This window comes from Indicator indicator, chromosome 1 (genome assembly GCF_027791375.1).
Source record: "Indicator indicator isolate 239-I01 chromosome 1, UM_Iind_1.1, whole genome shotgun sequence".
NCBI lineage: Eukaryota > Metazoa > Chordata > Aves > Piciformes > Indicatoridae > Indicator > Indicator indicator.
Genome location: NC_072010.1, coordinates 31,782,527 through 31,854,615, shown reverse-complemented (window position 1 = coordinate 31,854,615; position 72,089 = coordinate 31,782,527). Strand labels below are relative to the sequence as shown.

The 72,089-nt window shown below is 38.7% G+C and overlaps 1 protein-coding gene across 1 annotated transcript; it reads right to left on the bottom strand.

The window, feature by feature from the left end:
- Positions 1-20,551: 20,551 nt before the first annotated feature.
- On the bottom strand, positions 20,552-69,103 carry ZC3H13 (zinc finger CCCH-type containing 13). Its single transcript, XM_054400340.1, has 18 exons — positions 68,987-69,103; positions 68,444-68,553; positions 63,296-63,407; positions 56,766-56,874; positions 54,401-54,540; positions 53,521-53,675; positions 45,274-45,471; positions 40,641-40,951; positions 38,852-39,316; positions 37,721-37,903; positions 33,868-34,411; positions 32,753-32,856; positions 31,362-32,381; positions 29,754-30,263; positions 26,528-26,674; positions 25,421-25,621; positions 22,217-22,380; positions 20,552-21,024 (listed from the first exon to the last, which is right to left on the bottom strand). The coding sequence occupies exons 1-18, from the start codon at positions 69,101-69,103 to the stop codon at positions 20,854-20,856; spliced, it is 4,761 nt and encodes a 1,586-aa protein (XP_054256315.1). The 3' UTR covers positions 20,552-20,853.
- Between the last annotated feature and the right edge of the window lie 2,986 nt (positions 69,104-72,089).

Here is a 72,089-nt window from a genome sequence, read left to right as displayed (position 1 = left end):
TTTGAGCAGGGAAAGTCCAGGAGAGAGTGGGGCAGAAAACCAGGGATCTGTAGGAAATTATAACAGAGAAAAGGGTGTCGAGAGGGTTTAAATGGACAGATTGCATCAGATGGAGGAGTAAATGCAGTTAACACAAAGCATTTTAAAACCAATGGTAAATGACAGCTATCTTCCTTTGTGCCTTATTATTAAATCATGCTGGATTAATCTGGCATTAAGTGGTATTTCTGTCTCTCTCCTCTGTCACACAGATGCATCATTCCTGTGAAGCATGGTCGTGACATGTTTCACCTGAACTTCAACCAGCATTGTGGGATCACCTTCCATTTTTAGAGGTTAGAAATGGATTCCCCTTCCCTATTGCTCTCATAGACTGTTTTGCTAGATATTACATGGGGAAAAAAAGAAGTTTGGAGAACTGAGGCATCAATTGCTCAGATTCAGTTTGGCTGGTTCTTCCTAATCAAAATCTGGCAGCGTACTGTCACCAGACAAAACTGTGGTGTTCTACCCTGGAGAAGACAGTAATGAAGAGGAAACCCTCCAAGCCACATTTTCTCAGTTGCTCTGGGGTGTCTTGGGAAATAAGGAGTGGTGGGCCTCAGACATACACAGAAACAAACAAATCCTTTAAGGAAGTCCACTTTTATTACAGGGACACCAAAAAGCCCTGAGAACTGTGTTGTTCTGGTGGAAGTGGCTCTTGGAATGTAAATTAAAAGTCATGGGTTCTCTGTAAGATTTTCCTTCAGTCTCTCAGGTTATTTGGACAACTTTCAATTATTCTATTCTGGAGAGAAGAAAAAAGAAAAGAAAAGAAAAGAAAAGAAAAGAAAAGAAAAGAAAAGAAAAGAAAAGAAAAGAAAAGAAAAGAAAAGGAAAAAGAAAAGGAGACGGGAAAAGAAAAGAAAAGAAAAGAGAGAAAGAAGAGAAGAGAAGAGAAGAGGAGAAGGGAAAAGAAAAGAAAAGAAAAGACAAGAAAAGAAAAGAAAAGAAAAGAGAAGAGAAGAAAAGAGAAGAGAAGAAAAGAGAAGAGAAGAAAAGAGAAGAGAAGAAAAGAGAAGAGAAGAAAAGAGAAGAGAAGAAAAGAGAAGAAAAGAAAAGAGAAGAAAAGAAAAGAGAAGAAAAGAAAAGAAAAGAAAAGAAAAGAAAAGAAAAGAAAAGAAAAGAAAAGAAAAGAAAAGAAAAGAAAAGAAAAGAAAAGAAAAGAAAAGAAAAGAAAAGAAAAGAAAAGAAAAGAAAAGAGAAGAGAAGAAAAGAGAAGAGAAGAAAAGAGAAGAAAAGAAAAGAGAAGAAAGAAAAGAGAAGAAAGAAAAGAGAAGAAAAGAAAAGAGAAGAAAAGAAAAGAAAAGGAAAGAAAAGAAAAGAAAGGAAAAGAAAAGAAAGAAAAGAAAGAGAAGAAAAGAAAGAGAAGAAAAGAGAAAGAGAAGAAAAGAGAAGAAAAGAAAAGAGAAGAGAAGGAAAAGAGAAGAAAAGAAAGAGAAGAAAAGAAAAGAGAAGAAAGAAAAGAGAAGAAAAGAAAAGAGAAGAAAAGAGAAAGAAAGAGAAGAAAAGGAAAGAAAAGAAAAGAAAAGAAGAGAAAAGAAGAGAAAGAAAGAGAAAGAGAAAAGAAAGAAAAGAGAAAGAAAAGAAAAGAAAAGAAAGAAAAGAGAAGAAAAGAGAAGAAAAGAGAAGAAAGAGAAGAAAGAGAAGAAAGAAAAGAAAAGAAGAGAAAAGAAAAGAAAGAAAAGAAAAGAAAAGAAAAGAAAAGAAAAGAAAAGAAAGAAAAGAAAGAAAAGAAAGAAAGAAAGAAAGAAAGAAAAGAAAGAAAGAGAGAAGAAAAGAAAAGAAAAGAAAGAAAGAAAAGAAAGAAAGAAAAGAAAAGAAAAGAAAAGAAAGAAAAGAAAAGAAAAGAAAAGAAAAGAAAAGAAAAGAAAAAAAGAAAAGAAAAGAAAAGAAAAGAAAAGAAAAGAAAAGAAAGAAGAAAAGAAAAGAAAAGAAAAGAAAGAAGAAAAGAAAAGAAAAGAAAAGAAAAGAAAAGAAAAGAAAAGAAAAGAAAGAAAAGAAAAGAAAAGAAAGAAAAGAAAAGAAAAGAAAAGAAAAGAAAAGAAAAGAAAAGAAAAGAAAAGAAAAGAAAGAAAAGAAAGAAAAGAAAAGAAAAGAAAAGAAAAGAAAAGAAAAGAAAAGAGAAGAAAAGGAAAGAAAAAAGAAAAGAGAGAAGGAGACAAAGGTAAGTAAAAATCGCAGCAATTCCTGGAAATTCTCCTGAGCTCTCTGGTATGATCCTAGCAACAAGTATTGGGAAACTAAAAATTACTGCATTTGGCATTGATTGAATATATAGATTGGTGATGTCTCAACTTTAGTTTTAATCTTTCCATTACCTATGGTATTTTTTACAGGGAATGCCTTATTATTTAGAGAATAATTTCTATCAGCCTTCAAATAGATGAGAAGCTGCAGCACTTTAATGGAAGGTAAATTACTGGTGCTTTCACACCAGCCAGAGCTCTTCCTGGTCTGATGGAAAGGTTAACCATTTAGCACCTCCTCAGTCTGAACACCGTTTTCCAAGCAAATGAGAATTTGGCAGAATTTGTCACGGTGTACCCAGGAATCGGACAAGTTTCTCCACATTCACTGTTGAGTCATGGTTGCTGTATGCCAAATGGGGCTAAATTTTTGGCAGCCACCCCTCAGCTGCCAGGTGGGGGCTTTTGGCCACTGAGGTAATTCAGGTGACCTCCTTCCCTACCTCCCCTCCCAAGAGGCAAATGGACAATTTCACTTAAGTGACAAAACAGGATTCCAGATGAGGTGTCTAGGTGGGGAAGGCGATTGCTTTAATCCATTAAGCTACTTTAGCTCCCCATCTTTATCAGAAACTCACAGACAGAAAGTGTCACTGGGGACTTGATGGACTTAACTACTTAGTGCAATCAGCATTCCCAGGTGCAAATTGGGGTTTCCTGGTTGCTTTGCTTAAAAGGGAAACAGCCAAAAAGAAAAGGCTCTATTACAACCTTGGATGCACCAGTTTGGAAACCAATCCTCATCAGATAATCTGTCAGCCAAAAAAACCATCTCAGAAGAGAGGGGCAGGAGTGCTGTGGGGTGTTTAATCAGAAAATGGCTGCAAGCCTGAAAGCCCAGCTGTTTTTAAAAGCCAAGCAAATCCAACACAAACACTAACAAAGCATGGAGCCAGTTATATCAGTGGGACTGCCAACAGACACTGGTGTGACATGTTGATTTTCCTCTCTCCCCCTGTTATTTGGTAAACCACAGAGGCTTCCCACACCTTTGTGCTGAATCCAGTTGTCACAGATCCATAATTTACGGTGTGCACTGGCATCACAGCATCCTGATGGCTGTGAGCAGCACAATGCGTGATGAAAGTCACTTTTGGCACTAGGCTTTTAAAGTCCACCAAGGCTATTATTGTGCTTAGATTCTGACAAGTAGGAATGCTAAAATCCACCTCCAGCTCTGCCTGTGGGTGGGCAGCAGTTGTAAGGCTCAGATGACCCCCTCCTCCATCCTCCATCCTTGTGCTGCCTCAGCTGCAAATTTCCACTTGAAAACCGTGGAGGAATTAGGGAGTATTTGGGAAAGGATGCAGAGCTGGCATTGAACGAGGGGGAAGAGACCCAGGCTTTCAGGTGAAGTGGCTGCAGCAGCAGGATCCTGTCCTCAGGGCCAAGCCTTGGAATGCCTCATGTCCACCCCAGACCCCTTCTCAAAGGCATCTTAAAAACTTGACCAGGTGTCTCAAAGCCCTTGTGTGTTCCCCCCCCCCCCCCCCCCCCCCCCCAACCAGCCAGCTTGACACAAAACCTGAAATGCTTCATTACCCTTCACGAGGTTATTAAAGGCAATGAAGTGGGGGACTCTGGGAGGTGAAGGCCACTTGCAGAGTCATTAAATCAGGGAGGGGCGTAACAGCTAGCAATGTGCCCTCATGCAAGGCTTTGAAAGTCAAAGGCAGAAGTACTGGGGAGATTTATTTTTATAATGGCCCTTATAATCCACTCAGGCATTTTCTTCTGTATTTTGCTCTTGCACCTTGACTAGGTGCCAGGGTGTCCAGGTTGTCCACTTCATGGTTGATCTTTGGTAGCTTCACCCCTGCCTATGTTTTATGGGTGAATACTGTTCTGCCTGTATGTCTGCCAAGTCCATTTCAAAACCAGGGTCTTTACCAAGATTACTTCATCCATCACTGCTGACTTCTTTTTCCTTACATACTCAATCCCAGGACTCTCTGTGTGTGTATGTGTTCTCTGTTACCATTTTTTTACCTCTCATTCTTTTTCCCCTGCATGTTGCCAGTTTCTAGATTTTCTGGCCCTTCTCTCACCTTAAGGTCAGGGCTTTGTTCTTTCCCTGGGCAACAGTCATCAGCCTAGGACTTAGCAGGCTGGAAGAAAGGACAGAGGATCGGTGCCCTTGAGGAGAGATCACAGCAGTACAATTTCCTCATTTATAAAGCCCTGAGTCAAGCTCTGGGCCTGAGGACAGCACAACTTTTCCTGTGTTTCTCACACACCTGCAAAGAAGGACTCCAACCATCTCCTAACCCCAAGGCTGTTACAGTTGTGCCCCCCAAAACAAGCTGTACAGTGATTTAGAGGGTTTTTATTCTATAACCCAAGCTCTGTTCCCTAGACACAGGGCACTGCAGGCTGATGGTTAATGGTAATCATCCTGTAGATGAGAACCTGGAGTAAATTGAAGGCCCCCTTGAAAACAGGGGAAACAGATGTTCAGAAGGCTCACACTTCTCATCGTTAACTTCAGAATGTAAATGCCTGATAATTCCTCATTTTATTGCCCAGCCTCACACTCAATGTCAGAGAGAACAATCCTGCAGGGATGCTCCATACATCAGCTCTGAAGGTCACAGCAGTGGTGGAAATGTACCTAAGCATGAGGGGGAAAGAGGGTGGAAGGATGCTATTGTATCTGGTGGGCTGTGGTTGGGAAAGCAATAGTATCTTCAGTGACTGGGAAAATATGAAATGCCAGGGTCTGACAGCAGAGAGGAGAGGGAGCCCTAATGTAATGTACAAACGACTGACTCCTGGAGTTCAAGGCTATCCTTAGCTGTACTCCTGATCACTTTTGGTGTTCAGATTTTTTTCTACTAAAAAAAAAAAAAAAAAAAAAAAAAAAAAAAAAAAAGAAGCCATGAAAATTTTTCTCTTGGGAAGAAGCTCATGAACAACAATTCCCTGAATCCCCAATTCTTGTGCATTGTGCTTCATAGGAGGGAGGTTGGACTAGATAATCTTCAGAGATCCCTTCCAACCCTTACTATTGTGTGATTCTGTAAGTTCAATACGTCTTTCTTGGGAACTGGCTCTGTCCTGAAGAGCAAAAACTTTGTCTTTGTGTAGAAAGATTTTTACTACCCCATGAAGAGAGATTTAACAATATCTGTCCTGTCGTTTTCTCACTCTTGCAGCTTATTTCAGGTATTTTTTCATGCTTTTCCCTCTGCTTCTCCATTTCAGCTTTCCTTCCCTCTCTTCCCAAGTGCTGCAACTGTTCAGCACCAGCAACCAGTGCTCAGGACCACAGATGTGATGGTAAGCTGGAGGGGGTTTTTCATTTTCTGACCTTATTAACATTTAGATCTCCACATTGCTGCTCACACCTTCTCAGAATCTGCCTCCTGCACAGAAAGGAATCTGCAAGAAGAGCATTCACAGGGAGATTTTACTGAAGACAACACATGAGCAAGCTAGTGGTGTTCCTCTCAGAAGTTTCTGAACTGCTGCAACAGTTCAGCTGGCATGCACCAGAGCCAATGGGACCTGGCACTCTTCATGGAAGAAAGTGTAATGGAAAGCAAGAGCCTAGAAGACACAGAATGGGCAATGGGTCCTCCAACCCAATGCATGGAGGAACAGTTTACTCGATCTTGATGCACAGCAGGCAGCACTGCTGATAATATTAAAGCTGGATTTACAATGCAAAGGCTTAGCTAGTGAGCCGCATTTCCATGCAAATGGATTTCTAGGAATGCATGTAGGGAAAAGATAGCAACATGGACGAGTGGAGCAGAGCCTGGGCAGGCAGGTGCATTCAGCGTGAGCAATTACTGTGTTAGCTGAGAGATCAGTGCAAACTCCTCTCATGTTCTCTTAGTGTCTAGAGTTTCACTTAATAAGCAGAAAAAACGTGCATATATATATGATTTAACTGTGCATATGAAGTATAGGTCAAATATATATCCGAAGACAGAAAGACCACAGCAGTATTCATAGAATCATAGAATCAGTTGGAAATGACCTTTAAGATCATCAAGTCCAAACATTATCTAACTTGACCAAGTCTGGTGCTAAACCACAGCCCTTAGCACCACATCAATGTGTTTTTTAAACAGCTCCAGGGATGGTGATTCAACCACCTCCCTGGGGAGCCTGTTCCAGTGTTTGATAACCCTCTTAGCATAAAGTTTCTTCTAATGTCTAATCTAATGTTCCATGGGGACCCGAGTAATAAAAAAACACCTAAAAGTTTTCCACTTAGTAGGCCTTTGTCTATCATCATGGACACTTCCCTGCACTTGAAATGTGACAGTTTAATGACTATGAAGCAACTGGAAATAATAACAGAGAAGAGGACTGAGTAGAGCAATATTAATTATCTGTAACAACTGCGTCAGGCCAATATGCTGTTGTACACACAAGATTAGCTTTGGTTAGTACATTAAACAGCCAGCATGAAGCAAGGGGTGATTTGTGGGCATACACTGCGGACAGTCAGGAGTGAGGTATTCCAGCCTTCATCTCTATGTTTATAAAAGCACAGGGGTATGTTATTCTCATCAATCACTTCCCATTCATCAATTCCAACTCATATTCAGCAAACATGAATCGTGTGCACACGTACAAAAACGACCTTTGATTAGCAGCTAAGACCTATTCCTGAAAAGGCGGTGGGCACAGAGGGACTCTGCAGCTGTGTCTACAACCATGATAACATCTTGGCTAAGAACAAACCTTCATTATCCCTGAGGAACAAAAAATGCACAGTAATCAGGTAAGGGAGTTGTCCAAAGTCCAGTTAATTTTGGTGAGACATATTGATCATTTTGCAGTAATAATGAAGTGAGGCAATATTTAGAGGTCTCCAAGGGTATGCTAATCAAGAAGGTTTTTACCTTGGTGCTTCAGTGTGATGCATTAGAGACAACATGGAGAAACCAGTCAACAGACCACTAAGCAATGATCTGTGCTATGACCACATCCCCTAAGTGGAAGATTCTCATCGATATCTAAGTGTGCATAGTAAAAGACCATAAAATAAACCTGTAAGATGTCAAAGGCTAGTCACAAAGGAGTCAGGCAAACAAGGACTTCACCTTGTCTAGACACTCCCAGGCTTTCGGTGAGAGTTGGGGTATGCAGTATATAAATGCTGAAGCCAGAAAGAATTCAGACAAGATAAAATACTCACATCAAAAATATGGGTATGCATGAATGCATTTTTGTCATATTGCTACTTTCATGTCATAAATGCTTTGCCTAGTCCTTCTGAGATCACTTCGTTCAAAATAAATGTAATCACACATTGAGTCTAATATTCAGATCAGGGGATGCTGGCATGCACAGAGTAAACACCTCCAAGCTGGGTATAAGGATGGAAGCTGGTCTTATGAGGGACAGGGACTAAGGTGGAAGTGACTGTAGTGGCAGACCAATATCCCTTCTGAATTACTATCTCTACACCTTCATGGGCAAATTATTCCTTTCTCCCAAAAGATGTAACATGTATGTTAAAAGGGAGCTGAAGACAGCAGGCAACTTCCTGTGCAGAGAATTCTAACACATTTCAAAATGAAGATTTATTATTGACTATGGACCCCTTGCTTCATGGCTAAAACCTGAGTGCTCGCTACTGAAAATGCTGTGAAGCACAAGGACAATCTGGTCACTGCCTTTTACTGTTGCACCAAATTATACCAAGTAGAAGGTTTATTTGAGCCATTAATATGAAGAGGTTTTTTGATCTTGTTTGTCTTTTCTAGGATAAGCAGATGACGTTAGACTTTGCCTCAGATTCTGCCATCCTGATCAGCGTAACCTGCTTACTACAGATGAAAGTGACAAGTTTAATTCATGCCACAACAGTGATTAAAAAAACCAAAACACAACAACACAGAATCTAAATAAGATTTTTGATACAGCTTTCTTACCAGAAGAGAAAAGAGCAAGGTAATTCATACACCAGTGTACGCTCATTCATACAGGCACAGACACTGAACCTTATGACATTATTAATGAAGGTGGTTAGCTTTGTTATTTTTAATGCCTAAAACATCTTTGTTGGATGGCTAACTTTAATGTCATATTGGCCTCAGATTCCCCCCTGAGGGAACTTGCAATCTGTATTAACAACCCAATTCAACAGAGAAGCCCATTTAACATTCTTATTAGCTCAGTACAAAGATTAATTAAGCAATAATCTCTTCCGAACAGCTCCTCATCAGTGGTTAATAACATGTTTGTTAGTTAACTTCCCAAGGCTAGGTCTGTGATGGGGAATGTTCTAGTGAGCTGGCTAACTGTTTTAGCAATTGTTGAAGGTTTTATTGCCAATATAAATTGAACTTCACAATTTGTTACAGGAGCAGTGTTCATAAAGAGTTATCTACAAAAATGCTGATTTCACCATGCAGTTGGAAAGCCACTCGCTTAACCAGCAGGGGTCTAAGACTCAATTAGAAAGAAGGCCATGCTGAAGATAACTAGATCTCTACAATGGTCTCTGAGATATCTTTACAATATATTTTTAATGTGCCTAAAACTTTTACTATCTTTTTGGACATTTTTGTTTACAAAAGCTTTCTATTGCCATCTAATAACCTTTCTATGATTCCTTTCCCAGCAAACCTGCATGGAGCTGCCAGCCCACAAACAGCAGCCTATACTTGGCAGTGGAGGGACAGAGTAGACCAGGGGTGACAGCTAAAAAATAATTGAGATCAGGCTATGTAGTGCTCTGTCCACCACGATGCCAGGTCAAACGCTGCATAAAATTCAATTTTTGTAAGGCTGGAAAAAACTTTTCCCAGCTTTTCATCAGTAGTGTGTGAAGAATCACAAAGCTACCTGAGTCTTGCAGAAGCGAGAAGAAAAAACCTACAGTTCAATTTAGTTTAGGGTTTCATTGATTTCTCCTCCATTTCTTTATGGGGCAGTGCCAGCATTTATCAGATTAAGGTAGGTTACCCTGTCTTCAAATGAAATATTTCTTTTGGAGCTGTGGATCTTGCACTTTTGCAGAATTACAGAATCACAGAATCATAGAATTGTTTAGGCTTGAAAAGGCCTTAAAGATCATTGAGTCCAACCATTAACTACCAAGTCTGCTGCTAAACCATGTTCCTAAGCACCATGCCTGCATGTCTTTTAAATATCTCCAGGGATGGTGATTCAACCACTCCTCTGAAGAGCCTGTTTTTGAGTGCTTGACAACCCTCTCAGTGAAGAAATTTTTCCTAATGTCCAACCAAAACCTTCTTTGGTGCAACTTGAGGCTATTTCCTCTCATCTTGTCACTTGCTACTTGGGAGAACAATCCTACACTCACCTCCCTATGACCTCCTTTCAGGAAGTGGTAGAAAGCAATAAAGTGTTCCCTCAGATGCCTTTTCTCTAGGCTAAACAATCCCAATTCCTTCAGCTGCTCCACTCAGGACTTGTCCTCTAGACGCTTCCCCAGCTTTGTTGTCTTCCTCTGAACACTCTCCAGCACCTCAATATCCCTCTTGTAGTGAGAGCCCCAAAACTGAACACAGTATTCAAAGTGTAGTCTCACCAGTGCTGAGCACAGGGGGACAGTGATCTCCCTAGTCCTGCTGGCCACAATATACCTGATACAGGCCAGAATGCTGTTGGCTTTCTTGGCTACTTGACACACTGCTGGCTCATATATATCCAGCTGTCAACCAGCACCCCCATGTTCTTTTCTACTGGGCAGCTTTCCAGCCACTCTTCCTCAAGCCTGTAGCATTGCATGGTGTTGTTGTGACTGAAGCACTGGACCTGGCACTTGGCCTTGTTAACCCTCATAAAACTGGTCGAGCCCACGGATCCAGCCTGTCCAGTTCCCTCCTATCCACACACAGATCAACATTCCCACCCAAGTTGGTGTTTTTTGCAAACTTACTCAGGGTGCATTTGATCCACTCATCCAGACCTTTGATAAAGATATTAAAGAGAACTGGTCCCAGTGCTGAGCCCTGGAACACCACTTGTGATCTGTCACCACCTGGGTTTAACTCCATTCACCACTTCGGGCTCTGGGTCCAGCCATTCAGCCAGGTTTCATCCAAGTGAAGCATCCACCCATCTAAACCATGAGCAGCCACTTTCTCCAGGAGGATGCTGTGAAACACAGTGTCAAAAGCTTTACTAAAGTCCGGGTAGCTTACAGCCACAGCCTTCCCCTCATCCACTAATCAGGCCACCTTGTCATAGAAGGAAGTCAGGTTCATCAAGCAGGACCTGCCTTTCATAAACCTGTGCTGACTGGGGCTGATTGCCTGGTCCTGAATGTTGCTGTGTAATGGCACTCAAGATAACATGCTCCATGACCTCCCTGACACCAAGGTCAGACCGACAGACTGAATCCTCCTTCCAACCCTTCCTGTAGATGGGGGTCACATTTACTAACCCATTTACGCCTTGCTTTAAAACAGTGACATCATTTAAATCCTCCTAAAGATGGAGATATCAAACAGTTAGGACTCCTCTGCCCATGGGCAGCCAGAGGTGTGACAGCCCCACAGAGCAATGGCCAACATGTTGCTGCTTCTTATCACAGTATCACAGTACATTAGATGTTGGAAGGGACCTCAAGAGATCATCAGGTCCAACCCCCCCTGCCAGATCAGGATCATTGAGGGTAGTCCACACAGGAATGCATCCAGGTGGGTTTTGAAAGTCTCCAGAGAAAGAGACTCCACAACCCCCCGGGCAACCTGTTCCAGTGCTCCAACACGCTCATTGTAAAGAAGTTTCTCCTCATGTTGAGATGAAATCTTCTATGTTCAAGCTTGAACCCACTGTTTCATGTCTTATTAGTGCACACCACCAAAAAGAGCCTGGCCCCCTCCACTTGACACCCACCCCTCAGATATTTGTAGACAATGATGAGATCCCTTCTCAGTCTTCTTAAGACTAAACAGCCCCAGGGATCTCAGTCTCTATTCATACGGGAGATGCTCAAGTCCCCTAATCATCCTTGTGGCTCTCCGTTGGATTCTCTCCAGCAGGTCTCTGTCTCTCTTGAACTGGGGAGCCCAAAACTGGACACAGTATTCGAGGTATGGTCTCACCAGGGCAGAGTAGAGAGGTAGAAGAACTTCCCTAGACCTGCTGGACACACCTTTCTTGCCCTCTTGGCCACAAGAGCACATTGTTGTTCCATGGAGAACTTACTGTCTGCCAGCACTCCAAGGTCTTTCTCTGTGGAGCTGCTTTCCAGCAGGGCAGCCCCTAACCTCTACTGGTGCCTCAGAGCAGCTGGGGGCAGCACGTTGAGCCCATGGGCCCCTCTGTGACCCTGAGACCACCACAGAGGCATCCAACATGCTTCTGCATGATAACAAGAATTCTGCTGCCTCTCTTAATGCCAGTCTAAGGCAGATAGCTGCCCACACTACTCTGTCCCATGACTGGACCCCTGGAAAGTGTAACAAATACCTATATATGAATTTCAGTAACAGTTGGAGACAAAACCGAAGGAAAATCCTGCTCTTTACTTATTATTCCTTGATACACAAATCAATACAACAGTGATTAGGTACTTTTAGAGCAACAAAAAATATTTCTAAAGAAAAAAAACCAGCAATCACCTGATAAATCCTCTTCTGCTGTTCTCGGGTGAAGAGCTGAAAACCAATTTCTACGCTTCAGAAGCGAGCAGGGAAGGAAAACATCTTTCTAGATATTGGATTTATCACTTTGGTAGTATATCAATTTAATCATGTCATTCTCTTCACAGTTCACATTGGCTTATACAGGTGAAAATTAGAGTTGAATCTCCCATACATAAATGCTATCTTTCTATCCAGATGTGCACAGCTGAGCTGAGGCTGGAACTGATATATGCCTGTTGCTAGAAAAAAAAAATTCTAACTCTGAAACTCTCTATCCAGTTGCCTTATTTATTAACTGCTTGGTACATTTTATTACAGGCTCCAGCAATTTAATGTAAAATCAGGACATTTTATATTCCTATGGTATTTGAGCAGTATTACATTGCTTTTTCTTAACACAGTGCTGAAGAGGGAACTTAATTAGAGAGTTTCCTTATGAGCAAACATTGTTGGTTACACAGCATTCCTGTGAGGACATATCCCTGCAAATGGTGATGCCATTAGTCCTGCATTCCAGGAAAAGGCTCATATGCCCATTCAAACACGCAGGATGAAAGGGACAGCTCTGTTTTACACGGGCTTAGAAATGTTCTAGAAATGGTGTTTAAAAGTTTTTGTGGTTTTTTTTTTAAGCTTCAGATCTGGTGGTCGAGGGAGTTAAATGCAGCTGGTGGCCAGTCACAAGTGCTGTTCCTCAGGGGTCACTGTTGGGACCACTTCTGTTTAACATCTTTATGGATGACCTTGATGAAGACATAGAGTGTGTCATCAGCAATTTTGCAGATGACACCAAGTTGGGTTGGAGTGTTGATCTGCACCAGAGTAGGGAGGCTTTACAGAGGGACTTGGATAGATTGGATCGATGGGCCAACGTTAATGGGATGAGCTTCAACGAGGCCAAATGCCAGGTCCTGCACATGGGATGCAACAACCCCAAGCTATGTTACAGGCCTGAGGAAGTATGGCTGGAGAGCAGCCCAGCAGAAAGAGACCTTTGGGGGTTCTAATTGACAAGCAACTGAATATGTGCAAGTAGTATGCCCAGGTGACAAAGAAAGCCAATAGCATCCTGGCTTGTATGAAAAATGATGTGTCCAGCAGGAGTAGGGAGGTGAATGTCCCCTTGTACTCAGATCTGGTGAGGCCACACTGTGAGTATTGTGTTCAGTTTTGGGCACCTCAATAGAAGAGAGATGTGGAGGTGCTGGAGAGAGTGCAGAGGAGGGCAATGAAGCTGGGGAAGGGCCTGGAGAATAAATCTTATGAATAGCAACTGAAGGAGCTGGGGCTGTTTAGTTTGGAAAAGAGGAGGCTGAGGGGAGACCTCATTGCTCTCTACAACTACCTGAAAGGATGTTGTGGATAGGCTGGTGCTGGTCTCTTCTCACAAGTAATTAGCCATACAACAAGAGGGAATGGCCTCAAGCTACAACTGGGTAGGTTTAGACTGGACATTAGGAACAATTTTTTCACAGCGAGAGTGGTCAGGCATTGGAATGTGCTGCTCAGGGAGGTGGTTGAGTCACCAACCCTGGATGTGTTTAAAGGTCGTTTGGATGTGGTGCTTGGGGATATGGTTTAGTGGTGAACCTTGTAGAGTAGGGTTGTCGGTTGGACTTGGTGATCCTGAGGGTCTTTTCCAACCTGAATGTTTCTGTGTGATTCTGTGTATTCCATGTGTCCACCTGAGTCAGAGGACAATGTGATTTATGCTAAGCTGTCATCAGACAGCACTCCTCATTTTTTATGTGTGGTTATGAAGGCGGCGTTAACTAGATCAAACAACAAGATAGAGCAGTGCATCAGACACTGCACGCACTTCAGAGTGCTACGGATGAGTAGGTGGAGGCCATCCTTATAATTTGTGCACCAAGAAAGGAAAAAAAAAAGTAGGTTAGATTATAGCAATAAAAATGGAAATTAAAGGGATGAATACAGCAAATAGATTATGCTATCATTCCAGAGCAGACAGCGAAGAAGTCACAGTTGCCCATTTATGTTTTGACAGTTCATGCATCAGATGAGATTTGCAGAGAGGGGTACCACTGCTTAGGGAAAGTGAAGAACAGAATAGTTCCTGCTAAGTGTGAATTTAACAGTGCATTTATTATTTGGGCAACTTGCTTTTGAATAAGCTGGCAAGAAAGCCTTTTGCATAAAAGGAAAAAAAATAACAACTTCAGATCGTGCGGAAAAACGCCGCAGTCAGGCGTGTTATCTGTCAATTTATCTCTCTCTTACACTGGTCCTAACTAGATACCTCAAAGAAAAATTCAAAAGCCATCAGGCAGGGTCTTCTAAGTTAGACACAGGTTGACATAGCCTTCTCAGCAAGTCTTACAGTCTCCAAGAGGTGAGCACTTTAAGCCCACGCTTATGACACCCTACAAGATTCAAACATGCCCACGATGGTTCCTGAAGACAGGAATGTGATTATCTGAGTGCGAACAATCGCGTGACTGAACTTTCCCTGTCCCAGCCTGAGTTCTCCTCATACAAATTCCCTGTGTGATTTGGCAGCTGGGCTGCAGAGGCTTTCCCAATAGGAAGCCATCACATTTCAGGAGCTAGGACAGCTTGCTCACACAGCAACAAACTGCTGAGTATGAGGCACTCACAATGCCCAAAAGCCTTCCCATTATGTATAACTTCATGGAATGTCAGCTGCTCTAGATGGGGTCTCATTTACCTCTAGGAACAACTGCATGTACTCACAGCATGCTCAATCTTTTTTGGAAATCTTGCTTAGGTTTAGGTTCTACAAGGTCCTACACCTTGAACTCTAAGGCAAGTTATGCACTGTGAGGAAAACGAGAATTTCTGTTTTATTACTCAATTCTGCCATTCTTTAATGTTACTGAATTGCAACTGAACTTTGTCCTAAGAGGCAGGAAAACAGTGTCTTCCCTACTCTCTTTTCTGGGCCATTGTTTCCTACATTTTAATCATAACTACTATTACTCCTTTCCTTTCTAAAGGCATAGTCCCCAAAATTTTAATAACTTTTAGATCTTCCATGTCTTATTCATGTTTTCACCTGTTTTGCAGTAAGCCCTCTTGCCTTAGGATCCTATCACAGCAAAGTCTCTACCTTTGCACACATCAGCTTTTCTGTGTATTCTTCTGAGTTTGGCTTTATGTACATCTATTTACATCAGATTGAAGTTTTCCATAAACTTCAGGCCCTTTAAGGTATAGAAGTTGATTAAAATTTCCCCTTCAGTGATGTGTCAATTTGCATACTCTGATACAGACTCGTAAAAGGACTTGAAATGAGCTAAATGAATGGGCCACATGGCAGCAAATGCATCTCCATGGGGTTTCCTCCAGTTTTAACAGTGATTTGCAAATTTTCCAATCTTCATTCTCAGTCAACTCCTTTCCAAATCACAAATGTACAGAGAGGTCACCCACTGTGAGCTGTTTGTGATGAGACATGATCATTTAATCCTCCATTTCACCTTCTGTTTCTCAGCTGTTTCTTAATTCATGCAATTTCTTTATCCTTCACTTGCTACAGCTTAAATATTTCTAGTAACTTTGTGCAAGACATTTCAAAAATCCTGTGAAACCTCTTGCTAACATGTTTTCTGTGAGCATGCAAAATACAGAGACACAGGAATCATGTCCAAGACAAAGGCAACTGCAGTTTTCATGCTCACACAAAGCACACTTGCAACTCAGACAAGGTAAATCTTTTGTGCACCTATTCAGGTCCTTTGGGGGTTTCCAGTATCCATCTTAAAGGTATATATGGATAGCTTGGGGTCACCTGTTCTTTTGCTGACTTTCAATTTTTCCTCCTAATTTCTCACTTTCCCAGCTTTTCAAGAGGCAGCAGTCACACTCCATGCTTCTCCTCACTTTCAGGGCTCCTCGTGTAGGTCAAACCCAGATTCTGCAAGTACATGGGAGCAGACCAGGTGAGAGCTTGCAGGTATTGCAGAGAGTAGCAAAACTACTCCTCTCTCTGCCGCAAACACCCATCTGGAGCCATCTTAGGGCTACACTGCCTGTTTCCAGAGCTCTTTCACCAGTATATTGAGTGCACAATTAGTTTCTTCAGTCTTCATCAATGTAATGAGCAAGCTTCTGACTTGTAGAAGTGTGAAATCACACTCTTAGGCTGACAACTACAACCTATGGTACTTAATTCTTTACCATTTTATTTTCATTATTTCCTTCCCTAAATACTTTCCACATAGTGCCTTAAGCATTCCTTACACACACAGTATGTTCAAAGAACAAATTTAATTACGAAGTAGATGAGAAAGAAAATTTCCTATTACCCCCAAAGTTGCAAGTTACTTCACTCACCCTTCTTAAGAGCTGTATGCTTGCAGCCGTCACAACCTTTTCACACATAAACACTGAAAATCTGGCAGCACATGGTTTTGTGCCACAGCAGTTTGTTCTAGAACATCTTCTGACACTTCAGTCTTTAAAGAAAATATCTCAACTGCATTACTGAAGGAAAGAAAAGCAAGCCTGTGGTAGGTGCACTCCTGGCAGTGAAAGCTGATATCAAGAAATTAAGCTTCCCCAGACTACACTTAACTTCTCCCTCTCATCTATTGATGCCTGCTGAGAGGGCAGAGGCAATGATATTTCCTATTCATTATAAAAACACCATCTTCTTCCAAAAAAAAAGCCATTTGGGTTTTGAGTGCTATTTCAGCACTTGCCTCTCCTGCATGTTTGGACTCCATTATTGATTTTGATGGGACAAATTCCAAATTCTTTGGAGGTCAGTTTGATTTATGCATCTGGATATTTGGTCACATTGCTTTACTTCTGCATTTAGGCCTTTGTTTAGAGCTTTTTATTATTTTTAATAGCACATTTGCCACCTCCAGCCATCTCTGAAATTGCACTCAAAAACCTCAGATGCTCACACTGCTGACCAAAACTTAACTACTGTGCATTTGGTAGCATTTTTCTTGGGCTTTCCCTTAGCATTAAGGTGACGACCTATACAGTAGAAGCAAACATTCTGTACAAAAATCCTTTGAAAAGCAGACTTTGACTGCTGCTGCAAAACAAAGGAGGTTCCTGAACTACTTAAGCTGGTAGTAACTGTTCAAATTGAACACACATGCCATGCTCTGCCTTGCAGGGGTAAGCCAGCTCCAGCCAGCCTGCCCTCTCCTGAAGGACATCCCTACGTCAGAAAAGGGAAAACACAACTGCTTCAAGACAATTCGAACACAACCCTTAATTTAGCAAAATTGTGCCTTGGATTCAGCTGGGGTAGAGTCAATTTTCTTCCCAGTAGCTGGTGGAGTGCTGTGTTTTGGATGTAGTGAGAAAACAGTGTTGATAACACACTGATCTTTTAGTTCTTGCTAAGTAGCATTTATCCTAAGTCAAGGATGTTTCCATTTCCCATGCTCTGCCAGGAAGCAGGTGTACAAGAAGCTGGGAGGGAGCATGGTCAGGACAGCTGACCCAAACTAGCCAAAGGGATATTCCATAACAAAGAACATCATGCCCAGTATGTAAACTGAGTTGTCGGCAAGGGGCAGCTGAGCATCAGTCAACAGGTGGTGAGCAATTGCATTATGCATCACCCCTCTTTCTTGAGTTTTATTTATTTATTAATGCTCCTTTTCACTCAAATTATTACAACTTTGTCTTATTATAATATTTTATTTTAATTATTAAACTGATTTTATCTCAGCCCAAGAGTTTTACTTCTCTTTTTTGACACTGTGGTTCTTCCCAAGCCACTGAGAGCGGGGAGGAGTGAGAGAACAAGTGGCTGCACTTTGCTTGTTTTCTATCTGGGGTCAAACCACAGCACACTGCCTGAAACGTGTCTTTTGAGTACACTGTGAAGGTGGCCCACTGTCAAAATCTGTATCTCGCCCTGCTAGATGAAGCGGAAACAGTCTGAAAGTACTATTTGAGATAATGAACATTGCAATAGCCATGATACAGGTCACAGGCCTGTTTGTGTCTTGAGGCTCTAAAAACCTGCCCTGTGAATCTGTTATGCCTGCAAGAGCTGGTCCTAGTGTTTCACCTGCATGAAAGCCTCCCTCACCTCATCAGCACACATGGCAGCTAGCTCTTCTGCAGCTTCAGCTGCACCTCAGGGATGCTCAAAACTAATTTATCATCCAACCAGGCACAGCATGGGCCTAGTAGCAGAAATGGCTCACAACTCTACTTGGGTGTAGGGATCACTTTATTGCTACTACAGCTTAAAAGGAGAAATGAAGTAAGGATGGATGCTTCTCCACATTTTTACTTTGAGATGGAGCACAGAAAGGCATCTAAGGCACATGTTCAGCCCCGTACACACAGCACTGCCTGAAATGTGACAGGCTCCTGTGTACCCTGCTGAAGCTTCATAACGTAAGAACTGATATGGACTAAAATCCTTCCTTTACCACAGCTAGGAGAGAAATGAAAGAAGAGGCCAAAAGGACCTAGAGACCCCACTAGAAAAGTGATGACCAATACAGGGAAGGGGATGATATGACCTAAAGCTAGGTCTCCTCCATTTCAGACAAGTTTCACATCTTTTTGTGAAATTTGGATGTGGGCAAACCTCCTTTTCTTAAAAGTTATGTCACGATAGATTCATAACTTACATTTCCTGTAAACTGAACGCTACTTCTTTGTTAAAATGACGGAGACCAGAACGCTAATAAACAGAAACTTCACGCTTGCTGGGCTCTGCCTGTGCAGTACCTCCTGCCAGGTGAGAGGGAAACTGCTTGAAAATAAGGAAGAGGCAGGTCTTCTGTCAGTGTCACAGTGTACTTCTGCACTCCTAAGTGCTGCAAATCAAATCAAACCACAGGTGTGTAAGAGGCAATTTCAGCACCTTTTTTGTGTAATCCCAGCAAATGATGGTACAGGTCAGCACTGGCTTTGACCTTCAATGGGGCACTTGGTTCAACAAGATGTTCATCACAGCCCATTAAGCTGACTATATTTTGCATTTTCTAGGGTAATGTGAAATATCCTTCTGCAAAGCTAAGTGCATATATACATCTTGACTGTTTTACAGGAAGAGTGTTTAAAGTAAGCACAATGTAATTAAATGCCACACAGTGAATCTATTCTGCGTACTGCAGTCTTAGACAAGGCCGTTTCTAGCTATCAAACATTTTTATGCCTTTTAGAGACAGAGATTAAAATAGGCTTTAACATAAGTGAAAGCAATGATCTAGTACTTTCAGCTTAAAGGCAGCATTATTGTCACTATAAAAAAGGTAAGAATGCATTTAAATGCTGAACAGGTTTGTTCACTCTTGCTCAGGTTAAAGCCCTACTGTGTTTAAAATGACACACTAACTTTTTTTTTTTTTTTTTTACAAACATAAAGTCACCAATGACATTAAAAATAAGTCACCGAGTCCTTGTTCCAACAATTTAAAAATTTAGGAAGATAAATCTTTGTCTGCATCAGTTTAATAAGAATCAAACAAGTAGAAATTTTTCACATAATTTATATTTGATTCAAGTACATACACACTAGTGTGTGGGCACTTACAAAAATATAAATAAAGCCCCCTCACAATCTCCTTTAACAGTTCTTGAAATACAGTATAAGGACATTTTACTGAACATTTATGTACCAGACATTATAGGAAAGCACTATAGTAGGAAAGCTTTGTCTGAAACAAATTGCTGTTTGTATTTAGAGCAGTACAACTGTCAGTAATAACAAGAGAGGTGAGACATGTCTACTGTGCAACTGCATGGTCAACATCCCACCTCAGTGTGTTGGTTCCAAGCAGGAAAAAAGAAAAAAAAGGGTAAGAAACTAATATAAACTAAGTGTAAAACAATTTTAGTGGTTTGTAACTCATTTTCAACCTGAATGAGAACAATGAAAACAAGCTGCTCTGCAACAAGCCAGTATCAAGGTTAAACTATGAATTTCTTTCCCACCCTCTACAAGCAGAATTCAAAGAAACTGCTCAGGTTTAAACCCATGAAAAAGCACAGGTGTGTAAACAGTCTTAGTCTGAAGTTTTAGAAATCTTAGTTTCATATGAAGGCCTCCACAGACTACCTAGATATACATAATACAATGATTCCACACAAGACATTAGCTTTTCAAACTGAAAACAGTTCTTAGAAAATTAAAGTTTTAGAGACTTGACAAGTCTCCAGTTGGGCCCTGAAATCTTTAACACTGAGCAAAACATCCTTCCTCACTGCCTTTACTGCTAACATGCAAACCCAGAAATGCATCAAGTATGAAATAACCTCAGGTTGCTGCAAGGGACTGACCTGCCTTGATGGAATGTAACATATATGCACTGGTCCTCCTTTGTAAGCAGCAAGCATTCCAAAACACTGTTAGCCTCATAAATATAGGCATCTGAAACTGGTCATAAATCACTTCCTGGCATTTTTTTACTACTTTTCATCAACATGAAGGGGAGTCTTAAGCGACTGGATTAGATTGTTGTGTCCAGAAATTATCAGAAGAAACCTCTGCTAAAGATGGAAAAGAGCTAGTTTTGTCCAAATCCAGATCACCAACAGAAGCCACTGCACTAAGAAAAGGATCTGGAAAGTGAAGGTACGCTGACTCCCAGGAAGCAAGCTCTTTAAGAAATTCCTGATGCAGGAACCCTGGGGAAGTACGAGGGTGGTAGCAGAAAAACCCATTCACAATGAGGAAAAAGACACGCAGATAGCTTTCTTCAGTTTAATATGAGCTGGTGTTATAAACTGCTAAAACCAGACATCTTCACATTATCACACTTGATGCACCATAAAACAGGTTTATGTTACAGTGTAAGATTCAATATTATAAAACTTGCAGAGAACTTCACACAGAAGTCTTTGTTTTACCCCTTTTATTCACATCCAAAACAAGTAATTATCTGTGGACAAATGGAGTATTTTCTTCCATCTTCTAGAGCTGCTGTCAAACCAACCAGTTCTAAACATCAGTACCAACATCAGTAGTGGGAAATCAACTGGAAAGTGCCACCATGGTCATTTGCTTAAGACACACACACTTCCTGCTGGATAGCTGGTTGTGGAATTTTATTATCCTCTGTCTTTTCCTGCCCAGGAACTTGGCACACAGTCTTTCGTTTGAATAACCGCAGACTCAGTCGTAACAAGTCACTATCCATTGCTCCGGAATTTGTGTAAGTTTGTTTTGTTGCACCCTATTGAAATTAAAAATGAAAAAGAAAAAAAAGAAAGAACAGAAGACAGTAGCTTTTAACATGCAAGCTGAGAAATTAACCTCAAGCACTCTCAATAATTAGAAGTTTTATCATACATATTCACACTGGAAAGGACTCTGAGAATTAATGATTTTTCTATTAGCATGCAAGATCGTAAAACCTACTGCACTGCAAAAAAACGGCTAAAGTATTTTTTCTTTCAATTTTAACCTGGAAGAACAAAATCTTAATAACTCTTATAAAAGTACATGGAATCTCAAGCAGGCTAATTACTCAACAACTGTCTTTGACACTGCGTTTTAACCAATTATATTTATTACACATTTTTCTGTATTTAGAGAACACATCGCCAGAATTTAAACCCCCAAAGAAGAAACAGACTCGATCTTAAATTCCTCTCTCATCCTGAGGAAAAAAAATAAACACCCTTAAATAGAGGCATAGAACTGCTGAGGTTGGAAGAGACCTTTGAGATCATCAAGTCCAACAGCTCACAATCTCTACACTATTGCTAAGCTACTACCACTAAGCCATGACCCTAAGCACCACATCTAAGTCTTTTAAATACCTCCAGGGATGGTGACTCCACCACTTCCCTGAGCAGCCCATTCCAATGCCTGATAACCCTCTTCTGTGATTTTTTTTCCCTAATATCCAACCTGAGCCTCCCTCTTGTACAAGTTTACTCTTGTCCTGCCAGCTGCTGTGAAAATAGTCTGACCCCCATCTTGCTCCAACCTCCTTTTAAGGTATTTGTAGATAGTGATGAGGGGAGCCTCAGCCTCCTTATCTCTGGACTGAACCATCCGAGTTCCCTCAGCCATTTCTCAGAAGACTTGTGTTCAAAGTCCTTCACCAGCTTAGTTGCTCTTCTCTGAACATGCTCCAGACCTCAGTGTAGTGAGGGGCCCAAAACCAAACACAGTATTTGGGTGTGGCCTCACCAGCGCCAAGTAGAGGGGAACAATGACATCCTTAGACCTGCTGGCCCTAATTCTTGATAGGAGCCAAGATGTCACACCTGGGCACACTGATGTCTGTTCTCCATTATTTCAAGGACTAGGTCTACTTCAGAACACGCACCACAGGAATTATCTCCCTACAAAAATGCTTTGCACAGTGGACCCCATGTTTCCACATTTTGACCCAGCACTGTAAACAACCCACTTGCCTTTTCATTCTTCATTAGCTGCTTACGAATTGCAGAATCCCTTCGAAAGCACAGTGCTTTACAGCAAGGGCCCAAGTTACTGAGAAGGCCAGCTCTCTCCTCTTTTCGTACAAGTGCAGCCATGTTCAAGGCCCCCAGCTCATGTTCAAAAAGGTTTTCTGCATCTAGAAAGAATTGATATTTGAAGAGATCAACATACATGTTTGGTATCTTTGAACAGCAACGTAGAGTAATCTGAAATCCCTTGTATCTAGCTTCAGCTCTGGAACAGAAGAGGGGGTGTCATTTATGGTCAGACGTGTGACAAAAGGTGTTTACTACTAGCAGTAATCAGAAAGTGGTCTAAGTTTTACTTCTCTGCAAGACAGCAGACAATTGTATCAGAGTCAAGCCAGGGTTTGTGTGGCTATGTAGAAACGTGAAATACAACAATCTTTTATCCATGGTGGATGCAACTGGAAAGTAAGTAAATAGAAGCTAATGAACTACATCCTCCTACCAGCTCATCCAATGCCCTTGTTAATAGTGCTCAAAGTGACAGGAATGGTCCTTTAATACATTTAACAGAAGAAACAGTGTGCAGCTAGAATATTTTAACCACTTTCACAAAAAAATGGATCTCGAGATGAGTCTTGTTCTAGAAGTCTATTTCCGTGAAATGCAGATATAGACAAAGAATGCACATGGCTGGGCCACATGTGGGTCATCGATTTAAAACCCTTTTACAATAAAGAGGAAGATTATGATATAATTAAAAAAATGAAATGGTAAAGTATGTAACGAAGTCAAATCCTGCTGCCTCTATAAAGTAAAACATTGGGTACTTAGTACAGAATCTAACACCTCACTGGAGACATCAGCAAACCTGTGAAAAATATTGCTGCTAGAAGCAAAGACTGCTACAGCACTTTGGAAGCATGCACAAAGAACAGGATGAAGCTGAGTAAGATAAGATTTCAAACAAGGTAAAAAGAAAGAAATATATTACTCCAAATCAAGGGCAGGTTGAAAAAAACTGCACTGAAGTCATCAAACAACCTCAGTGGACAATCGACAGCACGAGTGACAAGGCACAAAAAGGCCTCTTCAAAGGTAACACTAACAGCTTGCGGAGTCTGCTGAAGTGCCAGATGCTTAGCATATCTGGCAAGTAAGCACATACATATCCTTAGAAGAAACAACTGCATGCAATAGTTAGAGGGCAAGTCAGCTGCAAATCTCAATTCCATCACATATTACAGACTTTTGTTTCCAAAGAAAAATAATAACTAAAGAATTGATCCCTGAAATGAGCTATGAGTTCCCTTCTTTCTGCATTTCAAAAGTATTACCAGAAACGTTTCATCCACAATATAAGATAAAAAGGGAACACCGAACTCAGGAATAAACATGGAAACAAGTTACATCACCACAAAGAAGTCTGAAGTGAAAACACATTTTCACTGCAGTTCACACTGAGTATCTAGCTTAAATAGGTTCACTTTTCAGGGCACCACACTTGTGCCTGCCTTTAGAACATATGTGCTGTGGTTGTGTAATCACTATACAAGAAACCTGCACCTAGCAGATTACAGAGGAAACACATACACTTGAAAGACTACTGGCAGTCCCACATGTAGAAACTTTGGTGCATGAGATTGTACATACCAAAGCACTTCAATTCCCTACCCTCTCCAAGGCAAAGTTCTACTGAATCTCAGCAGACTTAAGAGAGCCCAGAGGCAGTGCTGGAGAGCTTCCTATTATCACTGAGAACTGATGAGTTTATTTTGAGTATCATTTAAAGTAGCCAGGTGGAGTGATTCTGGCCTGCAGTTCCTGTTGCAAGGAATCCCTGCTAAGAGGTGTTGAGGTATACAGCAAAATAAAGCGTACCTGAAGAGAGACTGTTGATATCTTTACAGTATCAGACAATTTGCAAACTTAGGAAGACTCGATAGTGTATAAATTACACAGGTTATATAAATACAAGTGTAAGAGTTGCGATTTATTTTAACTTAGAGGAAAGCTAATACTGCATAGGAAGAGCTGCAAATATTGTAGTGAGACATTTACAATGCTTACCAGTATGGAGTACACACCTCAAATTATACTATCTATGATGCATTACAAATATTTGCATTTAATTTGGCTTTTTAAAAAGCAGAAGCAGTAGCAAGAGCCCACGATTAATAGCTACACAATTTAAATGGCTCAAGCAGTGACTTTCATGGAGATTAACAGAGCTGGGAGAAGCAAGTTTAGTTTGTTTTTTTCCCCTTTCCACTTACCTAAGACTGCAAGCTTAACAAGACAACTGCATAAAGAATAATATTACAAAGAATTTAAAAATACTGTTTGAAATTAAGAGCTAGAATTTACAGAGTAATAAATTAATCAGAAACATCTGCTATTCCCTAAAAACAGGAGCTATGCAGATACTATTATTTATAAGCTGTAATTCGCTCACATTTAGATTCTGCAATAACTTGCATAGATATATTGGAGAGAACAAATGTTTGAAAGTCCTAAAAAAAAAAACACTACTACCATGCAAGTTGTTCCAAGCAGCTTAACTGGCTTCTGGGACACCAAAGAGACCAAAAAAAAAAAAAAAATCAGTATTTTCTCTCATGCAAAAGTCCTGCTTACACTGCAGAATGGAGTAAACAGCAGTGGTAGAGTTCATGCCCATCTCATCTATCACACACGTCTTATGCACACACTTTGTCCAAATGCCACATCTCTGTATTATTTAATTTCCCACTTCTAGCACATCCATGATATACCAATTTCACTTAGCTCCTTCATTCTGACTCGAGAACTCCTATCTGTGCATTCTGTAGAGGATCCTCAAAGGGAAAATAAAAGGACCTTCAGAGGAAATAAGAAACATTCATTCTTTTCCACAATAATTCAATGTAGAAGATATTCTGCACTCCAAAAAACGGCTGACACATTTAAGGCTAGGAATGCACAAATAGTCTCACAAAAAGAAGATTACAATAGGATAAAGAATTTTGTTTAGCCTGTTATTCAAGACCTCCTCACCACTGCTGGAATTAAAACACTAATTTGATTGACATGCAGCTGTATTACATTCCTGTAACTTTCACATAACATTCATTATACACTTTCTATGGTCTTGAAACCTGAAATAATGAAATAATGCATATTTTCATGAGGAATCTCACAAAAGACAGTTTAATCCCTGGAGGAAATTACCTTTAGGCTTTTCTAAAACTCTCTGGCAAGTCTCTTTAATTTTGGTGAAGAGTTCTGGTCCCGCCAACCGCTTGGAAATGCCAGCTCTCAACATAACAGCGCCTGGTGTGAATTTTAAGAGCGCAGCTCCAGGTTCACGTGGTTCTTTTGGCTGCTTTGGCATAAGACTGGACCAATCTACATCTATAACATCCACAGGATCTGTAAAAACATTGACAGAGAATCATAGTCATCCTGTACCATGACTGATTTATTTCAAATGCTCTGTACATCCCTGTCTCCTAAAACCAGCACATATTACATGACCAGTGTTCTGCAGCTCTCAAAACCAGATTCGTGGACACTTTGGGTAAGAATGCCAAAACTCACTCAGACTGGTGGAAAAAAGGTGCATGCAAATATAATCCCTCTTGAGTTTAGAAAAATCCCAAAACTCCTAATACTCTGCTTCGTTTTTATTGCAACCCCTTTGAGAAAGGTAGCTTGGACCCTGCTTAGCCAGCAGATTTGGACATATCACACACTCATAAAAGCAGCAGTACAACTAAATATGTTTTGACAGTTCCAAATTAAATGCTTGAAACACTGGTGTTTCCACTCTGGATGTTGGATTTTTTTTTCGAAGGAGATATACACTGTTTACTGAAAAAACCCACACAATTGTGTGTCTAGTGTGTTTCACAGAAAATACGAATACTGATCATACAGTGCAGATGACCCAACTGAACTTAATGATGAGTAGAAGAGTCCATGCTTCCTAGGGCATCTGTGAAGCATTCAAGCACAGATAAAAAACATCTGTTTGTAAAAATACCAGTTCCAAAAAAAAGAGCAAAACCAAACAGGTTAAAGGAAAACAAGTTAAAAAACCAAAAAGCTTACTCTTCCTAACTATATAAAACAAGACAAATATTACTTCACAATACAGCTCCTAGTACTCTTACTTCTGTACTTCTCAAGCTTAGCTGACTATTACAGAACAAGAAATACTGAAGAGCAAACTGCATTCGTAATTCAGAAATATTGTCAACATCACAACAGTATTATGGGCAAACTGATCTAAACTTTAATGTAAGTAATAATAAAGGTGGTTTGTTATACTTTTACCAGGCATCTTCTCATCCTCCTGTTGATCTTCACGTTTTTCAGCATCACCTGCCAGAATCTCATCCAGTTCATCATCACTGATTGGCTCGTATTCTCCAGCACCAGATCCCAGTGACTGTACATCATCAACCTTTGCTTCATCTTCTCCTCCTGCAGAGACAGATACATACTGTAGCTTTAAAGCAATCAATCTTGTTTTCTAAACATGCTTTAAGCAGCTTGAAAACAAAGAGGTTCAGCAAAAAAAAACTGTTAATCTTTGTGGACAAGTATATTCAATCTGAAAACAGGTACTGACTCTTGGAAACAAAGACATTATTTCTCCCATACACAATGCTGCAGTTTTAATTTTACACCTCTTGGACTCTTTTTTGGGTGCAGTACTGGTTGAACTGCACATAGAAAGCCATATCCACAAGAAACATATGTAGATTATCTGATATGTAGTTAATAAGTTAGCAGAACAAAGTCTTTAAGATGGTTTTGCACATGAACCCAATCTTGGGATTCAGTCCAAAGGCTCTATGAGAGAAAGAAGTAAATTTCCAAAATACAGAAAAGTGCAAGATATCCTGAAAGAAGCAATATTCAGTTATAGACTCTGTGGAAGTCACAAGAAGAGCTTTTAGAAAGCTATGACAAACTTCTTCAGTTGCCCTTACACTTCCATCCATCTAGACACTATATGCCTATACAAATACCTGTGCTGTATGTGTAAATATGTTCCTTAAAACATGTAAATACAAGATACCCTAAGGTTGCATCTTGTGGTTCATGAAAGGAACATGTGAAGGTCTTCTCTCACCTCTGAGACTATTAAGATCTCATTCAAGCATTCAGAAATCCTACTGATCAAAACTCAGACTCTCTTAGGGTTCTCCAGCATGATACTTGGAATGAGTTTTGCCATAGAAACCAGACAGAATTTACAAGGGATCTCCCCTGTGGGTTATCTTCCAGATCCCTGAGCCAGAAGGGAAACTGTCTCCTCAACTAACCTAAAAATCAGTATGGAAAAGGCAAGTGAAAGACATGCTAGCAGAGTGTAAATTAATCACTTAGACCTCCTGGCAGTGCTTTGGAGGAAGCATAAAGCATCTTGAGTATTATTTAAGCCTGCTCCAATATAAACACATTAAGGTTCAAGATACTGTAGTACTTTAGTGACTGTGACCTCACAGTGTTAGACTATACTACAGTAATTTGTTCAAGTAAATACCAGATACCTCCCTAATTTCACCAGATGTGGAAATTCTATTTAGTTTTTATAAAAAGTTTTTCCGATTTTAGAAGGAAAGTAAGGAAACCTGTAGTAGATTGAATTTTGTGTCCTATGATTTTAAATATTCACTACCTGTAGGATCCATCCTTTGCCTCGATACCAATCTACCAGATACATTAGCTCACCAGAACTACGTGCTTGGACAGTTCAGATCAATCATTGAAAAAATTACTGTATGAAGCAATCAAAAATAATAACACACAGTTCTCAACAGATGATTAAACTTTCTCAATTCTGAATTTCAAAGCAAACTTTGATAATTTCTAGGTTATGTTATCACTACCTTCATTGCATTTTGCAAAAATTACTTTTGTATTAATAAAATGCATATTTATATTAATTTTGCATTGAAACCATGACACAGCTAAAAGAAGCAATGTAAACAACTGTAATGAAAGACAAAGTATGCTATACTTTATATAGCATGTTCATGATTTTCTATACAGTATTCTTTCATAAAATGGAATGCCATCTACTTCACAAAGCATTTATTTAAAAGAAATATCCTAAATATACTGTAACTTCCTACATGCAGTAATTTTCAGAGAATTTAGAACACAACTTTTGAAAAACACACAAAAGAATACACATTAAAACACAAGAAATCTGCTGAAAGGCTAAACTTATGAACACATTCAACATTCAGAGTCTGTTCAGTTACAGGTCCCCTCTTGGAAACAGATAAGGTACCTAGGAATAGCCTTTCACCAACTCTTTTCTGAAGTGAACACACTGTACTCTCAGATCTATTCCATCATTTTTTCTTCTACCTCAAAAATCACTGAATTCTGCCCATTACAGCAAGACAGAGGAGACTTTCCTATGCTCACTCCAACTCCTGGCAAATGCTTCCACTCCACTGATAATCTTCCTAAATGGAATTTTTTTCAATTACATCAGTCAATCCTCATGACCGCGTTGCAAGTAATTGTGTAGGAGATATAAGTAATAAATATGCTTCATCATGCTCTCCAGACATTTGATTTAATTGCCCAAATTTACAATGAACACTACAGATAATTCTTACTAACAATGCATATATGATGAGACAATGCCTTGTTATCTTACATAAAACTACAAAAGCTTAATTAGTTTCTCTTTCTGCTACTGCAGGCCTTACTATCCCAAACATCCAAAAATTCCAAACGCTACAATGCCTTTTTTCCTCTCAACAATCCTCTCCTGCAATCATCAGGAAAACCCCAACTTACTGAACATAACTGTAATATAACAGTTACTCTAAATTCAGACTCTTGCTTGCATTGTTGATATAAGTCCTTCCCAAACTCCCCATCTATGCAAAGCTCAAGCCATCTAATGTGAGATCTCAAGAGAGTTTGTCAGCATTTACCCCATACTTTATTTATTAATCCTAAACATGTTTTCCCTAGTACCATTAGGGTAAGCAAATTGAAGCTACATTTAATAAGACTGCCTGAGGAAAGTAAGTTTTGGACTGTTGTGCCAAGCCATACATATGTTTCACCTAACAAATCAGACAATCACCTCTGTGGTAATTGGGCTCTGTAGAAAAAATAAAACCCCAAAGAACAGTCCAAGTCAACACTAATTTTTCTTTCCACTCATTACCTGTCACTTGAAAATGAAGAAATAGATCTTACAATGATAGAACAAGGTAAGCAAATGCTGGTGTTCTTCTTTAGCAAACTGCCTATTCAGAAAAGGTACACCTTGGTGAAATTATGCCTCAGATCATTTATGCTTCTTTGCCTCAAGACTTCTTTAGAAATTAACAAATAACACTACATGATTCACAAAGATGCTCATCAGATTTCTCTTACTATGTCTGCTTCCACAGTAGAGAAATTGAAGCCTATAAGCCTTTCAATAGAAAATTGTTCTAATATACCTGAGTTCAGCACTATGATAAAAGAGAAAGAATAAAGTATCTGTCAGTCCAGGTTCTTGCCCAGAATATCTCACCTTCTAAACTCTCCACTTTTTCAGCTTCATTTCCATCTTCAAAACCTTGTAGAGGTCCTAAATCTTTGTCCGTCCTTTCCTTCTCTGAAGCTGCTGAATCCCTAGAAACACCATCAAATTCCTTTTCATGATCTCTGTCCAGTTTTGTTTCACTGTGTTTTGTTGATTCTTTCTGAGAGGAAATATCAAGAGTTCTGTCTCTCTCTCTTTCAGCTGTATCAGGTAGCTGTCTGTCTCTCTCTCTGTCCAGCTCCCGTCTTTTCTCCCTCTCCCTCTCTCGTTCTCGGAGTCTCTCTCGTTCCCTGCTCCTTGGCCAGTCTTTGTCAACATCTCGGTCCCAGTCTCTCTGTCTTCCCTCTCTCCTGTCTCTCTCTCTTTCTCGATCATGTTCATGTCGATCTCGCTCTTGAAGCCTTTCCCTGCTATCAAAGGACCCAGATCTGGAATGGACCTGACGATCTGATTCAGGAGAACTTCTTCTTGAACTGTGGCTTCTTGAATCTTGACGATCTGAATAAAACATTTTAAATATATGCATGACTACAGCATGTAAATGTAAACCCATTTGACTAGACCAAGGCATTTTAAAGATTCAGGTATGAAAACACACTTTTGAAAAGCATCGTCTTTTAATTGATAATGACTTCACATTGCCTATAGATTCAATCTCCCTGAAAAACATAAGGAATTTTTTCCACTCCCCCCAAAAAAGATTTTTCAATGGCTACTTTCTACTAAGACAGAAGGCAAATTGAAGATACATCATTTTAACTCAGAAATTTAGGACAGGGAAAAAGAAAACAAAACCAAAAAAAATCCAATACCAGGAATCACCTCAAAGTTTTGAAAACATGTCTTCTAACAGCTAGGAATGGCTTGGCCAGCAAATCATAAATTCAGAAAAATAATTTCAGGCATGTAAACATGAGGAGAACAGAGAACCCAACTGCTATACAAGGAAGATATTTTCCTACAGATGCCATTTAAATTACAAAACATTTTACCCTTTTTTGTTGTTGTTGCTGTTAAACCAGGAACTACACAAAGTAAGTCAGTTGTGACTATTTTGATTTGCAAAGTTTCCATATGCACTAGAAGTATGCCTAGTGGGAACCATGACAGATTCACCTCACTGAAAACAGCTCCTGAGATAATGCATCTCTCTCCCAAAGAGACATTTTCATTTTGCATGGATTTCAGAATATTGGTATCAAAATCAGTGTTCATAATAAAGTTAAGAACATTATTTAGATGACAAAACTTCCTCAATGTTCTGTTAGCACAAGCATTTTCCCTTTCTAGAAGTTTATTTTTGTCCTCCAAATGACTTTATTTCCAAGACAGCATGAACTGAATCTGACTAAATGTTTTGGTGTAAACAAAGTGGTAATCCTGCCTGCTGAGGATCTGCTTTTCAAATATGGCAACTACCTGCAGGAATTTCAGTTCACTCTAGTTTTACACTGAATAGCAGGAGGCACCTCCCTTTCTTTTCATGCCAATTACAAATGAAAAGAATGTACAGCCAGGTGAGAATGACTTCGGATTCATATGTTTGTATTTTCATAGAGAATCATAGGTCAGTCTCACTAAAACGTATCTTATTACCTGAAGAAGTGCTGCGACTGGGTTCCCCTCGTTTCAGTTGATCAATCCTGGACTTCCGTTCCCCAGTGATTTCCAAGCTTTTCTTCTCTCTCTCCCTGTCCCTATCTCTGTCTCGAGAGCTACTGTGCAGGATCCTCCTCCGCCCAGTCTGGTCATCTCCACTGCGATGAGCTGACTCATTGGAAGGGGATCTAAGTCTACTTGAAGCATGGCTCCGATTGCTACCAAGGCTGCTACTACGCTTCTGATCCACAGGTTTACGGTGTGGTCCATCTTCTATAGTAACATGAGGGGTTTCCACTTTTTCTCCCCTTGTCCTGTGACTTTTCCTATGGGAATCCTCAGTGGTTCTTTCTGGAACAACAACATCACCACGTTCAGGAACATCTTCATCTGACCAGTCACTAAATGTTGTATCTTCTCTTTTTTGGGGAACTTCTGCCACCGCTTTCTCAGGAGGTGCTTCAACCAATTCCTCTTTTGTTACAGGAGGGGTTCTCGGACCTTTCTTCTTTTTATGATGTGGAACAATTTCTTCATCAGAAACTTCAGAATCACCCCTGGATCTCTTCCGCTTTTTCTCTACATTTTTCTTTTTTTGACCCTTCTTGGGTGAAAAGACCTGACTTTCCTCAGTCATCGATTCATTAGCATACCTTTCCACCCCACTGTCATCATCTTTTTTCTTCTTTGTGGCCTTTTTCTGTACCTTAGACTTCTTCTTGCTGTCATCATGAATCCTATCAGAAGCATCTCTTTCTTCAGAGGGACGGTGTCCAATACTTTCCTGAACCCTGGATCGCGAACCTTCTGAAGCATCTGTTTGGTCTCTTTGCTTATCTGCTGAAGAAATCCTCTCTTTGAACTCTGCTTCTTCGTAACGTCGGGAGCTCTCCTTTCTGTCCGATTTTCGCTCTTCTTCTTTCCAGCGACTCTGTCGCTCTTCTGTAACATGAGAGGGGCTCAGTGACCGGGATTCCTGTGGCCGCACGACCTGGCTCAGAAGTCTGTGCTTGTCATCTACAAAATGGGAAAAAAGATCTAATGGTATTGTTCAGGAAGAAGAACGAATGATCATCTGGTATCTTATGCATGCCAAAAAGTGTCAATTAAAACATACAATCCATTATTTCAGTTACATTTCTTAAGCGTTTTTTTCTTGTGCTCCTGCAGCAGCAACACACAATTACCATTTTGGTAAACATGTATCTTAAACAACAGATGCAGAAGTCACTATCACCTGGCAGATGTAACACACAGTGACAAAATTAAGATAAAAGGTGAACATAGAGATTATGAAAAATATTGTTGCTCAAAAATAAGGGGAAGACGACATTTAAACTTTCCCTGTGTTTCTGATCCACCTACACAGACAGCCCATTACTCCTTACTTTTATCTTCTCCACTGTTGTAAGCATCACTATCAGGAGAGTGCTCACGGCGACGCTTGGGTGACTGACGAGGACTCGGACTGCTTTCATTTCTGTGACGCTTCCTGCAGAAGAAACAGGCGTGGTCAAACGTCTTCAGGATTCTTTAGAGAAAGCATTTAGTAATTGTGCTTATCAATACAATCCCTCAAGTTTAAGCACCTCATATCGAAGACAACACATGTAAGAATGTCAGGAAGTTGTTATTCCAAAACTGCCAGTGTGATCAGTTTTCTGACCATACTCTAAGATACCTTCAACTAAAGCTCAAACACTCAAGACAACTACCTTTTTAGCAAAAATGCGTGAAAGACCATCAAGATAAACTATTCCCTGTGGCAATGACCCTTGCCGTGAGCTGACCTCAGGTGACCTAAGCCCTCACCTAGATGATTGCTTATTTCTCCCCATATAGATGATTTACAGGAATTCACAATTCTCTCACAGAAAAGATACCAATTATTTCCAAGAAAGCAGCCATTCAGGGCAAGGTTGTTTTGTTTATTATTGACCATATAATGAGAATTTTGCTGAACTAAATGGAAAAGAAAAAGAAAAAAGAAAAATCAGTGCTACACATTGAAAGGAAGCACCACACTTTTACTCAGGATATTCATGCCTTCACTGGCAGTGTTCTGGTACTGAAAATTTAGTAGTGCAAAGGGTAATGTACACTCCATAGAAATTTGAAGAGTTATGTCATGAACCCTGACCTAGTGAGATGCTATCTGACTTTATAGGCTTCTAAAGGCCACTGTTTGCTATTATGTTTCTAAGAATGCCTGCATTATTAAAGGTAAGGACATGTAAGTATACTTAGAAGGGAAAGTTACATTGTCTTGAGTAGTTCCATGACTCTGCACCAGTAAAGCATCAAATTAACTTCATCAGCACAGCACTGATTTTGGGGCCACACAGATGCAGGAGAGACCTGGCTCAAGACCACACCTCTGCATAAACAGGATATATTCCTCCTTATGATACTCCTCTGCTTACTAACTGACTGAAATCAACAGTAAAAGACTGCCTCTCTCTTTTTTTTTTTTCTTCCACCCCCTTTCTTCATACCCACTCACTTGGATTTTCTTTCCTCATGGACATCTCTTGAGCTTCTTTCTTCTCGGGTGTCTTCCCTCTTATCCCTGCGGTCTTCCCTGCCTTTATCTTTGTCATCCCAGTCTCTTTGGCGGTCTCTTTCTTTATCCCTGTCTCGACCCCTCTCCCTCTCTCGTTCCCGTTCTCGATCTCTTTCTCGCTCTCGCTCCCTTTCTCGTTCCTCCCGCTCTCGTTCTCGCTCCTTCTCCCTCTCCCTCTCCCGTTCCCTTTCCCTGTCATGGTCCCTGTCTCGGTCGCGGTCTCGGTCCCTGTCTTTGTCCCGCTCTCTCTCCCTCTCCCGTTCCCGAGCACGATCTCGTTCCAACTCTCTTTCCTTCTCCCTTTCTCTTTCACGGTCTCTTTCCCTTTCCCTCTCTCGGTCTCTCTCCCTTTCTCTTTCTCTCTCCCGGGCTCTTTCATCTCTCCTATCATCAGACCGATCTACTCTTCGCTCTTCTCTTCTTTCATCCCGCTCCAGGTCATCGCTTCGTCCCTGGTGTCGTACTGGGGAGCTTGCTCTCTGATCTGCAAAGAGAAGCAGGTTTGATTACCAAATGCTGAAGAGACACACACCACTTCCATTACACTAATAAATTCTCAAGAGTTTTTGTTTTGCTAATCTAGATATTGGCTGCCGTTAAACAAAAACCACCACCCTAAATAAACTTGGACATTCTCTTCATGGAGATAAAAAAGACAAAGGAGTATTAATTCTTTCTTAAAGTTCTTTCAATATTTAGGGAGTGGGCTTTCCTTATTTTATCAAAAAGTTACTACAGAAATTTTATTTACTATCAGATTCTTCTGAATGGCATCAAAGGATAATTATATACTTCACAGCCCAGCTATTACTATTGCATTACTCAATTCACAATCTGGTATAAGATCTCAAAAACCCCTGAATGACACACATATGAAGTGTTAAGATTTCTGTATGAAAATTTTACTTCCTAAACCTGTTAAGAGTCACAGGCTCTACAAGAATTCAGACTATTTATAGTACATTGTAAAAGCTAATGTAAAAACCAGAAATACTGGCCTGTCTCATCACAAGAGATCCTGAAAGGGGTCTACAGGAAAGATGGAATGGGACTGTTTACAAGGGCTTGTACTGACACGATGAGAGGGAATGGATTGAAGCTTGAGGAGGGGTAGATTCAGACTAGATATTAGGAAGAATTTCTTTACAGTGTTGTGACACTGGAACAGGTTGCCCAGGAAGGTTGTGGATGCCCCCCTCCCTTAAGGTGTTCCAGTTCAGGTTGAAAAAGGCCTTGACCAACCTCATCGAGTGGAAGATGTCCCTCGCTATGGCAGAGGAGTTGGAACTAGATGATCTTTAAGGTCCTTTCCAACCCAAACCATTCTATCCATCTATGAATCCCTACACAGAAATAAACAACCAAACCCATGAGAAAGGGATAGGCAAGGATGAGATAGGGGAAGCAGAACTGCTAGAAGTTTTCACATGTACTCACTGTAGGGTCTTGCAGTCTAGTCTTACAGTTGTATAAGCTGAGTTTTTCCACTGTTCAGACAATGACTTTTGCAGGGAGAAAACTAAGCTTAGGTAGAAAATGACCGATTTAGAAGGACAGTGAAATGTGATTTATCTAATGGTATTTACTCTCCACAGACTCAGTCGTATTTTGTTAATTATATTTCAGATGTATTTTGAATACTTCTCTAAATTTTGACCACTTTAAAACAATTTCTATGTTGATGTTGTTTTTTTGTAGCATTTGAACCGCAGCAAATCAATAAAACAAATTTTCCATAGTATATATTGAAAGCACTATACAAGAAAGCAAAAAATGGCATGAGCAGGGTTGGTATTTCTTGGTCCACTACTCTCAGGCTAGGAGTGCACTTTGCTGTAAATTGAGACAATATCCATGAGGGGCAAGTAGACAGAGACTGAACAAGACCAAATCAATAAAATGTGCATTTCCATCAGCTTAATCAATTTTCATCTCTGAGTGAATTAACAATGACTTAACACTCCCCTGTTACCAGATAAAATTAAAAGCAAACTTGAGTGACATTTCTGCAATGGATGTATGTAACACTTCTTTTTAAAAAGGTAAATCATCAGTTCATGCAGTTGGTTCCAAGAATAGGTTTCACATTCTTTTAATGATGCCTGTAACATTATGTTTTATGCTGCATACTAAGTACTACATTTTTTTACAGAAGTTCCTTAATTCCTATTTGCTACATCAGTTTTAGTGACAAAACATCCACATGCAAATCTTACATGAAGCAAAATACTGGAAGCAAAATACTGGACAAGTAAATGTGCAGAATAAGCACTTCCTATGCGACTTCATTTTTTGAAGTGCTGCTTTACCAGTTGTTTGGAACATATATATGTTTGCTTTAGTTGAATACAGACAACTCAAATTCACAAGCTTGCATTTTAAAATTGTAAAAAGATTCCTTAGATATCACAGAACTAAATACCACCCAAAATCTACCTTGATTTTTCTCTGAATTACAGAGCTCTAATTATGGAAACTATGTCTCGAATTTTAGCTCTGAGGAGGATTTACTATTACAAAGTGTGATTTAAATTTTCAAGTAAGGAAACAACAAATTTTAGCTTTATTCAAGCTCTTCATATTTTCCCCCCTCCAAGGGAAACACAGTCTATTCAAAGCAACTTCCCTTCTAGAAATTTATTTTCTTGTGATGTCATGTTTTAACTCCTAAGGATTTTGGGAGACTTTGTTGCTGTGGGTTTTTTTAAATTCTTAATAAATTAGGAACCTGGTAGGACATGAAGAGCATAGAAGACATTATAACATATCCCGGGTTTATTGGGGTGGGGAGGTGGAAGAGATGAAAATTAGCCTGCAAAAGCTAGCCTCCAGACACAGATGCAGGGGTTTTCAGCTGACAAGAAAAAAGGATGCCTAGAGATTAGGTTTGTTGACATCTTGCCTTGTAAAAAAGAGAGACTCTAAAGCAAAACCCTTCACAAGAACAAGCAACAGATACATTTAAATGTGCCACAAAGCATCTTTCAAAGCAGGATATAAACCATCCCTTTGAAAAACTGAAGTTTAAACAATAGCTGGGACATATCTGTCACTTCCAAACCAAAACTCAAAACAGTAAAAAAGCCACTGTGTTTATTTTTTATAGCTCCTCCTTCAATTTCCATGCTATTTTCATTTCCCAGAGTCCTCCTCTTCTTTTACTTGGTAAGTCATGCAAATATTTTTCAGAATGAAAGCTGCTACTAACTTCCTTAGAGGCAACACAGTACTGTTAGTGGTGCAGAAGTGCGACATCTTGCATGCAATGCCTAAAAGAACAGTCTTGCCTACTCCCTTCCATGAGCATTGGTATCTGTACCAACACTTACTAGCCAGTTATTATTGACCACAGCAAAGTATTCTTAACTATTAAATTCCTCAGGCCTTCTTCCAAACACACTCAAGTAATTTACAGTGGAAAACTACAATGCTTCTATACAGAATCAGTAATGAAATGCAATCATCAATCTAAGCTTCCACGCATATGTACATGAAGTGGAAGAGGTGAGAGAGAGGAAGAGAACCTGTTTTACAGTGAAGTCGCTTGAAGTAGTTTGTTTGAAGACTGCTCGCGTGAATAAGCAGACAGTGCCAAAATCTATCCACAGGACACAGAATTCATGCATACGCTGCCAGTGAGAGATCTTGCTACATCTAGAATAGTACTGATGTCAGCGTGTGGTGTCAAAAGAGTTATTTACAGATTAGTGGTGTGAGGATGGAATATGGAAGAAAAAGGAGAGAGAAACACATGCATTCACACAGAAACGTACATACATACGTAGTCAAATACCTCTTTCTCGATTGTCACGCCTGTCCCGATCACTGTGCCTTCTTTCAAAAGAGGAATCCCTTGCTTGTTCTCGACTGTCATAGCGATCCCGATCAGGGTAGCTACTCCTTGACTCCCAACTGTCATGGTAGTTTCCACTACTGCTGTGGCCATCAACCTGAGATCCTCTAGTTCCCCGACTTCCTAATAGAGATGTATCAACACAAAAAATGAGCTTCCACATACAAGGAAAATCACCGATACTAAAGCAGTAATTTAATAAACTTGAATTAACTGTTCATAGAAATAGAATCTGTAGCATCAAACTCTACTTAACCAACGACTCAAATTTTACATGTTTTAATTGTAAAGTTATTATTCTCAAACTGAAATCTCTAGGCTCTCTAAATCACCTGCTGCTGGTCAAAGCATGAGGTCTCCTGGCTAGAAATACAACAGTCCAAAAGCCAGTTCACAGCCGCTTTGAGCAGGTTGTGAGCTTTTAGACAGTGCAGCAGGAATACGCAGACAAAGTAGAGATCATTTTTCCTGTAAAATCTGTATGGCACTTTCCCAATGAAAAGTCACAATATGCCTGAAGAAAACCAAAATTTATTTACTATAGATGATGAAAAGGCATTAAGTGAAGCTGTTCCACAAAGTGCATCAGACATTCAAAAAAGATGCCAAAGGCAGAAATCCCAATGGTTTTTTTTTGTCAGTCAAGAAGGAACAGGGTGGTGTTGGGGTGGGGAGAGGTGAGTGGGTGTGAAAGATGGTTTTCAAGTAGCTAAGACCAGCAGCTGCTTTTGAAAGAACGTAAAAAAACCCTGCTGCCCAGTACTTTGACATATACTGCCTCCTAAAAATCTAGGCTTGCAGAAACATTAAACAGAGTGCTATAAGAATTAGAGTTTGGTTTTAAATGGGATGTCAGAATACCAATGTTATGCGCCACCTTAATGAATGGTGAATACAGCAGTAGTACATGTTTAAACAACTGTTCTAATTAAATTATAATAGAACTGAACACAATTTTAAAAGCACAAACTATTATATAGCAGCACTTTCATATCAAGTACTAAACAAGATGTAGTATGAATTTCAATATTCAATTCTCAATGATTAGTAATTTTTAGAATCATGTGATACCCTTGTCAGATAATTCTGGACCTCTGCCTCGACTTCTGCCAGTTCTATCACTTCTGCTCTCATTTCTGGAGTCACTTCTGGAGTCATTCCTTGTTTCAGCACGAGAGCTCTCCTCTCTGCCATGGGATCTTCCATAGCTGCGTGAGTCGTCCTGATACTGGTCATCCTTTTTATGGGCATCGCGACTCTCTCTGTCTCTGTAGTCATGAGAATCTCGCGTGGAGCGTGAGTCTCTCTGATCACGACTATCTTTTGTATCCCTGCTATAATCCCTTGTATCTCTGGAGTCTCGAGTGTCTCTGGATTCTCTTGGCTCCCTCCGATCTCTGTTCTCTCTTGTCTCTCTCCGATCTCTTCCATCACGAGACTCTCTGTCATCTCTATGATCTCTGGAGGAACTCTGTTCCTGGTCATAATCACGATCATCTCTTGATTCTCTTTCTTTTTCCCTTTTCCCTCTCGTTTCTGTAAAATGTTTAAAAGAATGTTATGCATCTAGCTTAATCAGTGCAAAGAAAAATGTAGTACACAAACACAAAAATAATGCAGTCAAAATATATTTCTCAAAGCAAATAAAAATTAGTATGTGTGGAAGAGAAGATTATGTTAGTTATCTACCAACACTTCCAGTAAGCTTTAAAGGTCCTTTTATGAACTGGAATCTGTCCTTTACAAATATTTACCTGTTCAAAACACAATTAAGCATAACAAATGTCAAAGGTAGGACGAGTTTTCCTCCAATGAGAGATTCCATTTCTTCTCTCCAGGCATACATATTTTCAGGAAAGTTATGCTATATTTAGACCATTTACTTCTAAGATCTCAATGCCCTGCCAAAGTCTTTATAATACTAAAAAAAATAAATAAATACTATGTTCCTGATACTGCTACAGCCAGTTTAAATAAAGCTGACATATGTACTCTTTGTAATCTGTCTCAAGAGGAACAGCATGCTTGTCCATCACAAATGGCTAAACTAGCTTTGCAGATTTCCAGAGGGAAAGACTGCTTCTTTGCACACATCTCACTTAATGTCAATTAATAGAGAGAGGAATCAGTGAGGACTGGATTAGCAATTGGCCACCTCACAAAGAATAATAGTTCTTCAAGTATCTTGCTGTCATTCAGCTGATCCACTAGTATACAAAGATCACTTACCTACCGACACCACGACCACGCAAGAATCACACCTAGATAGATGCCTACAGGATCCTTACAGTCAGCTGAGCCTACATAAGAGGGTTGGGTCTGTTTAGTCCTGAGAAGGCTGAGAGAGAATCTTACTAATGTCTGTAAATATCTGAGGGGTGGCCATCAAGATGAAGGGGCCAATCTCTTTTCAGTGGTGCCCAGTGACAGGACAAGGAACAATGGGTGTAAGCTGTAGCACAGCAGGTTCCACCTCGTCCTGTGAGGATGACAGCATCCAGAGAGGCTGTGGAGTCTCCTCTTTGGAGACTTTCAAAACTGGCCTGGATGCATTCCTGTGTGGCCTGCTCTAGGTGGTCCTGCTTTGGTAGTGGAATTGGACTAGATGATCTCTGGAGTTCTCTTTCAACTCCTAACACTCTGTGATTCTGTGATACATAAGCAGTCCTATCAGGAATAAACCATTGCACGGGCCCTGAAAACAGCATCATCAGCATACAAGCAATAACACAGGTGGTATTTTCTTCACACCCTAGCCACTGGGATAGGTACAGACAATGCCACAATTCAAATATCAAGTTTCAAAACACGATCTTCAAACGTAACAGTTACTCTGAAATGATTTTTTTTTTATTCATACCATCTCGCCTTTCATGGCGCCTATCATGAGACTGTGAAGTCCGATCACGATCATGTTTTCCCTTTTCTCTTCCAGGTGATCTGTGTCTCGAAGGGCTTCGCTTCCTCTGAGGGGAGGAGGAAGAGTGTGGGGGATAAGGAGAAGAAGATCGCCTTGCAGGTGGGGAAGCTGTCCTTTGATAGGACGGAGAAGGAGTCCTTTTGCGGTGTGGGGAAGGAGAATGTCTTTGGACAGAGGAGCCTGACTGTGATGAAGAGGAGTGATGTCTGGAGGATATAGGAGAATGACGCTGACCTGATGGGGAAGCAGACCTGCAAGGTAAAGTTACAATAAGCACACATGTAATAACTTGATTTGAAAGGGTCGTACCATGTTCTACAAATAAGCAATTAAAATAATTTTTGTGTTCTCCGACCTCTGTCTGCTGGAAATAAATACTGTTTCTACAAAATACCAAACTTGTCTTCCCTCAAGGGTACCAAGGATATAATTTCAAAGTATGCCTGTCTTTACATCATTATAGTTTAATATGCAAGAACAAGTTGCCCAATCAAAATTACATTACAGAGCTAACAGAATTGTCTTCCTTCAGGAAGAACGGGAGAAGTTGGAAAGAAAAATACGAAATCACCTTCTCTCCCACCCCAAGCCAAGAACAAGAGTTTTCTTCAATATTAAGTTTTTTTTTGGGGTTCATGGTAAAATTAGGCTTAGTGTTACCTACAGGGAATTCTTCTTCTATTATTTCTAACAGCATTCATTTTTTTTAGAAAGCAACAGTGTCTCCTTATGCACTTCTAATTTCTTTCTTTTATTGTAAGAATTGATCTTTACACAATTTAGGCCTGGATCCTGAAAACCCCTATGCATATCTACTTAAAAGTTTTAACAAATACAAATGTTTACAATAAACAGGGAAAACTCCTATCTAATAGAATAAGGGAAAATATATATCACGTATCTCTCATCTTTGAAATTGCATCACTTAACTAAAGATCATTTACATAACATTATTTTCCCCATAATACACTATCCTATGCACAGTCTAACATGGAGAAACACACACTTCAAGCCTTTGAGCTCAATAGTGTGTTTTTTTAATCCCCCCTCTCAGCATCAAAGCAATGTGCAAGTATCTTTTCTCATGAAATACGCATTTGCCTTAACTCCCAACTCCTTTCCACTTCATAAAATTCCAGAGAACTCAAAGAGCAGGGGTCAGAAAAACTATACAGGGACAACACATCCCCAAAAATGCCCGATAATTTTAAGTAATTTAGTTCCCGCTTATACAATGCAGGTGATTTCAAATAAACATCCAGATCATACAGATGAAGCTCTCAGTTTCAAGTGACCCACAAATGAGGGACTAATTCACCATATGAGGTATAACCTCCCTGTAAAGTTCTGCAACAGCCCAGCAGCTGGTAAAGATACATAGGTGCCAGAGCTTTTGCTGAATATCTTGCAAACATCACAACAAATTCTTTTCAGTGAGACAGCTGATGTCAGTTGGGCTCATAAGAGAATGAACTCTGGAATAATTAGTTAGCAAATCTCACAACCTATCTTGACACTATCCAAGAGCCAAATGAACAGTTGCCCAGCCATTACTACCCAGCAGTGGATCTCCTGGCTAAGGCTTCTTAAGGACCCAGCCCCTGCAGGTAAAAAGATTCTCCTCATGTCAGGAACACAGAGCAATGATTCAGCAAGGGATGTGGGGTGAAATCACTGGCAACGTGAGGCAGGAACTCAAGTCTGTAAGTCCTTTTCGAGTAGAGCACAACATGGCAGAAATCTTCTGTTAACATCACCATTTCATCCTTCCTTCTAGTCGATGCCACTGATTCAAGAAAAGGGCCTTCAGGGCCTATGGAGTAGTACGCTGATTACCACAGGACCAGTACGCTGATTATCACAGGAGCAATCTCACAAAAATGGTGGATTTACAGCCAGATTCCACTAGAGAATCAGATATATTCACTGAAGGAAGCATCTTAACTGTTGAGAAACTTCAAACTTGTCAATTGAGAGAAGTCAAACATTTTTGCTGGACAAGCTCTTGATGTGGCTTACGGATGCCTGTTAACTGCTACACACACTCTGACCTCCAGAATGCTTACACGTAGTTTTTTTGGTCTGTAAAATTAAAAGGCCTCAAGGTCCCCTCATTCTGCTGGTAAATATTCCTCATGGATGGCAGGAAAGAGAACGCTCAGTTTTTCTGTCTCCATGGTTATACACTCATGCTGCCCATGGCTTTCCACTACATAAGGGAAGGTCTGATTAATGACTACTCCTGAGGAAACAAGAAGCTTGCATACTGTCACATACAAATGAAACAGCCTGGAATCAGGAGTAAAAATTCCAAAGAACTCGAAGTAAAATTCAGTTAGAATCAGAAATAACTGTCAAGAAACCAATATAATTTCATGACTTAACCATTTTTAAAAGTAAGACTACATTTACTTTTCACCATTAAATCATTATTATGAAACAGGGTTACCAAAATTGGCTTGCATGGAAAACTATAAATTGTTTGGAGACAAACAATCCGAATACCCTTCTCTTCTCCTAGCAGAAGGCACATTTATGTTCCCTGCTTAACACTCCCTTGCACAACATTTAATATATTTGCATAGAACCCCCAAGCAGGCAGCAATGAGCAAAATGCTGGAGTAGGTTAGGAAAAAAAGACACCCACAAGAAACCAAACAGGAAAAAAGGGTACTGCAAACTTGGGTTTTATTCTATTTACTACTGCCAGCTGCAGGGGGGAATATCTAGCTTAAAACAATCCAATGTTGTTCCATCTGAACTGAGTCATCACAGCAGTAAAAGTGTTTACTTATGAGTCTTATGATTGCTGAATGGATGAGTTTTATTTTGCATATAGATACATCATGACATCTGGGTATCTTACCCCTCACCATTCAACAAAAGTGCAGAAAGTAAGTATGCCTCCCTCTCCATTACACAAACATAGAACTGCAGTAGTATTTAGGAATGTCATTCCAAACCTAAGCTTACAGACTTTGCTAGACCAAAACATGCACCCTCTTTCTTTCTTCTTAATGGGTAGCAAAACATTTTTTCCTAAGGTCCCTAAAAATACCAGGATGATATCCTCCTGTAAGAAGGCTCTCTGAAATTGTCATCATACTGCTCAGCCAGTTGTCCTTGTTTTTCAAGAAAGATGTGTAGAACATTTACACATCACCTTACCCATTTTATAATAGAGAAATTATTCCTTCCCCATCTGCAAGACAGAAGACTTCCCATGTTTTCTACAAGAAGAGGGAAGGTGAGGAAGAAAAATCCCAAACAGTACTTTCCAATGGATCACAGACTGACTATATGTCATATCGGACTTCTGAAGTTTCACCTGAAGCACAAACATTTGAGAGGAACTGATAAAGGAAAAAGCCTACACCAAGCCTTGTGTTCTTGACACAACAGGCATACTCCATGTAGTAACTTGGAAAAAAAAAAAAAAAAGGTCTGAGTCCAAGTGTCTGAGCTACACACCTACAGACACCTATACATACACAGAAAGTTTCTAAAGTGGAAATAGTATGTTGGGGAATTTTCAACCCACCACAGGAAATAATACCCATGCAATTGACTTCCCACCTGCGAGAGGGTGAGAAGCTACGTTTGTGAGTGGTTGACTTGGCTGGAGCTCGGGAGGTTTGTCTTCGCCTTGCTGCAGGTGGTGAATACTCCCTGGAAGGGGAAGAATTACTGCCAGAATGATCTGCAGGACTGGGAGAACGCTTCTGTCTATGGGAGCTTTCAGAGGGATCCCTGTGAAACAAACGGCAGTTTGTTCAACAGACGTAATACAGCATTAGTACATTTCTAAGAAACTACAAACAACTCCAAGGCAGAAGCTGTGTTTACAAGATAAAGAACTGTCTTATACATCATTTGCTCAATATATAATAAAGCTAACAAAAAAAAAAAAAGTAAGATTGACACCAAATTTCTTGCTAAATACTGACTGTAAAATACACAATTAGAATATGGTGTAACAAAAATTGTGATTTTGCTTAGTATTTCATTTGGCAGCAAAAGAGAATTCCTATCATTGTAGAATGTTGTACTTTTCAACTTAAATAGACATCTGTACTTCAGAAAATAGCAGGAATACTCTGTCCACTATTGATACACATATATGTATGTGTAAAAGTGAAGTAATTCTAAAATGACCATAGTTTTTGACTATTTGAGAAGTACTTTTAACCTGCTGAACACTGGGGAGAATTTAAACACGCCCCTGCGAATTTAAGAAGATATCAGTCCTCTACGATTTCAGAAGTGCAGGCAAACAGACAAGTGAATGACAAGGATTTTGGCAAATGAATTGTTCCACTGGTGAAGGTCCAACTTCCTGAAAATTAATGAATCTTTTTAAAAGGCATTTTTCATGAAGTTATGTAGTTAAAACCTACCAATCTGTTATAGTCTATCAATCCATCTATATAACGCACTTAAAATACTTAATGAGTACTGAACAGATTGTTGGCAAAGCAGGTATAAATTCCTTATTATTCAGTGTTCTATAAAAGACAACTTTTAAAAGCAAGGTTACATTAATGTTAAAAGCTAATAATGCAATACAGCTTACCTCTGCTTCTCTTTTTTCTCCTTGTGCCTTTCAAACTCACGCCCTCTATCTTTCACTTCCCTTGCCTTTTCTTCTGAACGCTCTTTTCCTTTATGTTTTTCTTTGTGTTTTTTCCCCAGGGGAGTTTCCTCTTGTACTGGAGGAGGAGGACTAGGGGTACGAGGACCTTTCTTTTTACTCTGGTTACTTTTAGAACTCCTAGAGATTAACCAACAGGAAAGGAAGCAGGAAAAATAAAGAAATGAAAGACTGACAGGTATTTTAAATAACGATTTCTCAGATGTTGCCAGGAAAGTTATTATGTAAAGGCCACTGAAGCTTTTCAGATAGGATTCATCATTCCATTAGTGAGCAGCATTCAATAACTGTACTTGACTGAAAGATGAATGCAGATGGTAAACAATTCCAATTGAGCTCTTCCATTTATAAGCTTTATTTCTGTAGCATGCAAACAAAAATACATATTGCTCCCACTCAGACGGAACCAGTTTTCAAAGTTAAAATGCTCTTGCATGAACTTCACACAGAGGAGCAGAATATAAATTATCTTATGTACACTTCAATTTCTGCAATACAGTACCCCAATCACATACACAAAGTAACTGAACAACTTGTGTCTTTGATGTGGCTACTTCATGCAAAATAAAGCATCCAAAATATTCTTGAATATGCATTTTATTAATATAAAACAGTATATATTTTTCTATAAAAGCTACCACTGACATAAACCCTGTGTGAGGGATATAATAATGATTTGTGTTAAAGGTATAAACTCAGGGTGAGCTAGGATTAAAGTTCAAGGGAGTTTGTTTTGAGGATAAGTGGAAAACTGCAAGAGACTGCAAATTCGAACAAAGGGAGCTATGTGAGCAAGAAGGAGTCGTAGCAGAGATAACTGCTGTGTAACCAGTTCTATCCAGGAATGCGTGGAATGTGTTGTCTCCAGATAAGAAACCTGAAGAACGATGCATGCTTAAGAGCAGGGTTATTCAGCAGACACCGTGAGAAAGACCCCTTACTTCATCTATCGACCCCTGAGAATTCCCCCACCAAGCAGAATGTGCATGAACAAGGAAATCCCACCCATTCCAAGAACACATTATCATATCCCTGCCTTTTATTTAGCATAAGCCTGTTTATGTAGAGAATCTAGCTATATAAGATAGAAAAAGCAATTGTAGGGCTGCTGTGAGGTAGAGCATTTGCCCCCCACACACCCAGCATGCTGTTTGCTTGCTTTTATTTCTAATAAAATGTTAAAAGGAACTTTCTTGTGGATACATCTATAACAATTTGGGGGCTCGTCCGGGATAGTGCTTTGATCTTCTCTGTCTTTCGAACTCCACATGAAGGGGGTCCCCACCACGTCTGGCGGCTTCATTGGAGGATGGGAAGTCAGCGCTATCTGAACTCAAATAAGAGCAAGCAAAGCAAAGGAATTTGTTTTTTTCAACTGGCAATACGTTAACCCTGTAAGATTTTGTGCAGGAAGATCCAGACGACAGAGTGGTGAGTATACTGGATTCCGTCCGGGTGGGGAAGAATTCGGCTACCTGAGTGTGTTTGAGTGTGACTGAGACGGAACTTAGTTCCGAAGCGACTGCGGAGGTCTTCTGACCGCGGCTCCAAAATCCTGCAAGGAACTCAGCCGGTGAAGGACCGAAGCGAAAGCTGTAGCATTCACGGGTGGGAATTATTTGGATTCTTCCATTTGCATGAATATTTGTGGTAGCCAGAAGACAAATTAATAGTTAGGAAAATGGGACAAAAGAAGAGCAAATCGTCAGAGCAGGAAAGAGGGAAGGCTTTACCCCCTATTCCTCCAGAGAGTCCGCTAGGGTTGATGATACAATAGTGGGAAGATCACGGGCTGAGAAAAGGGAAATCAAAGGAAAAAATGATCCACTACTGTATGGAGGTATGGCCAAAAGAACCATTAAGATCACATGTGTTTTGGCCTGTCTCTGGATCTTTTGAGGACTGGGTTTGCCAAGCCCTGAACCTTCATGTGAACTCTAAAAAGCCTTTTAATCAGGAAGAGAGCGACAATGCTGCTATTTGGGTTAGGGCCTCACGTCCTTCCCCCCTGTTTCAATATTAGCATTAAAAACTGAGGACAAGGACAAAGACAAGGAAAAGGACAAAGACAAGGAAAAGGACAAAGACAAGGAAAAGGACAAAGACAAGGAAAAGGACAAATGGGAACCCTTGGATAACCTACCACTACCTTATCACCAGGACAGGGGTCGAGGTCGAGGTCTCCCAAATCTGACAGCTCCTCAACCGACCTCTCCTCACTTGCCCCCTCAAACAAGAAGCAGAAGCAGGGTTAGGAATGACCAAGGGGAAAGCAGTGTGGGATTACATCCACTAAGGGAAGTGCCCATGGGGGGGAACCAGGGAGGAATAGGATTTGTGACTGTACCTCTTAATACATCAGATGTGTGCAATTTCAAGAAGGAGATGGGTACCTTGTTGGATGACCCCTTAGGCGTAGCTGAGAGACTGGACCAATTCTTGGGCCCCAATACATATACCTGGAAAGAGGTGCAGTCTATTTTGAGTATTCTATTCACTGCAGAGGAAAGAAACATGATTAGACAGGCTGGGATGAGAATATGGGAGAGACAGAATCAGGGGGGGCCACCAGCAGATCACAAGTGGCCTAATCAAGATCCCAGGCGAGACCATCAACAGCCTCAGGGGAGACACAATATGGGGGACCTGAGGATAATATTAATACAAGGAATCAGAGGAGCTGTGCCCAGGGGACAAAATATTGATAAAGCTTTTAGCTAACAACAGAGGAAGGATGAGTCCCCCATGGAATGGATGGAAAGATTGAAGAAAAGCTTGCAGATGTGTTCTGGAATAGACCCCAATTCTGCAGCTGGAGTAACACTTCTGAGGACGCAGTTTGTAGCGAAATCATGGGGAGATATTAGAAGGAAGTTGGAAAAGATCAAAGACTGGCAAGACAGGGGATTAGAAGAGTTACTATGGGAGGCTCAGAAGGTATGTGTAAGAAGGGATGAGGAGAAACAAAAGGTGAAAGCTAAACTGTTTGTAACTGATGTAAGGGAAAGTCAGAAACCACAGGAAACAACACGAGTAAAGAACCACCAGGAGCAGAAACAGGGTGACAGGGTTCAAAAGGAAGAAGCCCCCATCTGCTATTACTGCAATAAGAAGGGTCATATCCAGAGAAACTGTAGACAAAAGGAAAGAGATAAGAAAATGTTTAAGGAAGACTAGGGGTGTCAGGGGCTGTATATTTTGAGGACAGGAACATCAAATGAGGCCTTGATAAAATTATTAGTAGGTCCCCAGAAGGAGGAAGTAATCTTTTTGGTAGATACAGGAGCAGAAAAATTGACTATACAAAAGGTTCCCAAGGGAGTTGAGAAAGGAAGAAAAACAGTAACAGTAATTGGAGCTAAAGGGGAACCTTTCAAGGTATCCCTGCTTGAAAATGTAGAAATAGAATCTGAAAAAAGGATTTGTTTAAATGATGTGTTAGTCATTCTGGAGGCTGAATACAATCTCTTGGGGAGGGATTTAATTATAAAATTGAAGCTGGGTTCAGAAAGTCAGGGGGACAGATTGAACGTTCGATTATACAAATTAACTGAAGAAGATTAAAGGGATATAAGTCCAGAAGTTTGGTATAAAGATGGGAGCATAGGAAAAATCGATATGGACCCAATAAAAGTTCAAATAACAGACCCAAACAATCCTATACGGATAAAAAAATATCCCATACCATTAGAAGGAAGGAAGGGCCTGACACCAATCATAGATGAATTAATAAACAAAGGAACATTGGAACCCTGTATGTCTCCTCATAATACCCCAATATTACCAGTATAGAAGCCAGATGGGACTTATCGATTAGTACAGGATTCAAGAGCAGTAAATCAAAGAACACTAACTAAATTTCCTGTAGTAGCAAATCCATATATGTTGTTAAGCCATTTGTCCCCAGAATACACCTCGTATAGCGCAATAGATTTGAAAGATGCTTTTTGGGCTTGTCCCTTAGACAAAGATTCCAGGGATTTATTCGCCTTTGAGTGGGAAGATCCTGAAACGGGAAGGAAACAGCAGTTAAGGTGGACCGTGTTGCCCCATGGAATCACCAAATTTATTTGGTCAAACTTAAAAATTGTTACAAGGTTGGGAAATGCCAGTAAATATTAAACTCTTGCAGTATGTGGATGACCTGTTGGTGGCAGGAAGAGATGAGGAAGGGACCCGATCGGCCACAATATAGCTGTTAAACTTCTTGGGGCATAAGGGACTTAAAAGTTTCAAGATCAAAACTACAGTTTGTAGAGCAAGAAGTGAAGTATCTTGGACACTGGTTAAGTAGGGGCAAAAAGAAGTTGGATCCTGATAGGGCATCAGGAATATTAGCTTTAAAAGCTCCACAGTGTAAAAAAGACATCAGGCAGCTGCTTGGACTTTTGGGGTACTGTTGACCGTGGGTAGAGGGGTATAGTGAAAAGGTGAAATTTCTATATGAGAAATTGACCCTTAATAGTATTAAATGGAGTCCAGAAGATGACGAGTGACTGGATAGAATAAAAAGAATGTTTATTGAGGCCCCCGTTTTAAATCTGTCTGATGTGGAGAAACCATTATCTCTTTGTAAGCACATCCAATCATAGAGTTGACCCAGGACTGGGCTGCAAGTAAGAAACCTGTAGGGTACTGTTCCAAGTTACTAGATCCCGTAAGTAGAGGATGGCCAGTTTGTTTCCAAGCCTTAGTGGCAACAGCATTATTAATAGAAGAAGCCCAGAAAATAACTTTTTACACTCCCTTGAGGGTCTACACTCCACACAACATACGGTGGGTGCTGCAACAAAATGCAGAAAAATGGCTAACAGATAGCAGAATTTTGAAATATGAGGCTATCTTAATGGAATCACCAGGATTCGCACTTAGAATTACAAGAGCCCAGAATCCTTCGCAGTTTTTGTTTGGGGAACCGACAGAAAATTTACAGCATGATTGCGTAGAAATAATTGAGCTACAAACTAAAGTAAGACGAGATTTAAAGGACCTTGAGTTGGACAGCGGATTTTTTTACAGATGGGTCTTCCAGGATAGTGGAAGGGAAAAGAAAATCAGGATATGCCATCGTAGATGGAGAGATGAGGATAGTGGAATCAGGTCCTCTGAGTGCCAGCTGGTCAGCCCAAGCTTGTGAACTGTATGCCCTATTCTGAGCATTGGAATTGTTAAAGGATAAGTCAGGAACGATTTACACTGACTCTAAATATGCTTATGGGGTAGTGCATACCTTCGGAAAAATTTGGGAGGAAAGAGGATTAACAAATACCCGGGGGCTGATACACCAGGAGCTGGTGGTAAAAATCCTTGAAGCCTTAAGGGGCCCCAAAAACACTGCAGTGGTCCACATAAAGGGACATCAGAAGGGATCAGAATATCACATTCGTGGAAACAATGCTGCAGACAGTGAAGCGAGAAAGGCTGCTTTAAGGAAATAGGGAGAAGATCTGAAGATCTTACACTTAGAGCAAAGAAATCCTGAAAAAGCCGAACCGAAAGAGGAAAAATTAATTAAAATAAAAGAAATAGGGGCCACTCTGGAAGCCTGGGTTAATAAGTATAGAGACCTTATTTTGTGGTGAAGAAAAAGGATTTAAGTCCTCTTGGAAGGTTCTTGAGAGGGATTGGCATAAGTGGGAGATAAAGGCTAGAGAAATTTTAGTTAAGGAATACCAAGAGCAACTGAAGGGGTTAGTAAAAGGGAATAGTAAGGGAGACATAAGGAAAATTATTTTGGAAGATTTTAAGGAAAGAGGTATTGGAATAACAGAAGCACAATGGGAAATGATAAACAAGTTAACCAAGGAAACAGAAAAGAGACTCCAACTGAAATCTTAAAGTGGGCTAAGGAATCTATAGGGTTCCTGAAGAAGAAGTTAACATATACTGGTGGAACCTAATCCTGACCCTAACCCTATTTTTGTATAAGGAGTCCAGTCAAAATCAAAGAGACTATCTAATAGGACCATGTTCCCCTGTGTGGGTAAATTCACTTCCAATACTAGTAATGATAGGCAGGTTGAAAGGCCATGATGAGGCTGAGGTCATAACCCCATTGATCATACTGATGATAACGCCATCTGAAGTAAGGGTGTGGGAACAGAACACTTATCTGCAGCTACTGACAGGGATAGTGAATAGTTATAATTTGACCAACTGTTGGGTTTGTTCCCGGCTACCAGAGAATTCAGCCCATGGGTTTCCTTTGATAGGAACAGCCTTTCCTGACGTAATAGAAATACACAAGGCATTCCAAAGCGATAAACTTGAGGATTATACAAATAATTCACTATCCCAATTAAAGTGGAAATTAGAATTTGAAGAACCCTTGAATACGAATATGCCAGTACCTTGTAACCAGCGATGTTGGGAGACAACCATAGATAAAAATAAAGGGGAAAATAGGACTGACCCTAGATGTGGGAATGTAACTTTCATAGGGCAGTACTCAAATTGTTCATAATTTATTGATTATGGGGGAGCAAACATGTGGAACCTCAATCAGACCAGAAGGAGGGGACACATACCTAAAGCGTGGCCAGTACCTACTGGGTTAGGATGGTATTGGATATGTGGTCAGAACGCTTATAAGGTTTTACCCTTAGGATGGCAAGGAAGATGTGCTGTAGGGCTGGTCTACCCTCATATCTTTGTAGTAAATCAGTTACAGGGATTACTCCAGACCTTTGCAAAACGAAGCAAGAGAGGAGCGAATCCACTAGTAGTCAGGCCTACCAAGTTCCATAGTTTTGCTAGATGGTTTACACCTTGGCTTGGGGTTAGTGAACTTGAGAAAGCGATGGTAAATTCTTCTGCTACAGTTGAAATTATGATGAATGGAGACATAGATGCGATAAAAGCCCAACAACTTGAGATCAACAGTCTCTTGAAAATATCTACTCGAAATAGGTTAGCTTTGGATTTGTTTTATGCTAAGGAGGGGTATGTGTGGTCATAAACGTAAGCTGTTGTAGTTAATCTGGATAAACGGGTGGAAACAGATTTACAAGTGATTGTAGATCGCAATTGAATATTACATCAGATTTCTTTGGACGATACTTCCTGGGGATTTAAGGAAATACGGGATAAGTCAACTTCTTGCTTACTGACTATGAGTTGGCTCAAATGGTTGTTTGTAATACTTTTTGGAATAATTGTAATGCTGATCTGTGTAGATCTTTGCAATTATTGTTCTAAGATGATAAGACCTTTAGGTAAAATTGTACCAATGAGTTACAAGTAGATGGTCATGGTCTGAAGGTGATCAGAACAGAGGAACCTAATTATGATCCAATTAAGGAAGTTTTGAAAAATCTAGAAATTGCAACACAAATCAATAGTAGCAAAAAGGAAATCTATAACACCTGTATAACATCTATAACACCTGTAAAAATGAGAGGACACTGCATACTAAATGTCAGTGGCATACTAGCCCATGCTCTACATTCGTGTAGCAGAATCAGCATTGTTCTGTCCCTATTTTAAAGGGGATATTTGCTTTATAAAAACTGGTATTTCTGCTTACACTGATGCAGTTTCTTCTCTGTGTAAAAGTTGCAAACTGACTCAAAAGATCCTGCAGGCAACAAGAACTTAGAAACAGGGTTTGGAGACTGACTTTTCAAGGTAAGGCACCCAGTTTCAACTTCCCATGATTTCCACATAACTTATTTTTTTCCTTCTGTTCCTATATTCCCTACTTTTCTTCTCCTGAATTCTCAGAAATTTCCTGACTTGAAAGGAAAATATTTCCTGAACAGCAACATGCAATACCAACCGAAGGCACAACTGGTCCAACTTTAAACGTTTTGTTTCAAGCTATAAGAGACACTTCACAGGCTGCAGAATCTCAAATAAAAATGCTTCCCACTTTTTAATGGCTTGTATTTCCTCATCACCTCCCAGAGACTATGGACAGTCAAAGACAAAAGACCTGCTTGTAAACCATGAAATTACTCAACTGAAAACTACATGCATATAACAATTTTTATGTAAGATGATGCACACTGCAATTTAGATATCTACCCCTAAAGTTTAATAATCAAAAGTCCTGAGAGCAAAGAAAATGAAAAAACATATTACTTATGAAGACTCCAGTAATTTAAAAAAGAAAAAAAATATCAGTGTGGTTCTCTGTTCTCACTTTTTCAGATGTGTCTATGCACTGACCTCTGTTGATCCAGAAGTGGAGAAGATACAGTAGATGTTTTCTTCTCTTTCTTACTAGCTGAAGATGATGATTTGGGACTGGATCTTCTTTTTGGTGATTTGCTAGACTTTCTTGGTGATGGTGATAATTTAGATCTAACCACCTCTGGAGAAATCTTGAGAAAAAGAGTATGTTAACCAGTAAGATATGATGCTCAAAAGCTTACCTGAATACTGACATACGAGTCACATGGGTAAATACAGTAACTGCACATCTGAGATCTTAACCATGTCCACATTTACCTCAAATAAGCTAAACACATTGTTTTCAAAGAACACCATAGAAGGAACATGATGAGAGAAGTGTGAAAGAAGAGGTGCTGATGCATTCTGTAATACATTAGAATGCTTGTTACTAGAAATTTAAAATCAGTAAGTTTTTAATTAGCACTCAATTTGTCTTAAAAAAACAAACAAACAAAAAACCCAAAGACCTCCTTTCAGGCTATTTTTTTTTTAATAATCTTCCCCAAAATTTTAGGGTTTCTAACACACATCTTTGCCTCTGTCACTTTACTTTGTTACTATCAGACATGTTGGCAAACATTGTGCATTTTTTTATGTCTTCTCTCTTAAAAGTCTTGTTAGTTTTATATCATTAAAATGCCTTAAATCCTACTTATTTAATAGCTGACTTGGTTATGGTGCTGGGTGATTGACCAGATACTCACAACTAATATCCAAGTCACACACTAAGCTATACACGTGCCAACTGTTTACTATTACTTGATAAAATAATGAATTTGTAACCCAGGAAGCTCAAGTCTCACAGGGGACAACTAAAAGCCCATGAAGTGGCTGATGACTTTTCTTTCTAATTTTACATTAACATAATACAAACCTCTTTTTTAATGACTATTTCCTCTCGTTTCTCCATGTTTTCCTGTTCCAACTTCATGAGTTCTCTCTGGATCTTTTGGCGCTTCATTTCCAAAGACAGCTCATGATCATAATCATAATTAACATCTCCATTATCAGAGTCTTTATTAAAAAAAAAGTATATAGATTAGTAAACTATTACATATTAAACAATATTTAGCGTAGTGGATGCCAAGTATAAATATTTCCATGACTTATAAGCACTGCATGAAAGTATGAATGAAGCTAGGTTTAAACTCTTTTCCAATTGTGTGCAAACCTGAAACAACTCCAGGTAGTTACATACAAACTGCAGTTACATTCTTAAACTTAATTGAAAAAAACTTTTTAAGTTCTTAAGTTGAGGTAGCTAGGGGAAACCCAGTAAACCATGTATTTAGATTTAAATAAAAACAAATAAAAATCCCAAACAAATTAAAAAATGTGTCTTCACAAACACCAAAAAAACAGAGTATTATTTAATTGAAAAATCTCACATGAAATGGATTTAGATAGTGATCCATGATACTAGAAGACTTTGTTAACTGAGTATCTCACAAATCTATTTCTACACTTATTCAATTATATCTACAAATTTATTTTAAAATAAAAGGTCTATATGACCTCTTTCACTGAATAAATGCACACTTAAGGATTTTATTTGTTTTTAAAATATTATTACTCTTTGCTTTTCACATTAGAAAAAGCATCATTTCTCCCACTTTTTCATTAAGTCATGGCTAGCTAATATCACATACTTCAAGCTTTGCAACTGCAATCTTATGAAAAAGTAAAGCAGTATTACCCTGTTTACATTTCTTTGTTTCTGGCTATTTAAGTCTAATGCTCAAAAGCACTTGAGGAAAATGTCAGAAAAGATAACTTCACAAAAAGTCATTAGCTTTCACTCCCCTTCCTACACACAGGAACTACTTAAAAGATTTTGCAATAACTAAACACAGTCCACAAAGTCCCTTCATGTGTCATGAACGCAGGGGAACAGTTTATCAAGAGGTACCATTCCTAACAGCATAGGTTCTTTCCCAGTCCATCTGTTGCTTATATAGCACTCACTAGAACTTGACAGATTATAATTTTACTTCATCTACAGAATTACAATCCACACTCTTTTGGGGAAAAAAAAAATCATTGTTCTCAAGCTGAAAGCCTCAGCATCTAATAATTATGATACTCATACCATATATTTATATAGAACTCAAAGATTCCATGTTCCAGACTTTTCTGAATTAAGATTCTATTTCCATGAATACATGTCAAAGGTCAATGCTTCTTAAATAATACCAAAATCAAAATATTATGGCTAATATGAAAATATGTTATGGCTACTCTTCTATTCACAAATTGTGCATGACACACCAAAACAGTATTTGCGATACTTAAATCACAGAAAAGCTACCTGCATCATGAAATCTACAGAGGAATTCCATTCCACAACTTTCAGTATACTTTATTGCAAATGCAATCATTGTATCTCAATTCACTCACAATGGATCAAGATTACCATTTTGTTTTGCAATATTGTAACTGCTTCTGAAACACTGACACAGAACTACATAAACACCACTAGCTCCTTAGAAGCTGTCATAATTTCACTGTCAGGTAAATTTGGTCTCTAAAAAAAAAAAGTGAAACTCGTGAGAGAGAAGAAAACAAGGACTGTTTTTTTTCTCAGCTCTCCCCATATTAAATGAAGGACTATTATCAACAAAGCCACTGAAATCACCTTTTAACCATAAAAAAAAAAACAAACCAAAACAAACCCAACAACAAAAAATCCCACCACCACAACAAAAAAAAACCCCACAGCAAAAAACCCCAAACACCTAAAGAAAAATTACTACACTCTTAGTGTTTTCAGAAAATAAGTGGTTCCCCAGTCGCTGCCTTCAGCTGTTTTTAATGAGACAGTTCACAGCATTACAAATTATGCAGCAAAACCCTGATGACTTCTGAATTCAAAATACTTAAGCTCCCTCCTCAAAATAATGAGTTTCAAAATTACTTTGCATGTAAGTTGGATTCCACTAGTGATCTAAATGCAAAAGGTTCAGCCACGGAGTAGCCTATGGCAAAGTTCCTTGTTGTCAATAGACAAAATTGGAAAAAAAAAAAAAAAGCACATTTTAAAGGTAAGTTGGTTTTACCAATGTAGCAGACCAACTCAGATTGCTTCTTTGCACTCCCTCAAAAAAATCCAAACCATTAATGGTTAGTGAATAAAAGTATTCTCCTTAGAGATCAAATCCGTAAGCATCCAGATTTACATAGCCCAATAATCTTGCAAATCTTTAGAGTTGTGAGGGGATCATTAGTTTAAGTATACGTACCTTCTCTGTTTGTTTCCCAATCCCCATTTTCCTCTTCACTTTCTGGTGTTCTCTCCTTAGTAATTTTGATATCCTCCTTTTCTCTATGTCTTCCTCGTGAAGACTCTTTCTATAAAGGGAAAAATGCTGCATTAGAGTAAACAACTTTATTTTAAAAGAAGCCTGAAGAAGCAGATATATTTTCACATGGTATTTTAGGTGTTTCTTTTTATAGGACAAAAAGCATTTTCCCCATTACCCTGTTGAACAAATACCTTCTTAAATAAGCAGAGACTCCACAGGCTACACGGTCTTATGCAATTTCATATAATCAGTATGCAAATAGCACATGGGGAAAAGTGAAGAAAGGATTCATAAACTCAGGAGGTTTAAAGAGCAGGCAAGAATCATGCCAGAGAATAAAGTTTAAAACAGGAACTGAAAGAACAGATCAGATTTTTAAGACCAGAAGTTTATGAACATTCAATGAGTAGAATTTTAACAGCTTAAGAGTTCTCAGCTGTAAATAAGAATATTTCTATATGCAAGGCAAATGAGCCTCAGAAGCTGAATCATTTAACTCTTCAGAGAATAAAGAAGTGGGGGAGGGGCAGGAAAAATAAAAAAAATGGAGCCCCTTGGCTGCCAGAAGGAAAGGGGGAAAAGGCTAAAGCAGCACAATAGAATCAAGTTTTCTTAATAGCTTTATATGTGAACTTTCACTGGACCTGAGTCATTAGACATCTAACTATTTCTGTAGCATCAATTTTGCATGTGGCAGATGGTCCTGCAGACCTAAGGAAGCCAAGAACTATTTTTAGAGGAAAGAAGACAATTTTAAAAGGCATCTGAACCCGTGCTGCTCTTTTTCCGTGGCTAAATTACAGTAGTAAAGCTTCATAGTTGCATCACTGCTGCTCCTGAATGTCATTCTCTAAATAATCTATGTGGCTTGAGCGGAGCACAGGACAAAGATTTTTCACTATTTGCAAAAAAAAACCCAAAAACCAAAAAAAAACACATTCAAGCTTAGAAGTATTTCAGATTAATTTATTAAGTAGGAAAGCAGAAAGAGCAAATAATGAAAGTCTGTCCCATATCCCATTTGCTCTCACCTCCCATAGCACTTTCTTTTGTCTTTTTGGGATGCTTCAGTTTTGCTACATACAAACCTTTGTTTTTATGCCAAGAAAAGGAGATGCCTGAGAATTTCTCTAGCTATTCTTTACAGAGACTTAGATCTTGACTTAAATTAAGTCCTTAACATCACCTTAGAAACACAGTAGGGAAGTAACAAAATGTTGTGGGTAGTCACTCCCAAATGAGTAAAATTCAACTATTCCTTATTAGGAATAATGACATAAACGATGATAGAACAAGCACTGTATTTATTTTACCTAGTGAAATAAAACAGATGCTTTGAAGCACCACTATCTTTAATTAAGCCTCTCATCTTGATGCATTCAGTACATCATATTCAAAGCCTTGGAATGTTTAGAAAAAAATGGCTGGTCACACAACATGAAGGAATTTCACATTAAAAATTAATTTGTGTCATGTTTAAATTAAAGCAGCTTGCAGAGTAAAGGAACAACAACAAGAACAAAGAAGTTACTTTTTCACTGTTCCATAACAGGATTTCTAAATTGATGCACAAGAACCTAAACCATCAAGTCGTGCTGGTTGCTGACATCAACTGCAGATGGGTCTACATCAACTATGCTATCACCACAACATGTCCTAACGGCATTTCAGTCTGAGAGAATTGTACTATGCTCCAAAGCAAGTTACTTTAAAAGAAAATGGCTCTGATAAGATCTGAAAATTTGTAACTTTATCAACAAGCCTCCCATGCAATCATTCTTTTTTTTTTTTCTTAGAGTATCCTAATTTTTCTAGACTGCCCTCCTCTAAGGTTGCATCTCTTCTATTAACTGTGTATCTCTTCTAAAACTGTGTACTTCTGCTTTATATTTCAACTAATTCTAACAATAAAAAAAAACCCCAACAATTTCTTTCTAGTGTTACTAGTAAACTGAAATACACGTTAAGACATCCTCTATATACTGATTTTAAAAAAACAAACAAACAAAAAACCCAAAACAAACAAACAAAAAAACCCCCAACACTTCTCAGCAGAGAATGGGCAGGTAAGTCAGAATGTGTAAAGAAAAACTTAATAACCCAGAGCACAACCTATTGCATCTTCCCTACACCTCCAAACTTACAACCAAACACAAGCATCTTCAAACAGCCTCTATTTTCTCCTCTCAGTGAACCCAGTAGTGCCACAATCATGTGTCTATAGAAGAACTGATAACAAAAACAGCTATGAAAATAATTTTATTGAATTACTGAATGTAGGGGAAGGGAATAGACAATTTTCATGCAAGTATGCTATTTTACAAGTCAAGACAACTTGATCCAAGCCCATTCAGACACTAAATTACTTGTGCTCAGTTGTAAGGAAAGAAATTCTGGTGACATTGCATCTAGAAAAACAAATCTCAGTTTATAAATTCTGTATAAACCAAGAATTTAATTTATGATGGTTTAGAACACATTTCAATTTTCTCATTGAAAAGTCTTCAACATATTCCTTTTATTGTACTTGTTCCACTTACAGCATGTTTAATTCCCTCGTACAATGAGGAATAAATATTTTCTTCATATCCTTATAGACCTTGTACTTTACACAGGTATTTTTCTCTCCTTTAATAAACCAAGAATAAAATAATTTGAATTCCTAAAGGCCAATAGCAAGTCTTTCACTTGTACTTGAAAACACCATTTACTAGAGAACTAATAAACTTCCACAATAATATAATTTACTGAAAAAATACTGTAGTTATCTTAAGAGCAAAACAATTTAGCAGACTATGCTGTTTGCAGGTATCTGCTCACAGTTAAACTAATTTACATGTGTTGGGAAGATGATCACACTTTAATGCTGACTTTCAAGAGAAATGATAAGAAAGGAAGGGGAAAAAGAAAAAATGAAACATTATTGCTGAATTCTGTGAGATTTTATTTAACGTCTCTTTAAGATGAAGTTCCACACCCCTTAAGATATAGTCAGCACTCTGGCACAAGACGATGTCTATTTGAATCAATTTCCCACTACAGCCAGAAGAGCTTGGCTAAGAATAAAAGTACTCATTTAGTCTGCAAAACACACTTCTAGCCAGGAAGTGTTATTTTGCCAATATCAACAGAGAAATTATGTTTGACTCTTACAACCTACAATTCTTACACGGCAGAAGCTTCATTTTCAGCCTTATCAGCACATGTGCATGCAGCAGCAATACAAACTCATTCAAAAGCACAGGTCCCTTTACATCTAGAATAAGATACTGTGTATTACACCTAGAATCTTTTGGGTAAGAGCAGTACTATTTTGCTCTTCTTTTATAGCGTAAACTACTACCACACTACATAGACGTACAAGAAAATGAATCTTAAGTTTCCCTGAAATGAACAGGTATTTTTTCCATTTCAGAGATGGAAGATAATGCTGACTTCCATTCCAGTGGAGATATTCAAAAGCCACATTGACAAAAGCACAGGTATGAAACAAGTGATACACACTCCTTACAAAATCCTTTTTAAATGCACTTCCCGTTATTCCTCCCAAATCACACAAACCTCCCGGGTAAAACTTCCATGTACTACAATTTAACTGTCTTCTCATAACACAGAGAAAATTCCAATACAATTTCCAACTGAATAAAGTGACAGCAGGAACCTTATCTAATTATTTGCATAATAATTGATAGACTAACATACAGTGCTGAAATAATTCCTAACACAAAACCAAGAAGCACAGAAACAACTGAGTTCAATGTAGTTGGCCACACAACACAGCATATCGTCCCTGAAAGTAATAGTACAAAGACACGAAGAAATAATATGGGATTTATTCTATATCCTGTCCATATAGGAAGTTTTTTCCTGAATACATACAGATTGTACTAGTTATGTCTCCAAAGAAAAAGAAATCTCTTCTAAGAAGATGTTACACTAGTTATACTATCTCGACTTTTTGTAGAACCTATTCAGATTTAGACTGTATCTTCTTGTAATCAGGTATAAATTGTCATATATAACACAAATGTCACTCTTTCTACTGGAATTAAAGTATGAAGATGGCGCATCTAATTCACATTCTCTCAACCATTCATTATATGCATTCAACACATGTTCTTTCTTCCCTCCAGTCTCCTTCTCACCACTTTGACCACTTCCAAAAAACGTTTTGACTGCAGTTTCTTGCATACACGTGATCACAACGAAACAGAATTTCAAATACAACTGGACCATGAATTTACAGCATAATAATGATAATTTTCTATTTCATTTTTATATACCTGAGTGCTTCTGCAACTGAGACTGCACTTTGAACAGATAGTTTTATTGAGCTGTCCACAATAACTTTTCCTACTGGATGGTTTCAGTGACTCTTAATATTTTTTTTGCTTTAAATAATTTCTTCATTTTGCATTACTTTGCACTTGCCAACACCAAGTTTCATCTACCATTGTACTACCAAGAACTATCCTTTCCCAACCCCTACTGCATTCCTCAGACTAATGTTTTCCTATCTTCAGCAAAGTTTGACATTTGAGATGTCCAACATTTTTTCCGCATTCTTAAACTCTTTAGATGAAACACCATAGCATCTTCTGTAACTAAATAATTTGAAATTAATCTGAAGTGATCCCCTTAGCTGGCTTCTAAACCTAATATACCTGCTATTATTTGACTACACATATGCTTTAAAAGTCTTCTTTCAAAAGAAGCTATTTAAGGTTTCACCAGCATTAGACAGTTCTCTCTTAGCCATTACTAGTAGACTGATGAAGCACAAATTTTGCAGCACTGCTGCTATTTAAAAAAACCCAAGCAAACAAAATTTAAAAAAACCCAACCAAAAAACAAATCACTATTATGGAACAAGATACTTTGTTATTTCAAAACAAAGTTAGTATTTCTCATACAGCTCCTCTGTTATCCCAAAAGTTTTAATAAGAGATGGAAACATTATATACTAGATCTCCACTGTAATAGTAATTCTAATGATGGAGCAAGACTTCGTTAGCAGTTCAGTAACTTCAGTCTTCTGTTCTCTTAGATATCCTGGTTCTTTGCAATGCAACTTAGGACGATTATCCCTCTTCCTCTTCATCTATTTGCTCCAGAATATTTTCTTGGCATATCCCGTATTTTAGGACTTGGTTTCATGCAACCAATACAAAAGCTCAGTGGTTTCCTCAGCCTTCTGTTTTATGAGATTGGAGTACTTTTTTCTCTCTGCAGCGTGCTTATCCTTAAAAGACCCACTAATTCTTCAATTCATTTTGGTTCCTGCTTCCAGTTCACTTTTACATGGGGTTTAGTTGTTTAAGAGTATTTTATTATTACATTAATAGAACACTATGAAAAGCAGGGTTAACTAACCAAAAGCAAGAATTACATCAAAACTATAGTTGCACCAGGAAAGAAGTTACATCAAACTTTTAATACGGTTGGAAAAAACACTTTTGCGACCAACCATGTACTCAATAATTGAACAGTTTATTGAGAATAAAATATTAGAAAATTAAACACATTCAAGTAAAAGAGTGAAAAGATAGAAAGTTTACACAAATTAACAGCAACTGAAAACATGATTGGAAGGTAAGCCATTCTGTTAATCTTATGATAGCAGCTGCTGTTCATGTTCCTGACATGAAAATTCATTTTACACAGCAAGTAGGAACAACCAAGGGGGGGGGGGGGGGGGGGGAAACAACAACAAAAAAACCCAGAAAGCTGTTTATACCTGCAGAATCAAAACTGATTTTTTACAAATAAAAAACTTTTAAGCATTATTTATATGAAGATGGGATTAAAAAACACCACACCGGAATACAGAGGTACAGAGTCACACTACCAACTCTGCCCGTTTGTTTGTAACATCAAGAACAAATACAATTTAAAAATAATTAACTCTTACATTTGAGGGGTATAGGGTTGCAGAAGGATAATTAGAAAATTGAATGATAATGAATTTTTTGCAAAATCCAAAAGCAAGCAGTTGGGATAGCTGATGAGGATGTGAGGAGGAAGGCAAAATGAACCTGCATGACAATAACTACATGGCTTCACTGAAAGTAAATCTGGGAGAAAAAAACTGGTTCAAGGATGCATATAAACAATGGATATAAGTGTTGAGGGAAATACAGAGGATGATTTGAACCACGGTTAATACATCTTCTTGGCAATAATCAAAGAGTCTGCACTCTTATTAAATAATTGCATATCAGTATTTGTAACATTTTAGTCTGTGGGATTTGTAAAATCTTTGGGAACCAAAAGATCAGAAAGATCTATATAACTGCAAAATAATACAATTGTTAAGACACTTCATAATAAAATATGCCACATGCTATGTACAAAATGATCAGTTCATTAAAACATTTTAAATAGTACAAGTCACCAGGATCAGGTTTCTAGGACACACCGCCCAATTGCTACTGAGGGATTCTGGAGTTCTGCAACTCCATTCTTACCCTAACAGGAGAGGACGATTCCTCTGTACTTCGTTTCTGTGGCTCTGCCTCAACGTCTTGGCGTTTATTCTTCATTCTTTCCCGAAGATCTCCAGTGGGTCTTTCTGGTGACCTGTAAATACAGAAACGTAATAAAACCAGTTCTATGGGACTATTTTTAAAGGAATACAATCTATCTTTTAATCATTTTTTATTAGTATATACAGAAACATTTAAATATCCCACCCAGACATAAAGGGGATTAAAAAAAAATTATAATAATTTTGTTCTAAGGGGCTTAAGCGTTGTAAGAAAACAACTCTTTCAAAACATCAAAAACAACTTGATTCTAAGAAGAAAAATGACTTGTACATATACATGGTATGACTCAGTTACTACTCTAGATGAACTCCAGGTTATCCTGTATGGAACAAATCATCTTTTGTGAGCATCATATAAATGTGTTTCACAGTTACTTCTAATAAATCTTTTAACATATTTTTAGCCTTCTCCACATTCCAAGATATACCAAATTTAATATATATTTCATATATATATGTGTGTGTGTGTACAAAATACAATTAACACAGAATCAAACTATTGTATTTTCAGTAAAAGCTTTTACTGCAATGTGGAAGGGAGAAGGAGCATCCTACACTATCATAAGACATCTATGTAATTCTGTCACCTCTTAGTACTGATTTGTAAGCTCCTTGATCCTTTATGTATCGAAAAAGAACAACCTTTGCATTCACATATGTTGCTAAGCTATGGGGCTGTAGAAGGTGCTTCAAATGATCTTTCAAGTTCAAGAAAACAAATCTCTCCACAGAAATCTAGCCTGATACTGAGTTTGGTACTTCTGTGATGGCTGTTAGACAGATTCTTCTGTGAAATGATTGCATGAAATTACTGGATCTATACCTATCAGTTTACACTAAAGAATCCTAAAAGAGATGCTGATGCTGTCTTGGCTGTATAGAAGAATTATGTATCTGAATAATGAAATTTGCGTTTGTTTTGTTTTTCGGACTGAATTAGGGTTTCCATTTGGAAAGCGTTGCTTCTTTCACCCTTCCTCTGTGACATAATACAAAACGGGTAAACTGTCTTTCACAGTTTATGCATATAAAAATCTGAAAATTAAATCATATTAATTTAGTTTGTGCATATCTGAAAAACAATACTTGGTTTCTACTCCCTCTTTTAAAATGCTGCATATATTTAGTTCTTTAAACTGTGTCATAAGGGTAAGTGGCTTAGGATCTAATAAGAAAAAGACCAACGACTGCTCTCATTTTTGCATGCATTTAATTCTTCATTAAGTTGTAAACACAGGTCAATCTACAAAACAGCGTGCTTATTCTTTCAGCACTAAGAAGGATGAAATAGCATCACAGAATCACAGAACATAAACAAGGTTATCTTTCTTGCACACATGATTGTGAGTGGCTAGCTCTAGCAAAGGTTATGATTCAAGGTGGGTTTTTCCTTCTCCTCTCACCTTAGAAAATTCCTTTGCATCACCAAAACTCTCGAAAGTATTCCAACTATCAGCTACCTCAACACATAAACAGTCTTTCAACACTGCAGTGGCAATTTGATGCCTTAATTTTTAGTAATATTTCAGCTATGGCACAAAGGATTTGGACTTGTGAAACTGAACATTAATTTAAAACGTAAAAATATTATAGATAATTACTAGTAACTCCTCAAAAGGAGCAGTTTCAGCAAAAATCCCAATAGCTGAAGGAGAAAAAGTGAATTTACACTGAATGTAGTTCATGTAGTTGCTAGAGATATACTTTTTTTTTTTAATATGCTGAAGTGAAAAAAACATCCAAATTATTTCTTCCTCAATTAATACCTTTTCCAACATGTGAGGGAAGAAAAAAAACTTGTTAAAACTTTATTCAAATCTCCCTAAAGATTAAAAAAACCTATCAAGAAATCACAGACATTTAAAAAGTTATAGCTTCAGGGTTGGGGGGTTTGTTTGGTTTTGTTAGTTTTGGGGGTGGAGGTTTGTTTCAGGTTTAAAGCACTGGAGCAAAGTCATGACAAACATCCTACTCCTTCTTCCCAAAACACATCATATCCTCCTTCCCCACCCCCCCAAATATAATAAACTAAGGTTGAAAATTGATCAAATTTTAAGAAAATTACTCAGGAAGCTATGACTGCTATCTGATACTTTGGCTTAACACATGAAAAACAAGCTGGTCTTGTGTACCAAAGGTATACTACATTTTAAATTTTACATGATGGTTTCTTTTCTACACAACCTTCCCCCTGCTTCCCCTCCAAATGGGATCTTTGGTTACTCTAGGTAATGCACACTGTTGAATTTCAACAGGTAACAATTTTACCTCTATAGTTTAAGATAATGTAGCTGGACTGCAACCGGTAGAACCTTTCACACAAAAGGCTCCACTGCATTACTCCTGTACATTGAAAGACGAAAACTACTCAATAGTAAATTTCTCTTTCATCACTCAACAGTTTTGCTAGGCCTACCTTTTAAATAAGGCCTAAAATGCAAAATTTAGTAATTTCAAATTTTAAGCACCGTGGTTAAGCAATTTTAAACAGTATTACTTGCTCTAACAGTTCAGTTCTCAATATTCAATGTCTTGGTTATGAAACATACATTCCTAACAGCACCTGGTTTGTTTCTGAGCCTCATACAGTGTTAAAAACAACTATTTAGTAACAGGTACACATTAGAACATTTGAGTAAATCTCTGTGTGTGTGCGTATAAGCAGATAATTATTAGTGGGTTATGTACAGATTGCAATTGAAGGCTCATGAAATATGGTCCTGTTTTTAAGTTCCTCATACAACAATATTTGAGCCTTATAAAGTCCACATGTTCTTATCCAGTATTACTGCTAGTTTGGTTTGGTTTCTAAAAGCAATGTAACAATCCAGAATCAAGAGGACCAGACAGGCTAAGAGGGACACTGTGATGGCATACATCCTGACAATAGTGTAAAAGAACCAGCTGGAAGCTGCCAAACAGCTAACCAATGATCTATGAGAGAAATGAGAGTAAAATTCCTTGTGGAATATCATGTTTACACACAGCCCTTTCCTTGTTAGCTTCTCCTTATTTCATGCACCTGGAAGATTGACAGGTTTATTACTGAACTCTTAATATCCTCATCAGTAGAGCTTTATACGTAGAAACATGCAAAGTTATATTTTTACAACAGCAAGATTACAATTCATGCTGCAAAAGGCAGCATTAAAGCTGAAACAGTTATAACGAAATAGACTTAAAAGTTGTTTTTCACACTTGAAAGTTTTCTTACTGTCTGGCAATGTTCTGCACTATGGGAGGGATTATGGTCAGATAAAATCATTAACAATGAGATTTATTTCAGACAGGTATAAAATTGAGGGGGCAAGAGAGAAAGGCAGCAGGATACGCTTTGTCCTAATAAAATGCTTGCAAAGCAGAGAACTTCACCAGGAGGTCTGGATGAATATGTACAGACACATTGCCATTATGTTGTCCTAAGATATTCAACAAGAGTACTACTTGAACTGATGTGGAAACAGCATTTGCTTGGCTTGCAAGAAGCCAAAAAATTGTATACAAAACACCTACATCTCAAAATCTGTGTGATGTTACATGGCATGAAAATGTTTAAAATTTATTATGTATATAAGCCAGCTTTTTCTTTGCCTGGACAAGAACTATCAGTAGAAACTTCTGAAGATGTCTATGCTTCTTTTTTTGACTGTTTCAATGTTTGTGTGTGGATAATAGGAAGGGGCTTTCCTTCCCCTTTTTAAGAACACCTTTATTAAATGTTGAATGTATCAAGCAAATAACCAGCACGATTAATCCTTTGACTTTTTCATACAGTGCTAGTAAAATATAGTTAGCAATAAAAAGAAGTTAATCAACGTTATTTTTAAATGTCAGTGGTGACAGTGAAGCAGAAACACAGCTTTTAATCATTAAAAGAAACGTCACTTCTTTTCAAACAACCAAGCAGAACTATGCACTGAGTGTTCCAAACGCTGAAAGCAAGGAGAAAGTGACATTCTAACAGTTTTAGAATTTAATCTCCACAAGTAAATCACTCCTTTTTCCCATTTGGAACATTCAGTACAGAATGGTTAAATCTTTTACAAACCAAAAGAAACATTAGTCAGTGATATACGTTGTATCCCAGTTACTACCACCTTAGAAGCAATGGAAGATCAAACAAGCAAAGTAAAGATCATCAATAGAGTATGTCACAAGAATAGGAAAAAGAACCAGGAACAGAACCCTAACCTCATACCAACCTTCCTGTTGCTGCCTTACACTTTGCCTATCCCATAACCTAGAGGTAACATCAACATTACTGCAGCATCATGAAGCACAGTTGTTTGTGCTTCAAACGTGAAGCCTTCATACAAAGAGGCTTTGTACACCTAAACACTAAAACTATACTTTTTGTCCTTCATAAGAAGCATATCAAACCCACTGCCACATCTGTTTCAGTTAAGTTTTATGCCACAGATTGGACAGCCAAAAACCCCAACACTTCAAAATTACAGTAATATATGAAGAAGCAGATAAAAAATATTCTCATCCAAAAAATGAAGTAACTTTTTGATCTCCTCCTATTATCCAGGATACCTGATCTACATCTGTCTGTCACAAAACTATGTTTTCAAGTTTTCTCACAACAGCAGAGAAAGGATAGACACCTTATTCATCAAACAATATAGCAAAGGCAGAAGGGCTGCAATTATGCGAGTACTACTCTAAGCAGGTGCAAACCAGCATTTTAGCAAAGGACAGAAGGGCGTATCAGAAGCTGTCATTAGACTACATCCAAAAAATTACATATATTAAGATACTTGAATTTCCCATTTCAAGTAATATAAGAAGTTAAACTGCATGAAGTGGACTCCACTTGTTTCTTTTAAAGCTACATACACCCAAAAATCCTGAGAAAACCCACTGCAAGTTGCCAAATTAATTGCTTCAAGCAGCTTGACAGTGCAATTGGTTATTGATAAAACATACCAACAGGCACACCACAGCATTTCACTTCTTTAAAAAAAAAAAAAAAAAAAAAACAACAACAAAACAAAACAGAAAACAGTTGCAAAAGCTATTTTCCTACAGCATGTGAAGAATTCAAAGTGAGTTCTTGATTTACCTTCTATAACTGCTGCTATAGCCTTTACCTCGTGGTGAAGGGCCATGTACGAATCTACATGTGTTCCCATAGAGGCAGTTGCCAGTCTTCAGCCAGTTACGGCACTGTGTCTAAGAGACAGACATTACTGGGTGAATTTCACACTCATTTCTGGAAATACCATTGGTGTGAGTGTGGCAGAACAAGCAAATGACTCCACATTAACTCCCATTTATCTGCAATTTCTGTCCATCAGTAATATAACTCATTAAAAAAATAAAACTTAAAAATAATAAAAAAATCAGCAATGAGCATCAAGGCTGGTTGGTGGAAATTCTATTAATATGTATAGTAGTACTGCTTCTCTCCAAAAGCTGGCATAAGGCACATTATTTGAAAATTCTAGTATTAGTATATTGACCATCTATGCGTTAAGGAGTTCTCTTCACCCTTACTAACATCAGTGAGCATTTGGTACCTGTGAGCTAGTCTTTCCCACCACCTAAATGCTGGAAAAGAAGATGCTAGGGTGGGGAGGAAAAGAAGAACACTTTTAGAACTCACCTCTGCAGTACTTCCAGTGCTGGGTCCAAGCCTTTCAAACACACTGGGTCTTCGGGATGTACTATCGGATATGGTCTTGGTATTTTCCACTGTGACCTTCCTTCTAATTTTTGACATTTTGTACTACTTCAACCAAAAAAAAAAAGCAAAACTGTAAAATCCTTCAGTTTGGGGCTATTGACACCGAACTCACATGAATAAAATAGTATGATGTACGTTGTAAGAGTTGCTGCAGAGGTGATGAAGAAAGAAACAGAAGTCATAAATGAGTGAAATGTGTCTAATAACAAGAAATGTCTCTGATTTTAACTAGTCAGCTAAACACCAGTAATGGTAATTTTTCATTTTATTTCATGACTTGATTTGGATTCTTCAGCATCCCTTTGGGAAAGATCATACGACATGTTATTCGTTTAGGTAGCGACCACCACACAGCATGGATGCTTTCGTTCTTCATGTATTTTTTGTGCATGAACTTAAGTGACTTCACATGAAAAGAACCTTTAATGTTTCTTCACCAACCTCTCAGAAACAGGTTCTGATTACTAAGAAGGCTCCAAAACAGAGGGATCCATAATTTCCCTGGCTTTATTGTATGTGACAATTTACTGAAAACCACCTTGATATCCTCCACAGTCCATACTTGCACGTTGCTTGTATCCTACAACTATTTGGAACCACCTGAGTTAGAAAAAAACCCAAAACCCTAAAAAAACTACAACAATGATACACTTCTTAAGCTTCTCAAGTACTTTTCATTAAGAAAAACAGATTTTAAAGCAAATACAGCATAAATTTGGTAAATAAGTCACAATTTACCTTACCTGAGAAAAAAACGAGTTATTGAATACAGAAAGAAAAACATATTAAAAAAAAAAAAGGAGGAAGATACATATTTAGCACTAGAGACAGGTTGTAGAAAAAGGGCAAAAAGGGCTCCAAACTATGACATAAATTTTGGGAAATCTGCCAGCTGCTGAACAATTTATATACAGTTCAAAAAAACTACCTCTTTGTATTGCAAAGCACCACCATTGTAGCGCTCATTAGTCAGTATAACATTAGTCAAACACTCATCTCCTACCCTTCTGCTGTCACCTCTTCTCCTATCCATGTCACTGCATTTAGAACACACACACAAGCTAATTTCTCATTCACAAACAAGTTACAAATGACAAAAAACTCATCCATACAGTCAGATTAACGCAAACTTAAACTAACACCCACCAGACTGGATAAATATAAATTCTCATTGGTGTCATCAGCAATAAGTTCCCATAGAATTCAGATTGTAAAGTTCCATTCTACAGCAAAAATACTTATAAGATAAAAACATGGGGAAATGTATATACAACATAATATTGCTCTAACTTATATTTTACACTTGATACTTTGATAATGCCTGCTTTTCTCCCTGGATGAAACTTCATTATCTGAATCCTACAGTTATTTCAGTGACAAGACCTCCCTAGAAGTCTGACACTTGTGCACTTTCAATGAACTGTGCCAAAGCTCTTGCAAGCACTTTATCTCCTTCATAAACAGCAGAAGAAAGCAAGCTTATGCTAGGTACTCGAGAGATTTCTCAGTTCTAGTGAACTACTTCTCCAAATCTTTGATTATCTGAAGAATTTTATTTCATCACTAAGTTTCAGATAACCAAGATGCTTAGAAGGTAGAAGTTAACCACATGCTGTATACCAGACATCAAAAACAATGGTTAACAGCAATTAGTGGAAGCAGTGAAAAAGTAAAATTTGCCAGTAGTAGGGAATTATTTTGGTTAGTAAAAACTGTGGAGAGCAGAAATTTCCAGAAAGATCTAATTGAGTTAGAAAATTGAGTAATACAACAGCAGAAGAAATGCAAATAAATAATGTAATGCACACAAGGAGAAATGATTTTATCTAAGTACTCGAGGAGTTCAAATTAGTCCAGTCTTCTGAGAAAAACAAGAGTCATTGTGGACAGCTCAATGTACAGTAGTAGTTATAAAGTCTTGACAGGATAAACTACTCAAGTTAGAAAGTAAAAGAATACCACATCTCACCTAGCTGAGCACCTCTCCAATTCAGAACTGTTTCCCATTGTATTTCAGCAAAAATACCACTGAACTTGTAAGGTTTCATGCAGCTACACTCTTTAATAGCAGATACAAATATCGACTGACATATGCACAAGCATTTTTAATAAGATAATCAGATACCAAATACTGAATTTGGTTTAAATATTTAGGGCAAAAAGAGTCATTTCTGAAATAAAAAGGGTAAAAAGAACGGCACTGGCAATGGCAGGGGACTGAGGTTCAACACATGACGGACAGATAAAATGAGTGCATCTAATATGTAAGTACAGAACACACTGATATGGTAGCATACAAATACAAAAAAAAAAAAAGTCAAACCAAACCTACATTCATTTTGCTTCCTAATTTAAACATCCTTTTACTTAAAAAAAAAGGCAAAGGTTTTTTTTTTTTTATGTGTTACTTTTACTCAGGAAATAGTACCTTCTTTAACCTAACCTCTATAGGAAGTTACAATGATGACTAAGCTTAAAAGGATAAGCTATAAACATGGAGTGGATGAAGGGGGTAACATCATCATTACAACTTTGTACCTCCCTATATTTTGGTCAGTAATTTCCTATGAGGAAATTAAAAGAACACCTTCCAACTCTGAATGTTCTAAAATTTGTAAAATGCCCTATTTTAAATAAAAACTTGGGGCTATGAAATGACAAAACATTCAGGTGGCACACTGTCAATTCTATCCTTACATTCTGGCCCATATCCACCAGTTTGCAATTAAGATCAGATACTTTATTAACAAAAGAGATATTTCATAAAAAATATTCTAAGCAAATAAAACCAGCAGGCTGTAATTGCACAGCATGCTACTTCCTGTATGCACATATTATAAGATAAGAATATCACTTTTTCAGTCAGAACCTGCATGACATTTCACTGCTAAGTGAATATAGCTGTTATACAGGATTAGAGTCCAGACACATTATTCCAAGGCAAACTGGAATTTTCACTACATCAAATGTTACGTTTGAGACTGCATCTGAAAATTCAGTCAGGCCCATTTTCATTCTTCAA

Coding starts and splice junctions, on each gene's coding strand:
- ZC3H13 (XM_054400340.1), bottom strand. CDS start 69,103: ATGTCAAAAATTAGAAGGAAGGTCACAGTGGAAAATACCAAGACCATA. Junction 54,541..56,765: donor TTGGGAAACAAACAGAGAAG/GTACGTATACTT, acceptor TTTTTAATAAAG/ACTCTGATAATGGAGATGTT. Junction 30,264..31,361: donor CAGTCGCAGCACTTCTTCAG/GTAATAAGATAC, acceptor TGTTTTATTCAG/ATCGTCAAGATTCAAGAAGC.